The 72,089-nt window shown below is 43.3% G+C and overlaps 2 protein-coding genes across 2 annotated transcripts; both read left to right on the top strand.

Annotated features, from left to right (window-relative positions):
* Nucleotides 1–14,970: 14,970 nt before the first annotated feature.
* On the top strand, nucleotides 14,971–15,936 carry LOC309560428 (olfactory receptor 1L4-like; the record flags this gene model as incomplete). The annotated part of the gene is made up of 1 exon (XM_082264063.1): nucleotides 14,971–15,936. The coding sequence occupies one exon, from the start codon at nucleotides 14,971–14,973 to the stop codon at nucleotides 15,934–15,936; it is 966 nt and encodes a 321-aa protein (XP_082120189.1).
* Nucleotides 15,937–42,807: 26,871 nt separating this feature from the next.
* On the top strand, nucleotides 42,808–43,728 carry LOC309560427 (olfactory receptor 1L6-like; the record flags this gene model as incomplete). Its single annotated transcript, XM_082264062.1, has 1 exon — nucleotides 42,808–43,728. One exon carries the CDS (start codon nucleotides 42,808–42,810, stop codon nucleotides 43,726–43,728), a length of 921 nt encoding a protein of 306 aa, XP_082120188.1.
* Nucleotides 43,729–72,089: the final 28,361 nt, after the last annotated feature.

Here is a 72,089-nt window from a genome sequence, read left to right as displayed (position 1 = left end):
TCCTAGGTCCTTTCAGCACATCTGCCAGTAGCACACCACAATCTGTATACTATAGCCAGCAAATTTCTCTGCCCCATCTTCTGCACCAAAACAAAAAAATACAGTCACTGCCACCCACATGCCCATCATCTAAATGCAAGCTTAGCAAAGCTGCTGGCTTTACAACTTCCGCCTTTCCATTTGGTGGATTCTGTCCCCTTCCATGAATTTGCAGAACGTGCTGTACCACAATGGCAGGTTCCCAGTCAGTATTTATTTTCCTGGAAGGCCATTCCAGCTCCGTACCATCATGTGGGAGGCAATGTTGTGGCATCATTGGGCAAGGCAGTCAGCTGCAAAGTCAACATTACTGCTGACACGTAGTCAAGCAAGCATGGTCAGGGACACTATATTTTGTTCACAGCACACTGGATAACTCTTCTTGCAATTTGGAAGGATGCAGGACAGGGCTTAGTGCTGCAGCTTGTTGTGCCGCCATGTCTCCATACAGCTAGTGGTGATGATGGGAGATTTGTCAGCTCTAACCCTCCATGCCCTCCTCTACTGAATTGCCCTATGAACCACAAGTAACCCCTAAGCGTTTAAGGGGCTATTCAATGAGTCAGGCTAAAAGGTGCCATGCAGTGCTTCAGGTTGTGTTTCTAGGGAACAGAAACCACACCGGACCAGAGATTCTTGCAGCTCTGTAGGGACCCCACCAGCTGGAGCCAGGAATGCGTTAATGGCACAAACCTCCTGTCCGCCCTTAGACCGGGAAAGTTGGCACATGTGCCATGCCTGGCACTAGGGATGGGCCAAACAACCCCCTCTTCGCACCAGAACATCTCGAACAGGGAAAAACGAACATGCAAGCTCTATTAAAGTCTATGGGACATGAACATGAAAAATCTAAAGTCCTCATTTTAAAGGCTTATATGCAAGTCATCGCCATAAAAAGTGTATAGGGACCCGGGTACTGCCCTGGGAAACATGTATCAATGCAAAACATTTTTTTTCAAAACAATCATTTTGAAAAGAGCAGTGATTTTAATGATGCTTTTAAGTGAAACAATAAAAATGAAAATTTCCTTTAAATATCAAATATCTCTGTCGAAGTCCTATTGGAGGAAACACGTCAGAAAGGAGGCATGCCGTCACATACGTCACCCGCGGTCCGTTCTGCAGCCGGACTTGGGTATTATAGGAGATCCTCTCGCAACATTGTAATTTCTATGGGCTGGAAACAAGTCATCTATATGTAAGTGCATTACTTGTTATATAATAAAAGTTTAAAGGGTAATACACTATTGGCTGCCATTTATTTGCATGATTTAACCGTGGTGGAAATGCTAAAGGGTTCCATCTAATGGCACATGCTTGGAAGCCGCAACACCTGGTCTGATTGGCAAGGGAGATTAACACTTCTCCATGCAGGAGAGTTTTATGAGCCTACACATCATCCAATTTTGGTAAGAGGCTAGTTTGGCTTTTTTGCACCGATTGGTGGAAGCACCAGTTTGCGGTTTGTTTCACAGAAGATTTCATTTGGAATTAATTTATTGCACTTACTTTTATCCGCCGGGTAAAGAGGAAATCCACAAGGTGGTGGGATCTCACACCTATTATTTGGAATAGCACCTGTTTGACTCCTGCACCTTGATTTTGTATTCATTTTCATATCATCACTGATTGGAAGAAATTCATCATATACTTTGGACTTTTTTGGACTTTCATTTATGCATGATTCACTAAATTCACTGGAATATTCACATACATTTTATTGATTTTGTATAATAAAATTTGATTTAGTGCACCTTTTTTCTATTCAGCATCTTTTTAACCACTTGCCGACCGCCGCACGACTATCTACGTGGGCGGTCAGCCCCTCACAGGCAAAGTGACGTAGGTCTACGTCGCTCGCCTGTGAGGGTTTAGGGAGCGAGCGCGCGCCGCCGGAGGCGCGCTCCCGCTCCCGCGTGGTCACGGACCCCCCCGCGCGCGTGACCGGCGGACCCGATCGCCGCCGGCCACTCTGCGATCGGCGGGGGAGAGGGAGATAGTCAGGCAGCTTGTGTAAACAAGCTGCCTGTCATTCTCCTCTCTGTATGAGAGCTGATCACATGGATCTACTATGTAGATCCATTGATCACTCTGCATACAGTTGAAGCCACAGCCAATCACAGTTAGAATCACGCCCCTAGGGACACACACAGCCCCTCCCTCTCAAATAAAGTTAACCCCTTCACTACCAGTGCATTTTTACAGTAACAGTGCATATGTATAGCACTGATTACTGTAGAAATGTCACTGGTAACCCCAAAAGTGTCAAAAATGTCAGTCAAGGGTCCGATCTGTCCGCCGCAATGTCGCAGTACCGCAAAAAAAATCGCAGATCGCCGCCATTACGCGTTAAAAAAAAAAACAACAAAAATGACAAAAATCTTTCCCTTTGTTAGTAAACGCAATAACTTTTGCGCAAACCAATCAAAATACGCTTTTTGCGATTTTTTTTACCAAACATAGGTAGCATAAAACAAGTTGGCCGAAAATATTAAAAAATTTTGATTTTTACATTTTTTTTTGGGGGAATTTCATATAAAAAAAAGGGAAAAATATTGCTATTTTTGCAAAATTTACGCTCTTTTTTTGTTTATAGCGCGTGATCAAAAAATCGCACAGGTGATCAAATACCACCAAAAGAAAGCTCTGTTTGTGGGAAAAAAAGGACGCCAAATTCGTTTCGGTACAGCGTCGCACGACCGCGCAATTGTCCGTTAAAGTCACGCAGTGCCGAATCGCAAAATGCCCTCTGGTCGTTTAGCAGCCAAATCCTCCGGGGCTTAAGTGGTTAATAAAGGACTTGTCAAAAACTGTGTTCTATTGTTATTACTTTTTTACACTTTTTTGGTGTATGGGTACTATGTACCCGATACCTATTCCGATAAGCCCCCCACCCGCAGACCCCCACAACCACACGGTTGTTGGGAAGAGGCCCTTGTCCCCATCAACATGGGAACAAGGTGCTATGTTGAGGGCAAGCAGCCTGGTATGGTTTAGGAGGGGGACGATCCAGCGCCTGCTAGGCTGCATGCTCGGATAAGGGTCTGGTATTGATTTTGGGGGGGACCCCACACCATTTTTTTTTCATTATGGTGTGGAGTTCCCCTTAAAATCTGCACCAGACCCAAAGGGCCTGGTATTGGTTTTTTGGGGGGACCTACCGGCATTTTTTTAAAATTCTGTCATAGGGTTCCCCTAAACCACTTAAATACAGGGCACTTTCACCCTTTTCCTGCCCAGACCAATTTTCAGCTTTCAGTGCTCATTGGCATCAATGGGAAATATTGGTCAGCTTGACATGGCACTGCTCCCGGTCTTTAACATTGGCGTCTATGGGAAATATTAGTAAGCTTGACATGGCACTGCTCCCTGTCTTTAACATTAGCGTCTATGGGAAATATTGGTCAGCTTGACATGGCACTGCTCACGAACCATAAGTGACAGGGACACAACCCAGGACTACAACATATCCATACATTTGAAAAATGGAATATGTCTGTACACTACACAAAACTGACTGAACACACTATCCACTAACTAGTGATGAGCTTCGTGTTAGAGTCTAACCCAAATTAGACTTGAACACTGCCTGTTCGCCAAATGGCGAACAAATGGGCTTCTTCACGGGAACTTTGAGTCCCCACATCCATAATTGATTTAATAGGTTTTATTTAATATCCATAATTAATATTAATCATCCGCTGGACAGGGAATCAAACCCACAGCCTCTCATTTGCAAGCCCGTTATTCTAGCACCTACACCACAAAGCCAGCTGGTTAACCTAAGACTCTCTCTGCCTAACTAAATTCTATCTGAGTTTTACAGCTCTTTTATAGGGCTCTGATGTCACCATCACCATATAATCTATTGCTCAGGTGCAGTGAATAAATTACTGAAGTCAGTAATTTATTCACTGCACCTGAGCAGTGGATTATGGGGCGCTAATGATGTCCGAGCCCTATAAAAGAGCTGTCAAACTCAGTTAGTTAGGCAGAGAGAGTCTTGGCTTAATCAGCTGGCTCAGTGGGGCAGCTGGTAGGCTAACGGGCTTGTAAGTTAAAGGCTGCGGGTTCGAATGCCAGCGGGATGATTCATATTAATTATGGATTTTAATTAAAACCTATTAATTGTCCCCGCCCCTTCTGATGTGACATCAGTAATTTATTCACTGCACCTGAGCAGTGGATTAGGGGGCGTTGGTGATGTCAGAGCCCTATAAAAGAGCTGCTAAACTCAGATAGAAGTTAGTTAGGCAGAGAGAGTCTTAGGTTAATCAGCTGGCTCGGTGGCGTAGCTGGTAGGATGGTGTAGGTTTAATGGGCACAATAAACATCCAAACACCAATTTTTCTGCACCTGTTTGACAGGTGCATATAATTTAAATTTTTGACATCAAGGCCAATTCTTGCTTTCATCAAGAGTACCTCTAAAGGGTTACGGTGTGAAGGCACCACAGGCACCCAAAGACTAATTTTTCTGCACCTGTTTGACAGGTGCATATCATTTAAATTTTGGACAGCAAGGCCAATTCTTACTTTCATGGAAAGTATCTCTATAGAGTTATGGGTGAAGGTGCCACAGACACCCATAGACCAATTTTTCCACACCTGTTACTTTTATCCAAAGTCTGTGGAAGAGACACCAGAATGTATCCAAAAAATCTCCAATCTTGTTCCTAGAGCACTACATCGTGGCCTCATCATACATAATGGCTCCCCAAGCTGTTGTTTACAAAATAAAGAAAGCTTGCAGGGAAAATGTCACTTTTTTGGCTTTATAAATGCATTTATTTCTGCAGCAGCTTCTTTACACATTACATACACTTTACAGGTAGACTAAAGGGACCCCCACCCCCCCCCCCCCCCCCCCAGGCACTATATTTCGTTTTTTTTTTTTTTTGTTATTTCCCTTTTTTTATGCTTGCACCTTAAGCATCAGTTTATCACTGCTCATTTAAAAATTAAGTTTTTTATAAACTTTTTTTTTTTTATTGATGCTTCTCCAAGGGCAGTACCCAGACCCCTTTATTCATTTTATGTCCAATTACTTGCATATAAGCCTTCAAAAAGGGCACTTTTGATTGTTACAGTTGGAATCCCATAGACTTCAATAGGGTTTGTTATTCGGTTCCAAACTTTTACGATGTTTGAAAGTTCTGGTGCGAACCAGACAGGGGGTTGTTTTGCCCATCCCTAGTCACTAAACCCACATCATAAAAAACTATCAATAAATGGTGTATTCAGGGCAGAAGACAGGGGTCAGTAGGGCAGAGGACACAAGGTCAACAGGGCAGTGTACAGGCGTAAGCAAGGCAGAGGACAGAGGTCACCAGGTAAGAGGACAGGGATCAGCAGGGCAGAGGAGAAGGGTCTGCAGGGCACAGTACAAGGGTCTGCAGGGCAAAGTACAAGGGTCTGCAGGGCAAAGTACAAGGGTCAGCATGGCAGTGTAAAAGAGTTAGCATGGCAGTGGATAGGGGTCAGTATGACAGAGAAGAGGGGTCACAAGGGCAGAGGAAAGGGTATCCAAAGGACATTGTACAGTGGTCAGACAGGCAGTGTACAGGGGTCAGCAGGGCAGGGTACAGTGGTCAGCAGGGCAGGGTCATGAAGCTGGTCAACCCCCCCAATTCCCGCTCTTAGCCAAAATCCTCCCACCCCCTCCTAGCACATATCCCCCACTAATCCCCCCCCCCCTAAAATACCATTCCAACCACACACCCCCTCTTAATTTCCTCCTCCTCCACAAACCTCTCATCCCAAGTACAGCTGTTACCCTTCTTCTCCCCCCATTGTGTTCCCAGTACAATTTCCCCACCTGACCACCTGTAAGTTCCCCCCTCTCGGAGTCATTGGGGATCCTCCCTGCAAGGGGCGTGGCAGCGGAAATGGCGCCGTGAGACATCGTGCAGCGAGGCTCCGGGACCGCGGGTGACTCACCGCTCTGAGCAAGACGGCGTTCTCTGCTAAGGGGCCGTGGTGACTGATCGAACGGAGCAGAAGGCATTGCGCCGCACGGCGGGGAAAGGCAGACCCAGAGATAACATTATACTAACCTGACATACGAGAGAGCGCTGGGAGCCATACCCCGAGGCGGAAGAGGTGGAAGGGAGAGCGCTGGCTGGTCCTGTGAGTAACGGCGGGGAGTGCCGACGATCAGGGTGCCTGATTTGGTGGAGTGGAGGAGGAGCGAATGTGTCCTGCTGAATAGAGGAGTACGAAAGCAAACCCAGAGGTAATGCTGTTTCCAGTTGATGTATATGGGAGAGCTGGGAGCCCTGTATCGAGGCAATAAGAGGAAGTAATATCTTGGCTCAAATAAGACAGAAGTCCTTACCTGGTCTATGAGTGGTGGAGGGGAGCGTGCGGCTGCTACAACGCCGGTAAGACATTCAGATATTTTAGAGTATTTCATCCGAAGCCTCCCCACACAGGAAAAAAGTGTTTTCTATCCCAAAATGGCACAAACACGCTCAGGGGCGGCTAATGCAAACACTTCCAAAAAAACTGGCAGTAACCAGCAGGACCCCACTGAGGCCATATTAGCGAGTCAGCACCAGTAGGGTGCAGATAGAACTTTATTAATACCCGGTACAGACTCCCCCACTCCCCAGGGGCCCCGAATTCAGGATTGGCAGGAGTTGCTGGCAATAATCCCTACAAAACAGGACATGTCAGAAATGGCATCTTCAATTGTAATTGCGCTGACACAAGAAATGAATTCCCTTAAAGGACAAATGGATGTAATGTCAAAAAAAATAGAAATGGTGGAAGTGGGATCAAGTGCTCTGAGTGCCAGAGTGGATGATATAGAAGACACCCATAAAGCATTTATAAAGGAACTAGTGACATTAAAACTCCAACAAGATGATGGGGAGAATCAAAGTAGAAGGAACAATATACGCCTCAGGGGGCTTTCAGACAAAGTCCAAGGCCCTGACTTAAAACCCAAAGTGGTGTCTATATTAAACATACTTTTGGAAACCCCTCAAACTGAAGCCATAGAAATAGACCGGGTGCACCGGGTACGGGCACCTAGGAGTATGGGATCAGATTTTCCTCAGGATGTTCTGATAAGGATTCACTTCTATTCAATCAAGGAGAAAAAAATGAAAAACTCATGGAACAAGGGTCCATTTGACTTTGAAGGTTCAACCATACGGCTATTGCCAGATCTCTCAAGACAGACACTCAGGATGAGAGCTACTTTAAAGCCTTTGTTAGAAGTTATTCAAAACGCTGGGGCTAATTACCACTGGGGCCACCCCTTTCATTTAATTGTGGTTAAAAATGACGGTTCATATATCCTAAGGTGGCCGGATCAGCTGCCAGGACTATTTGCATTTTTAAAGGTCCCTACGGTGGCAGTCCCCGACTGGCTGGGGCTACGGGGATATAAAAACTCCCTGGGGTCTCTGGTAGCCGGGAAATAATCATCAAAGGGCAACCCCTAGATGGGGGGGGGGTCCTCTTCGGGTCGTGGAAGAGGAGTACACACCTGGGGGGCATCGTCCCCTAAACGGGGGGGGGTTATGACTCCCCGAGGGGACATCACATTACAAGTATATTTAGCAGAGAGTATTTACAGAAATGTGCAGGTGCGAGGGCTGCATGAGGAGGCCATAAGGTAAAGAAGCAACATTAAAAAAAAAATAAGGGAAGAATGGAATCTGAATGTTTATAGCAAAACTTAAAATGGACGCATAGACAAAATGCCTCAGAAGAGGCTGGAGTATACGATAGGGTTAAAAATAATTTCCCTTAAAATAATCGTGGCCTATCATGCGGACCCGCTCCTCTTTGAAAAAACTAACAGAGCAGTCTCACCGGGTCCATTGGAGCCGCGCTCGCAAATTAAGCGAGGAAGTTATTGTTTTTGTGTTGTGGGTGCTTTTTTTTTTTTTTTCTTCCTTTCTTTCGGGAATACAATATAAGTCTCATGGAGCGACCCTCCCACATGCCCCTGAAATAGATAAGCGCTTAGTCGCATTTAGGTCAAGGTTTGACAAGTAGGGAAGCACGGGAAAGCAGGTAGAGAGGATTGGTGCTGTGCTATATCCCCTCCAAGGGAGAATTTTAGGGGGGGGGATTTTTTTTCCCCTCACCCCTTTTTTTTTTTTTCCTTCTCTCTTTCTCCTCATCTCCCTCTTTGGCTCCCCTCCCCCCTAGCTGTACAGGGATTGGGCCTAGCAATATAGGTAGAGGGGAGATGGCTGGGATGGCCAGGGCTGTTAGAGCGGGCTTGAAATGTTCCTCTCTAAATGTGAGGGGATTGTCCACCCCAGAAAAACGTATGCGGGTACTTAATGACACGAGAAAAGGTCATACACAGGTGGCTTTCTTTCAGGAAACATATTTTAAATGCGAAAGTGTACCTAAATTGTGTAATAGAAATTACCCATGGGCGTACCATGCCCCCTCTCCAATGCCGAAGTCGAAGGGGGTCAGTGTTGTTATAGCAAAGGAAGTAGATTGGACATACCAGGATTCAAAGGCAGACCCACAAGGAAGATATCTTATGATAAAGGGCACAATAGGACAAAAGACAGTGACAATGATTAACGTTTATTTTCCAAATGTTAATCATTTAACATTTCTACAGCAGTTGTTGCCTTTGATTTTGGATTTCCGGGAAGGCCTTTTAATAATGGGCGGAGACTGGAATTACGTGGCAGAACCCTTGTTGGATACGTCACGTGGTTCCTCCCATTTGTCATATGCAAAACTTAATGCATTAGCACATCCATCCCAGCAAGGAGTGTTGTCTCCAAGGGTTGGAGAGGCTGGATTCACCCCTTTTCTATGGATAGTGTAGGACCCACTGATAATGGGGTACTTTGACGCAGTGGTGGGCTTGAGCACGATATGGCCATATGGTGGGACTAAACCCCCATTTTTATTTATGGATTGTCTCCATATTTAATAGTCATTTCTTTTGCATGGTTGCGCTATTCTTTTTTAATATACATGTTGCTTGGTCCATAGCTGCACCGGCTTTAGATATACATGTTCAGGGTTTGCTCCCCCAATTTTTTGCTTGTTTATTATGTATTCGGTCTGACCAGACTTCTGTGGTTGAGCATCCCACCCCCCACACACACCTGTACTCTATCAGAGTCCACCATCAAGTAGATCCAGGAGGAGTCCTTTGTAGTGCATTAGCACATCCATCCCAGCAAGGAGTGTTGTCTCCAAGGGTTGGAGAGGCTGGATTCACCCCTTTTCTATGGATAGTGTAGGACCCACTGATAATGGGGTACTTTGACGCAGTGGTGGGCTTGAGCACGATATGGCCATATGGTGGGACTAAACCCCCATTTTTATTTATGGATTGTCTCCATATTTAATAGTCATTTCTTTTGCATGGTTGCGCTATTCTTTTTTAATATACATGAAGCTGATTAGCAGAAGGAAGCATGAAGTGCTCTAGAATTGGTGGAGGGCTGCACTAACTTTGGACTTGATAAAACACAGCAGACCAACACCAGCAGATGACATGGCTCCTCAAATCATCACTGACTGTGGAAACTTCACACTGGACCTCATGCAACTTGGATTCTGTGCCTCTCCACTCTTCCTCCAGGCTCTGGGACCTTCATTTCCAAATGAAATGCACAATTTTCAACAGCACCTGCTCACACTGTCAAAAGTACTAATACCTGGTTTAATGATTATGGTATCACTGTGCTTGATTGGCCAGCAAACTCACCTGACCTAAACCCCATAGAGAATCTGTGGGGTATTGTCAAGAGGAAGAAGGGAGACACCAGACACAACAATGTAGATGAACTGAAGGCCGCTATCAAAGCCACCTGGGCTTCCAGAACAGATCTGCAGAGCCACAGGCTGATCGCCTCCATGCCACGCCGCATTGATCCAGTAATTCATCCAAATGGAGCCCGACCAAGTATTAAGTGCATACTTTACTGTACATGGACATATTTTTCAGTAAGCCAACATCTCTGTATTAGGAATCCTTTTTTATTGCTCTTATGTAAAATTCAAATTTTCTGAGATACTGAACTGTGGGTTTTCACTAGCTGTAAGCCATAACCATCAAAAGTAAAAGAAAGAAATGCTTGAAATATATCACTCTGTGTGTAATGCATCTATATAAAATACAATGGTTTCCTTTTTTATATTTAATTACTGAAATAAATTAACTTTTTGATAATATTCTAATTTTACGAGATGCACATATATAGGCACATTTTTTTATGAATACATGGCATAGCTTAGGACTCAGTACAAATACTAAGTATTTTTTTTATCGTATAAAAGCGGTAGTAGCGTGTGGCAACTATTGGTAGAAATTAGGAAATTACAGGGTACAGCTGCTGCAATCACCAAATGTGTTCCCACATCTGCAATAAATCAATATTAAAATGTGTGATCGCGCTACCTCTAAGTCAAGGTAAAAATTATCATTACACTGTGGTGTCATCCCTATGAAGCACCTTATCAAACAGAGACTTTTTTGATTGCACAAACTAAAAGAAGCTTTATCATTGATTGCACTGGCATTTTTTGCTTTATATGTTTGTTTATGGATTTTATTTGCACTTACCTATTTAGTAATTTTTTGTCACTTTCTAGTTATTATTTTTACCTTGATTTAGAGGCAATGCAATCACACATTTTAACATTTATTTTTTTTGTTCCCTTTGGAAATGTACTTTGTTTTTAATTTTATTTAAAGAGAAGCTAGTTTGTGAGGAATTTTTTCCTTAATGTAACGTTTACCTTAAATCAGAACTCCATCTTAAAATAGCAAGATAAAAATGAATAGTTTATTAAAAGATAAGAAAAAGAGCTTAGTGCTGCAACATATGGTATATTTGTACAAACTGGGAAAAAATAATGCAATTAGGCTCTTTCCTGTGCTGGACACATATTTCTTACTGATTTAAAATGAAAAATATAGCATTTGACCATTAGGTGGTGCAACATATTATTTGAATTTTCTATGATACTTCGCACCATCTAGTGGTCAAATGTGGTATTTTCAATTTTAAATCAATGAAAAACATTTGTGAGGCAAATGAAATAGCCTAACAAGATTACATCTTTTGCCCCATTCGCACACAATGAATTTCATTGGATGAATTGCTAAGAGAATTTATCATAAATACACCCCTATGTTTAATGCTCTTTGTAATTTGTGAATGACCCCCAGCTATGACAAATATTATTCTATCTTGGCTTATCTCCTCTATTCCCTGTACACCTGGAAAATATCAGACTTGTAATTTATTAGTCTGGGAGACAAACGATCCTCCTGGGTTGCTCCTTTCTTTTATATATTTCTGACTTCCACACTTACGAAACAAAGAAAATTACAAACATCAGGATGGTATTAATGTTACGTGTCTGACCCTAGACGTACATTCACCGGTATGTCATGTCTGTGATCGTTCACTGACGATGGCTAGTTTTATTTTTTTTTTTTTTAATACACCTTAACTTCCATTCCTTTGTATTGCTATAAATTTTTCTATCACAATTAGTATATAATATGAAAGGTACATGTATATATTACACTACTGCATAAAATAATTTACATCTTTCTATAAAAATAATAACCCAAATATTAATATGAAATGTGCTTTCCTGATATTTGAGTATTATCAGTTTTGTCATGTTATGTATTAGAATATGGTTAAAGTGAACCTATAATCTTTTTACAATTTTATTTGAAAGTATTTTAATTGCATTAAATAAGTTCTAAATAGATATATTTTAAGCAATTAGGTTAGCCCTATGAATGAGTTTTTAAAGACTCACTATTATTAAAATATTGTATTCTAATACCTGTAAAGTCAGTAATCGGTATTTAAATTCCCTTCTTTATGGCACAAGCTTTAATTTATATTTTTGCAAATTTTGCCATATTTTAGCCAGATGCTAGCTTGTATTCATGTGGTTTAACCCTTTACCACCACTGCAATAAGGGTTACACCCACTGCAGTGTTGAAAATACATAAACTTATGCAAGGACGATTACATCATATTTGTGAGGGTTACAATATGCAAACTACTGCATAGATATTTGAAAATTGATCAGTCCTGATGTACTGACTGCCAATTTTATTTCTCGAGGCCCTAAAATATCAGAACAGTGCAAGTACCCCCAATATTACCCCTTTGTGGAAATTAGACAGTCCAGGGTATTTAATAAGAGGCATTTTGAGCTTTTTGAAGTTGTAATTTTTGTCACACTTCTTTTGGTAAATAAAAAAAATTAAATTAAATTAGCTTTTTTTCCCAAAATTGTTATTTTACCAAATTATTTCTCACACATAGCATGGGCATACTTATAATTACACCTCAACGCAAAACACATTATGTTACTCCTCTTGAGTTGTGGGATACCACATGTGTGAGACTTTTTCACAGCCTAGATGCATAGAAGGGCCCAAAATCCAAGCAGCATTTTTGTATTTCAAGGAGCATAAATTAGGCATCTAATTTCCTGATTACTTATCACATTTTTGGAGGCCTTGGAACACAGTGGAAATACCCACAAAATGACCACATTTTGGAAAGCAAACACTCCAAGGTTTTTTCTGAAAGGCATTTTGATTTTTTTGAAAATGTTGTTTTTTGCCACAATTTTTTAGAAAATGTAAGAAAGAAAATGAAAATTCTTTACACAAGTTGTCAATTAATAAGATATTTCTAACACACATCATAGGCATACTTTAAGTTACACCCCAAAACACATTCTGCTACTCCTCCCAAGTATAAAAATATCACATGTTTGAGCCTTTTTCACAACTGAGCAACATCGAGAGGACCAAATTCCAAGGAACACTTTCAGGCAATCTAGGAGCATAATTTACACATCTAATTTCCCGACTACCTATCGTATTTTTGGAGGCCCTGTAGCACCAGAACAGTGGAATCTACCACAAAAAGACCACATTCTAGAAAGCAAAAACCCCAAGTAATTTTTAAGGAGCATAGTGTGTCTTTTGACGACTTCATTTTTTCTACAAATTTTTGGAAAATGCAGAAAGAAAATTAAAATGATTTTATTTGTATTTTATTTACACAAAGTTGTCAGTTTATTAGGACATTTCTCACACAAATGTAGGCAGGGTAAAACATTGGTCTTAGTGAGTTACTGTAGCAGCTGGTTCATGCCAGGGGAAAAGGTTAGGTCTGTAAAGCTTAATTCCAAGGCTTTTGGTCACATCCAGCCCACCTATGCTATAAAAAGGGGGAAGACTGGGGAACCATGAATCTTGGGTCTCTTGTATGGGGTTTGTTCTGTTCACAGCTTATGGTAACAAGGCTGCTGCTACTTGCAGCCTGCAAGTCTCTGGGATTCTTGGAGGACATCCAAGCCATGGAGAATACCAAGATGGACTGCCACCTCAAAGAGGTATGCCTGGGCATTCACACTGCTGTAGCTATTTAAGGGAAAAGGATGTTGTTCATATTAAACTGTTTGCCGCAACTTGTTCAGTAAAGTTACATTGCCAATTCTGATCCTGGTTTGAAGATATTCAAAGGGGTGCATGTTGGTTCTGGCATGTCTAAAGAACCAGGGTCTGTGAAAAAGCACAATGGGGTATGAAGTAACACCACTACAAAAGGGGTTAACTCAGCAAGAGAGTGTAGTTGCTAGGAGTAACCCAGCACAAGTTTGAGACACAAAGCAATCAGTTGCTAGGTGAGGTATGTGCTAAGAGTGACAGGTCCTCCGGTAGCGAGAGAGTCGATGTCTGGCTCCCTCCCTAACAGTCGGTATCCAATAGCAATTGGATTCAAACCCATGTTAGGGAGACTGATGGTCTGGTCACTAGGTATGGGCAGTGATGAAGTTCATGAATGCACACATGAAATCCACGGTAGGTGCTCAGCGGGATCTCGTTCTGTTACAGGAGTAAGGTAACAGAGGTACGCTGGATTAGTGGAGAGGGTGCAGGTTCAGCATGTCCCTCCTAATGCCACATACATCAAGGTATAGTATTTAGTGACACAGAGGAACTTTATAACTACACACAGTGAAGGCTCATCTCTAGGTTGGGGAGCTGCCTTACTTTTAGATTTTTCACCAGATCTCAGTCTCTGCCTGGTCCCAGGCATTAATGAGCACTCTCCACGCAAAAGGTAACCCCATGTGCAGGGTGAATAGGCCCCGCACCAAAACATAGTGTATTCAAAAAAATGGGAAACACAGCATGGTCGTACTTCGAATTACACCCCAAAACACCTTTTTTTATTCTGAGTGCTGCATCCTTGTGCGTTCATTCACGTCTTTATCTTTTATTAGACCTAGCGCATGACACATTTTTTATTTCATTTTAGTATCTATGTAGGAGCAGAGTTGTCACCCTAGGATAGTATTTCAGAACACCCAATATTCTCCTCATCTTCATAGGTGTAGATCACAGAACAGAACTGATGAGAGCTGATGACATTAAGATTTCAATTTAATACAAGGAAGTTACAAGAACACTGGAATATTCTGGAAGGATGAACACGTTTTTTTTCTATGCTTGCAGAAAATGTTCTTGGCCTGAACAAAGAAAACGAATGCAACCACAACATCTAAGGACTGGCCTGCTGCAATATGTTACATTTTTGTTTTTGGGTTTAGATACACTTTAGGTACTGTTTTAATTCCATACAGTATATAAAACAATAGTCTGTTATCCACGCCAACAAGATCTTTTCTAATTGAGGATTATTATGTTGTTAAGGCTTTTTTACGTTATCACTAGGCCATTCATTCTATTGATCTGATTTTTATTCATTGTGTAGCCATTCTCATCAAACATATAGACTATGGATGCTGTTTTTAAAACCTTTGATTTACCCAACGACAAAATGTGTCTGTGCTTTGAGTTACACTTTCTATCTACAGCTGGGTGGAGACATATTTTAATAAATTAATTTGTAAATAATCCTGAGTTTGTTAAATATGGATTTGAAGAATCAAACTATCCTGGGCTTCACTCTGCTGGGCCTTTCAGAGAAACCCCACCTTAGACTGCCTCTCTTCTCCTTTTTCATGGTAGCTTATGTTCTCTGTGTTTTGGGCAATTGTCTTATTTTCCTGCTCATCTTGACCCAGTCTCAGCTCCGAACCCCAATGTACTTCTTGCTGGGGAACCTTTCTGTTGTTGATATTTGCATGACCTCTATCACCATTCCTCGGGCCCTTTGTAGCCTCCTAACTCAAAATATGGACATCTCATTTCATGGTTGTTTTGTGCAGCTCTTCCTCTTCCATGCAGTGGGTAATATGGACAGCTTTCTACTGGCCATCATGGCCTTGGATCGGTATGCTGCTGTTTGCCAACCCTTGCATTACACAACTATCATGAGCAATAGGACGTGCATTGGTTTGGTGACTTCTTCGTGGGCTGTCGTTACTCTACATTCCACCCTGTTCACAGCCATGACATCTACTCTTCCCTACTGCAATTGGGTTATCCATCACTATTTTTGTGATGTTCCGGCCATGTTGCTGCTGTCTTGCAAAGACACTTATGCTCAGCAAATGACTGTCTTCATTGAAGGGTCTTTAATTGTCATGGGCCCCATGTTGTTTATACTGGGCTCCTACATTCTCATCATAAGAGATATTATGAAGCTGCGGACTTCCAAAGGCAGAAGACGGACCTTCTCCACTTGTTCCTCTCACCTAACTGTGGTCATCTTATTCTACAGCTCCATCATATTTATGTACTTTCGCCCAAGTTCCCTTTACTCTGTAACCTATGATCGGGTCATCAGTGTGGTCTACAGTGTCATCACACCAATGTTCAACCCATTTATATACAGCCTAAGGAACAAGGAGGTTAAAGGAGCGATAAAGAAGGTCACACAATGCTGCAGGGATAACAGTCTAAAATGGACTCAAGAAACAAACTTGGAAGACTAAGTTTATAAAGGGGAAAGGATTTAATTCCCAATGTGTGTGGTAAAATCCACTCAACACAAAAACAATCAATGAGGAGAATTAAAGCTGAATATCAGGCTGATATACTAAAAAAAATAATAAATGCAATTATTCGTTTTATTTAAAAAAAATAAAAATATTTTAAATGTAGTTAGTCTGCATCAACCTTTCTCATCCAGGGTTCCTCAAGAGTTTGCTAGGGGTTCCTTGAGAAATGAGTAATTCCTACCTCTCATATAAAGAACCACTAAAACCAATGATCTTTTTTGCTTTAAGGCTGTAGGTCTTCCAAAGCTGAAAATATAGTAATTATTAGCAGGGATTCCCTGAGACCATTATTTCAAGGGTTCCTCCATGTTATAAAAGTTGAGAATGGCTGGTTTAGATTTTACTTGATTTCAGACTGTTATACTTACCTGTTCAGCAGTACTTAGATCGGCATAGAGAGGGGATGTACTTGGGGCAGGAGAGAGCAGGGAGATGCCCTCATCAGTCTGCTGCTATTACTTCAGTGTTCAGCCACAGGTTTGGGTGGGACGGTGACTGAAATGTATTGCATAACTGCAGCAGAGAAAAGTCAGATTAACAGCATAGCTGCGTTGTTTGGTAGGATAGTGTAAACTCTCAAGACTAGAAGGAAATAAATATCATTGGGTAGGTAAGACAAGTCCTATATACAGTGGTGATCGAAAGTTTGGGCAACTCAGGTAAAAATTTGTATTAATGTGCATAAAGAAGCTAAGGAAAGATGGAAAAATCTCCAAAAGGCATCAAATTACAGATTAGACATTCTTATAATATGTCAACAAAAGTTAGATTTTATTTCCATCATTGACACTTTCAAAATTACAGAAAACAAAAAAAAAATGGCATCTGCAAAAGTTTGGGCACCCTGCAGGATTTATAGCATGCACTGCCCCTTTTGCAAGGCTGAGACCTGCCAGTGTCATGGATTGTTCTCAATCATCGTCTGGGAAGACCAGTTGATGTCAATCTCAAAGGTTTTAAATGCCCAGACTCATTTGACCTTGCCCCAACAATCAGCACCATGGGATCTTCTAAGCAGTTGTCTAGAAAACTGAAACTGAAAATAGTTGACGCTCACAAAGCTGGAGAAGGCTATAAGAAGATAGCAAAGCGTTTTCAGATGTCAACATCCTCTGTTCGGAATGTAATTAAGAAATGGCAGTCATCAGGAACAGTGGAAGTTAAAGCAAGATCTGGAAGACCAAGAAAAATATCAGACAGAACAGCTCGCAGGATTATTGAGAAAAACAATTCAAAACCCACGTTTGACTGCACGATCCCTCCAGAAAGATCTGGCAGACACTGGAGTTGTAGTACACTATTCCACTATAAAGAGATACTCGTACAAATACGGTCTTCATGGAAGAGTCATCAGAAGAAAACCTCTTCTACGTCCTCACCACAAAAATCAGCGTTTGAACTGTGCAAATGAACATATAGACAAGCCTGATGCATTTTGGAAACAAGTTCTGTGGACCGATGAGGTTAAAATTGAACTTTTTGGCCGGAATGAGCAAAGGTACGTTTGGAGAACAAAATTTAATGAAAAGAACCTCTGTTCAACTGTTAAGCATGGGGGTGGATCAATTATGCTTTGGGGTTGTATTGCAGCCAGTGGCACAGGGAACATCTCACGAGTAGTGATGTCGCGAACATAAAATTTAATGTTCGCGAACGGCGAACGCGAACATCGGCAAATGTTCGCGAACCGGCGAACATTGCGAACCGTAGACTTCAATAGGCAGGCGAATTTTAAAACCCACAGGGACTCTTTCTGGCCACAATAGTGATGGAAAAGTTGTTTCAAGGGGACTAACGCCTGGACTGTGGCATGGCGGAGGGGGATCCATGGCAAAACTCCCATGGAAAATTACGAAGTTGACGCAGAGTCGGGTTTTAATCCATAAAGGGCATAAATCACCTAACATTCCTAAATTGTTTGGAATAACATGCTTTAAAACATCCAGTGTGTGTATACAATCAGGTATGATGTTGTATCGATCAGGTAGTGTAAGGTTACGCCCGCTTCACAGGGACAGACCAAACTCTGACAGACCTAACTCCCCGTTTAACGCACCGCAAACATCCGCAAACAGACCAGAACCGACCAAAATGGGACAGGAACTGGGCTTTAAGGGTTAGGGTTAGGTTTAGTGTTAGGGGATAGGGTTAGGGTTATGGTGAGATACTTAGGGTTAGAGTCAGTAACCCTGCCCCTACGCCTCTAACCCTAACCCTCTAACCCTAAGCACTAAAAATAACCCTAACCCTAGCCCTAACCCTAACCCTAGCCCTAACCCTAATTCTAATTTTGTTTCTGGTTCTGGACATGCTACAGAGCTGAAACTTCACAGGTACACTTTTTAGACCCCCCAGACACCAAATCACACAAAAAAAAGTTCTTAAAAATTGTCATTTTTGATAGAGAGCCAATTATTGGAAAAATAAAAAAAAAAATAAAAATAAAAAATGTCTTTGGATTTAGTGTCTGGGGGGTCTAAAAAGTGTACCTGTGAAGTTTCAGCTCTGTAGCATGTCCGGAACCAGAAAAAAATTACGAATTAGGGTTAGGGTTAGGGCTAGGGTTAGGGTTAGGGCTAGGGTTAGGGGGTTAAGTTTAAGGTTAGAGGGTTAGGGTTAGGATTAGGGTAAGGGCTAGGGTTAGGTTTAGGGTTAGGGTTATTTTTATGGCTAGGCTTAGAGGGTTAGGGTTAAGGTTAGAGGGTTATGGTTATGGTTAAAGGGTTAGGGTTAGGTTTAGTGTTAAGGGATAGGGTTAGGGTTACGGTGAGATACTTAGGGTTAGAGTTAGTAACCGTACCCCTACCCCTCTAACCCTAACCCTCTAACCCTAAGCACTAAAAATAACCCTAACCTTAGCCCTGACCCTAGCCCTAACCCTAACCCTAATTCTATTTTTTTTTCTGGTTCTGGACATGCTACAGAGCTGAAACTTCACAGGTACACTTTTTAGACCCACCAGACAATAAATCCAAAGAAATTTGTTTTTTTTAATTTTGTTTTTAATTTTTCCAATAATTGGCTCTCTATCAAAAATGACAATTTTTAAAAACTTTTTTTGTGTGATTTAGTGTCTGGGGGGGGGGGGGGGGGTCTAAAAAGTGTACCTGTGAAGTTTTAGCTCTGTAGCATGTCCAGAACCAGAAAAAAAGATCATTTTGTCAGTAGAGCAGGGATGGTGGGAACCCTCCTTTTATAACTATATGATCTTTTTTTTCTGGTTCTGGACATGCTACAGAGCTGAAACTTCACAGGTACACTTTTTAGACCCCCCAGACACTAAATCCAAAGAATTTTTTTTTTGTTTTAATTTTTCCAATAATTGGCTCTCTATCAAAAATGACAATTTTTGAGAACTTTTTTTTTTTTTTGTGTGATTTGGTGTCTGGGGGGTCTAAAAAGTGTACCTGTGAAGTTTCAGCTCTGTAGCATGTCCAGAACCAGAAAAAAAAGATCATTTTCAGCAGAGCAGGGATGGTGGGAACCCTCCTTTTACACCTATATGATCTTTTTTTTCTGGTTCTGGGCATGCTACAGAGCTGAAACTTCACAGGTACACCTTTTAGACACCCCCCCCCCCCGACACTAATCCCAAAAAAGTCATGCCGGCCTCCAAAAATGCCTGATAAATATATAGAAAAAAAAAAAATAAAAGCAGACTGAAATACCAGCCCTAAAAAGGGCTTTTTGGGGTGCTGTCAGGATGCTGTCCTTACAGCAGGAGTGGACACAGAACACTGGTCTAGCTAATGATTTCCCTATCAATTCAGCAGCAACAGCAGCCCTCTCCCTGCTCTAACTAACACTGCAGCTTCAGAATGATCTAAGATGGATGCTGCCCTTGCTTTTTTATAGGAGGTGGGAGAGTCTGGGAGGGAGGGTATGCTGATTGGCCTGGAATGTGTCTGCTGACTGTGATGTTCAGGGTCAAAGTTTGCTCAATCATGATGTATAGGAGGCGGACTGAACATTGCATATGTTCGCCCGCCGAGGCGAACGCGAACATGCGAAGTTCGCCGGGAACTGTTCGCCGGCAAACAGTTCGGGACATCTCTACTCACGAGTAGAAGGAAAAATAGATTCAATAAAATTTCAGCAAATTTTGGATGGTAACTTGATGCCATCTGTGAAAAAGCTGAAGTTAAAGAGAGGATGGCTTCTACAAATGGATAATGATCCTAAACACACCTCGAAATCCAGGGGGGAATACATCAAGAGGCGTAAACAGAAGGTTTTGCCATGGCCTTCACAATCTCCTGACCTCAACATAATTGAAAATCTATGGATAGACCTTAAAAGAGCAGTGCGTGACAGACAGCCCAGAAATCTCAAAGAACTGGAAGACTTTTGTAAGGAAGAATGGGCAAAGATACCTCAAACAAGAATCGAAAGACTCTTGGCTGGCTACAAAAAGCGTTTACAAGCTGTGATACTTGACAAAGGGGGCAGTACCAGATATTAACTCTGCAGGGTGCCCAAACTTTTGCAGATGCCATTTTTTTTGTTTTCTGTTATTTTGAAAGTGTAAATGATGGAAATAAAATCTAACTTTTGTTAACATATTATAAGAATGTCTAATCTGTAATTTAATGCCTTTTGGAAATTTTTCCATCTTTCCTCGGCTTCTTTATGCACATTAATACAAATTTTTACCAGGGGGTGCCCAAAGTTTCGATCACCACTGTATGTATTTTAACTGTGAATTTATCTGTTTGCCTGAAATTCTGCTTTAAAGGTCTAAATGAAAGATATGTTAATTGAAGGCAATACAGTCTGTCATCTGCAAAACAACAACAACAAAAAACTTACAGCTATTTTTTTGTGCTACCATATACGATAGTTTGTAAAAAATACCAACAATTTTAAATACTGTGCTTCAATATCTGTATAGGCGTAAATACGTACATGACTGTTGTTGAAAGACCTTTCAGGTTTTATTTATTTATTTATTTATTTTTTACCTTTCAGGCTCATGTGAATATTTTTAAGATTTCTATAATCTCAACGTTCTGCTAGTGCTGTTGTGTTGGAAACACACTCATCGATTTTTTTTACTTTCCATAACGGAAAGATAAAAAAAGCGCTATAAGTAATCCTTTTAGTGCTTCACAATTACTCCTTTACACAATAACTCTGTAATAAAGTTTTGCCATGTCTTTTCCTCTCCTCATCAGCTGGATTGAGATCTCATATAGCAATTCCTAATAAAGGATGGAATATAAACCTTATATAGCATAAATCTGTCTAATAAAACAATGACATAAAACCAATATAAAAAGTTTTACACTCTCATGTAGAAAGTGGACACAACACTATAACAACAGCTAATAGGTCCAGTAAGGTTTTATATGGTAGCTGACATGCCTCTACTTAAGTCTGTACGGCAGAGATGGGCCAGGAGATTGGATATGTATGTAACATCTTTATAAACTGACCGCCTATAGGTGACGGAAAACATACATCTTGACATTTCTTTTTTAACCACTTTACCACCGGAGGATTTTGCTGTCTTACGTCTAGGCCACTTTTTGATGTTCGGCACTGTGCGAATTTAACTGACAATTGCGCTTTCATGCAAAGCCGTACACCAAATGAAATTTACGCCTTTTTTTCCCCATAAACAGAGCTTTCTTTTGGTGGTATTTGATCACCTCTGCGATTTTCATTTTTTTGCAATATTAATAAAAAAAAGCGACAATTTTGAAAAAATAACAATATTTTTCTACTTTGACAGTTAAAAAATATCCAATATATTAAATTTTTGTCATATATTTAGGCCAAAGTGTATTTAGCTACATGTCTTTGACAAAAAAATTCTCAATGAGAGTATTTTTAACCGCTTTAAGGCTGGAAGGTTTTACCCCATTCCTGACCAGGCCATATTTTGCGATTCGGCACTGCATTATTTTAACGGACAATTGCGCGGTCATGCAATGCTGTACCCAAATTAAATTTATGTCCTTTTTTCCCCCACAAATAGAGCTTTCTTTTGGTGGTATTTGATCACCTGTGCGATTTTAACTTTTTGCGCTATAAACAAAAAAAGAGCGACAATTTTGAAAAAATAACAATATTTTTCACATTTTTTTATATGAAATTCCCCCCAAAAAAATTTTAAAATCAAAATTTTTTAACATTTTAGGCCAATTTGTTTTCTGCTACATATTTTTGGTAAAAAAAATCACAATAAGCGTATTTTGATTGGTTTGCGCAAAAAGTTATCGCAGCTACTAACTACGGGAAATTTATGTCATTTTTATTGTTTTTTTTTAACTAGTAATGGCGGCGATCTGCGATTTTTTTTGCGGGACTGCGACATTGCGGCGGACAGATCGGACCCTTGACTGACATTTTTGACACTTTTGGGGGTACCAGTGACATTTCTACAGTAATCAGTGCTATAAATATGCACTGTTTCTGTAAAAATGACACTGGCAGGGAAGGGGTTAATTTTATTGGAGAGGGAGGGGTTAATGTATGCCTGGTGCTTACTGACGTGTGTGGGGGGAGATGACTGAGTGACACAGGGACAGATCGCATGTTCAGCTATGCTGAATCCTGCAATCTGACCCTGCCTGTCACTTAGTAGATCCGCTGCTTTGTTTACACAAGCGGGCGGATCTCCACACTCGATCCCCGACGATCGGGGAAGAGCAGCGGTGATCACCGCCGCTCCTCCCCTGGCCCGACTCCCACTGTAACTGAATACAGCGGGAGCGAGCCTCCGGCGGCGCGCCCGCGCCGCCCACAAGGGGAGGAGTCCAGCGACGTAGGTCTACGTCGCTGGGCGATAACGAGCCGATTTGCCGCAGTACGGTCAACGTGACCGGTCGGCAAGTGGTTTAACAATATCTTTTTATTGGGGTTTTTCAAAAAAAGAGGGGGGATATGTGAAAACTTCCATGAAATGCAGGTCATTGTATAACAATATACAATATCAACAATGTTCATACAAGCAGAGAATAGAAGGGTAACATTCAAAGGCAGCGGGGGTCTTAGATTCTAAGGGGGCATAAGGTACCTCTCTCTACCCGACCCAGCCCCCCCAACACCTGAAACTCTCATTTTGGCCAGGGTCGAAGTGGGCCAGGGCCGGGCAGAGTGACACCTGCCACAAAGAGTTGCCTGTTACCCACAGTCTAAAGTAACAGACAAGAAAAAAAAATTATGGGAGTAGCACCGGTCTATAGGGCGGGTAATTGAACTGGGAGCATAGGGATAGGGTAGGGGGAAGGGGAGGGTACAGTCACTGCGCAACTAAGGGATATTTGGCACATCTTGACATTTCACATGTGTAGTATTTGATGGATTTTGAGTATTTTTTTTTCTTTTATGCCTTTTTATACTCCGACAAATAAAGAATTATTAAAAAAAAAAATGATCTGCTAATTGTGGCCCTACTGACCACTCAAAGGCCAATCATTTTATAAAGTAAAGACTTTTACAAGTCTATTTGTTCATGCTTTTATAATGTTTTTATGTTCTTGTATTAAACAGATTTAACTTTAATACGTTTATTTTTTTTATCAGTTATTGAGAATGGCAATATGAGATCTTATCCACCTGGTGGGAAGAGGTAAAGAAGTGGTAAAATATTATTACCTAGTTTTGATGTAAAGGAGGAATTGTGGAGAACAAAAGGGATTATTACTTTAGCTTTTTTTTTTTACCTTTCTCTGGTGGGAAGGAAATAAAACTGATATGAGTGTTTCTAATAAGCACTGATCTGGGAGAAAGTTGAACATGTGGTTTGTAGTGCAAAGATCACGAATACATAAGAGGTCACTAAAGATATTTCTACTTTTTTATGTGCTTTACTATATATGGTATATGTGTATAAATATTTGTTTTCTTGAACACTGTTTCTTGCACTTTAATAATTTATAACATACATATGAGCTTTAATATGTACTATACACTATATTGTCAAAAGTATTGGGACGCCTGCCTTTACACGCAGTCTAAGTCCGTAGGGTTCAATATTGAGTTGGCCCACCCTTTGCAGCTATAACAGCTTCAACTCTTCTGGGAAGGCTGCCCACAAGGTTTAGGAGTGTGTCTATGGGAATATTTGACCATTCTTCCAGATGCGCATTTGTGAGGGCAGGCACTGATGTTGGGCAAGAAAGCATGGCTCACAGACTGCGCTCTAATTCATCCCAAAGGTGTTCTATCGGGTTGAGGTCCAGATTTCGATAAGCCCCCCTCCCACAGACCCCCATAACCACTGGCCAAACCGCTAAATCAAACAAATACCGCATTTGGTATTTAACGGTAAATTCTTAGTGAATTGAACTTTCACTTCTGATGGTGCAAAAGAAGGATGGATTTCATGGCCACTGCATTTTTTTAAATTCTGCATGCACCTTTTTTCAGCTGAAAACGCAGGCATAGCAGCTCAAGCCCATTCACATCAATGGGCTGCTATGCCTGTGCAAATGTGGGCCCCCAACCCGCATACATGTGAACCAGGCCTAAAGCAATAGTAAAGTCATTAATAGATAAAAACACCGGTACTCCTGCAGGTTTAACCAATTAATGACTTTACTATTGCTTTAGGCCTGGTTCACATGTATGCGGGTTGGGGGCCCACATTTGCACAGGCATAGCAGCCCATTGATGTGAATGGGCTTGAGCTGCTATGCCTGCGTTTTCAGCTGAAAAAAGGTGCATGCAGAATTTAAAAAAATGCAGTGGCCATGAAATCCATCCTTCTTTTGCACCATGCGACTTACCTGCCGTTGCTGCACACGCAAACTGTTTTTAAATGCCGTGCCCACGTATAAAAAAAATGCAGAAAGCTTGCCAGAGCAGGAACTGCAGGTTAGTCGCATGGTGCAAAAGCAGGATGGATTTCAAGGCCACTGAATTTTAAAAAAATGCTGCATGCACCTTTTTTCTGCGGAAAATGAGGGCATAGCAGCCCGTTCAAATCAATGGGCTGCTATGCCTGTGCAAATGTGGGCCGCCAACCCGCATACATGTGAACCGCCAACCCGCATACATGTGAACCGCCAACCCGCATACATGTGAACCAGGCCTAAAGCAATAGTAAAGTAATTTATAAACAACACCTCCTTCAGGTTTAACCACTTCTTGACCACAAGGATTTGCCCTCTTAATGACCAGGCCATCGGATCGGAGCCGAGCGCCAGGACCAGTTATCACCAGTTAGGCCAGACACTGCTTGATGACCTATTTTAGGCCTGGTTCACAGAGTCTGTACTGACTGACTATATAATAATGTGCATAAGTGAACCAAAGCCCCTAAATTCAGCAATGAAATTGAAGTGAGGTGGAAATTTAATAATTTAAATTTAATAATAGAATACCGTGATAATACCGGATACCGTGGCAAAACCTTAATCAATTAATCGCAGCATGAAAATCTGATACCGTCACAAGCCTATTGTTTACAAGATAAAATCTGTAATTTTTGCTAGAAAATTATTTAGAACCCCCACACAATATATATGTATATATATATATATATATATATATTTATATATATATATATATATATATAGATATATATATATATATATATCTATATATATATAGATATTTTTTTTATCAAAGACTTTGGAGAATAAAATGGCGGTTGTTGCAATATTTTTTGTCACACGTTATTTGCGCAGAGGTCTTTCAAACACAATTTAAAAAAAAAAAAAAGTAAGGTTAGCTCAATATTTTTGTATATTGTCAAAGATGATGTCACACTGAGTAAATAGATACCTAACATGTTACGATTTAAAATTGCACACACTCGTAGAATGGCGACAAACTACGGTACTTAAAAATCTCCAAAAAATGTTAACGGTTATCTGTTTAGAGTTACAGAGGAAGTCCAGTGCTAGAATTTTTTCTCTCGCTCTGACGATCACAGTGATACCTCACTGTGAACACCGTTTTCATTTGCGGGCGTGACTTACGTATGCGTTTTCTTTTGTGCGCGAGCTCACAGAGACGGGGGCGTCTTAAAACATTTTTTTACTATTTATTTTCTTTTCTTTTTTATTTTTAACACTGTTTTTTTTTAAATAAATAAATCTGATCACTTTTATTGCTGTCACAAGGAATGTAAATAACTTGTGACAGTAATAGGCAGTGGCAGGTACTCTTTATGGAGGGATCTGGGGTCTAAAAGACCCCCAGACCCCTCCACTGTACTTTAAAGTATTTAAAACGCCGAAATTGGCATTTCTCTGAATACTGACAGTTTTTCTTTAACCCCTTCCGTACCGCGTCATGTAAAATGACGTCGGCACAAATCCTTTCTCGATCCGGGCCGACGTCATATGACGGCGCCCGGATCTCCCCGCTACTGCGCGCCCCCGGGGGCGCGCAGCGCGGCGATCGGGGGTGAGGCTCGTCCCTCGGACTGAGCCCAACCCCGATCTAGGTAAAGAGCCAATGAAATTGGCTCTTTACCACGTGACCGGCTGTGTCCAATCACAGCCGGTCACAAATGTCATCAGAGAACACGGTAACTAGCTGTCACCGTGTTCTCCTCCTCACACACTGATCCTGTGTGAGGAGGAGATTGTGGTAACAGCTAGTTACCAATCATAGTGCACCCCAACCACACTGATTGCCCCCCCCCCCAATAAAGAGCACCTGTCACTAGCCCATCAAAGTACCCGAGTACCTGTCACCAGCCCATCAGGTACTCAGATGACAGGTACTCGGGTACTCTGATGGGCTGGTGACAGGTACTCGGGTACTCTGATGATGGGTACTCGGGTACTCTGATGACAGGTACTCGGGTACTCTGATGACAGGTACTCTGATGGGCTGGTGACAGGTACTCGGGTACTCTCATGACAGGTACTCGGGTACTCTGATGATGGGTACTCGGGTACTCTGATGACAGGTACTCGGGTACTCTGGTGACAGGTACTCTGATGGGCTGGTGACAGGTACTCGGGTACTCTGATGACAGGTACTCGGGTACTCTGATGACAAGTACTCGGGTACTCTGATGACAGGTACTCGGGTACTCTGATGACGGGTACTCGGGTACTCTGATGACAGGTACTCGGGTACTCTGATGACAGGTACTCGGGTACTCTGATGACAGGTACTCGGGTACTCTGATGACAGGTACTCTGGTACTTTGAGTACCCGTCATCGGAGTACCCGAGTACCTGTCACCTACCCAACAGAGTACCCGAGTACCTTCCACCTGCTCATCAGAGTACCTGACACCTGAAGTACCCGAGTACTTGCCACCTGCTCATCATTACCCATCACTACTCATCAGTACTCATCAGTACCCATCAGTACCTATCACCTATTAGTATCAGTACTGATCATCCGTACCCATCAGTACAGTATCAGTATCACCTATCAGTATCAGTAGTACTCATCAGTACCTATCACCTGCCTGTCACCTGCCCATAAGAGTACCCGAGTACCTGTCACCTGCCTATCGGAGTACTCGAGTACCTGCCACTTGCTCATCAGTACCAGAGTACCTGTCACCTGCCCAGCAAAGTACCCGAGTACCTGTCACCCTTCATACAGCCACCATGTCTAAGTCCAAAAAGGTTAACATACGTCGTCCGTTTAAACCTAAATACCGGTGTTATGGCAGCAGATAGCTGCCATAACCCTGGTATTTTTTTAAACGGTGGACGGTTGGCTTTCCGATAAGGGTGGTCCCAGCGGCAGATTCGCCGCGGGATCACCCTTCCGGGGTGGCGGAAGAGGTGCCCCCCCCCCCCTCCCGCTGCATTCTGGTCCTTTTCCCCGCTTACCGGACCCGCCGGCAGCGGGGAAAACGATCCGGTCCCAGATCCTCACAGACAGGATGTCGAGTGAGGGCAAGCTTGCCCTCACTCGACTCTATGGTCTTGGAGGACCGGAGCTACGGCAAACGTCGTTGCCTAGCAACCAGTTTAAAGGTCCCTTTTTTTTTTTTCATTTTATTTAATTTTTTTTTTATTTTTTTTTTTTATTTTTTCTATCTTTTAGTGTACTTGTGAGATCTGAGGACTTTTTGACCCCAGATCTCACAAAAAAGAGGTCCTGTCGTGCCTTTTTCTATTACAAGTAATGTTTACATTTCTTGCAATAGAAATAAAAATGATCAATTTTTTTTTTTTTAAAAAAACAGTGTAAAAATAAAAAATAATAAATAAAATAAATAGTAAAAAAAAAAAAAAAAAAATTAAAGCGCCGTGTCCCCGCGAGCTCGCGCGCAGAAGCGAACGCATATGGAAACCCCGCCCACATATGTAAACTGTGTTCAAACTACACATGTGAGGTATCGTCGCGATCGTTAGAGCAAGAGCAATAATTTGAGCCATACACCTCCTCTGTAACTCAAAGATAGCAACCTGTAGAAATTTTTAAAATGTCGCCTATGGGGATTTTTAAGTACCAAAATTTGTCACCATTCTGTGAGCGTGCGCAATTTTGAAGCATGACATGTTGGGTATCTATTTACTCGGCGTAACATTATCTTTCACATTATGGAAAACAATTGGGCTAACTTTACTGGTTTCTTATTTTTTAATTAAAAAAAGTGATTTTTTCCCAAAAAATTGCGTTTGGAAGACCGCTGCGCAAATACGGTGTGATAAAAAATATTGCAATAATCTCCATTTTATTCTCTAGGGTCTCTGCTAAAAAAAAATATATAATGTTTTGGGGTTCTAAGTAGTTTTCTAGCAAAAACAACTGATTTTAGCTTGTAAACACCAAATGTCAAAAATAGGCCTAGGCAAGTGGCTAGGATGCATGATGATGCTCCTTGGATGTTTAGGCCCCTCTATATGGCTAGGCTGTGAAAAAGTCTCACACATGTGGTATTGCCATACTCAGGAGGAGTGGCAGAATGTATTTTGGGGTGTCATTTTTGCGATGTACATGCTATGTGTTAGGAATATCCTATAAATTGACAACTTTGTGTAAAAAAAAAAGTTTTTATTTTTTTCCCACATTTTCCAAAAACTTGTGGAAAAAAATGACATGTTCAAAGGACCCATAATGCCTCATAGAATATACGTTGGAGTGTTTGCTTTCCAAAATGGGGTAATTTTGTGGACTTTTCCATTGTATTGTTGCTCTAGGGCCTTGAAAAGTGTGATAGGTAGTAAGAAAGTTTTATGTGTATTTATGCTCCTAAAACGCCTTATGGTGCTACTTGGACGTGGAGTCTCTTTTTGTGGCCAGGCTGTGTAAAAGTCTCACACATGTGGTATCACCATACTCAGAAGGAGTAGCAGAATGAATTTTGGGGTGTCATTTTTGCTGTGTACATGCTATGTGTTAGAAATAGCTTATAAATTGACAACGTTTTGGGAAAAAAAAAGAAAAAAAAATGTTTTCTTCATTTTCCCAAGAATTGTGGGAAAAAATTATAACTTCAAAAAACTCACCATGCCTCTTACTAAATACCTTGGACTGTCTACTTTACAAAAAGGGGTCATTTGGGGGGTATTTGTACTGTCCTGACATTTCAGGGCCTCAAGAAAGGAGATAGGCCATCAGTACATCTGGTGTGATCAATTTTCAGTAATTGGTACCATAGCTTCTAGACTCAATAACTTTCACACAGACTAGATAATATACACTAATTTGGGTTAATTTTACCAGAGATATGTAGCAGTATAAATTTTGGCCCAAATGTATGAAGAAAAATTAATTTTTTGCAAAATTTTATAATAGAAACTAAAAAAAAGTGTTTTTTTTGCAAAATTTTTGCTCTTTTTTTGCTTATATCACGAAAAAAAAAAACCCCAGTTGTGATCAAATACCACCAAAAGAAAGCTCTATTTGTGTGAAAAAAATGATAAAAATTTTGTTTGGTTACAGTGTAGCATGACTGAGCAATTGTCATTCAAAGTGTGAGAGTGCTGAAAGCTGAAAATTGGTCTGGGCAGGAAGGGGGTCTAACTGCTCTGTATGGAAGCGGTTAAATCGGCGTCATTGGCAGCTGAGTAAAGCGGAAGTGACTTTGTGACGTCGTTTCCGGGTTACATGATCCCTAAAATCTGGCTTTGTTCGGGACTCCAATAAGCCGGCGGACCTGCCGGCTGGTTGCTCTGGTCTTCTGATGGGACGGGAGACCCAGGCAGAGCCGCTGAATGCGCATACGTTGTTTTCTCCTGAAAGCTGACTGCTGGCTTTAAAAAATGGTACCGGTTGATGCCTGCAGCTGCATATCATCCCGGTACAACCACTTCTTCGAGCCAACGTACGGTTATGTCGGTTTAAGGGAAATGGTTAATATCTTGTTTTTTTCTTTTAAACGTACTGATTAATGTCAAGCAAAGCAACAGCGCAGGCTCCACCCACTGTCAATCAACAGATAGAGGGAGGAGCAGGGGCAAGGCTTGCCGCCAGCACTTTAAGCGTCTGTGTAACTAAAGAGACTCTTCCACAGAGCTTAGCAGGAGCTGCTCCGTGGGTCCCTGTAAGAGAATGATGCCACCTGAAGACTGGAGTCAGAGACGGAGGAATTTCCAAGAAGGTTTTCAAAGCAGACACAGTGTTAAAAGAAAGAAAAACCACAAATAAACTAAATAGGGATGTCTACAGCACTATATGTTTTTTTTTTTTTTTAATTAGGGTTTAGTAACACTTTAAAGGGGCGTGGTAAAAAAATTCTGAGCCTCCCTTTACCCATAAAATATGTTTTGGTTGCTGTGCCACAAGTAGGAGTCTCACCGACATGTATAAACTTCAGAACAATGGTTAAAAAAAATAAATAACAGGAGTCTGTACCACACAGAGTGCAGAAGTCCGGAGTATGTAATATAGAAAATGCAGGGGTTAGGCTCTGTAACAGAGAGAGTGCACAATCCCCCCTCATTTTCCACCGCAAGCAATATTCTTCCCCCTCTATGCAAAAATCTGCACCCACCCCCACTATGTACACATTTTCTCTGCAAGCTAATATTCTCCCCAAACAAAAATGCAAAAATTCGCCCTCCTCCCAGTACAAATACACTACCAAAATGTCTCCTCCCAGCTTAAATCTTTACCCCCCAACCCCCCCCCCAAATCTCCTAGCTCAAGTATTTTTTCTGCTATCCAAGTTCCCTCTCCCAGCATGACTCCCCCCTACAAATACTCCTCTCCAAACACAAATCCTCCCCCTTAATCCCACTCTATCAAATATCCCTCCAAAACCCCTCAGCACAAATCCTGCTCTTTTTCCCCCAATTCCCTCCTCCCTGCAGAAATCATTTTCCACCAGATCTCCCCCCGGCACAAATCATCTCCCCCAGTTCCTTCTCTCTGCATAATCTCCCCCTCCAAACACCCCTCTCCAAATACAAATCTTCCCTCCTAAGCCCACTCCTGTCAAAAATCCCCCCCCAAATCCCTCTCCAGCACAAATCCTCTTCTTATCCCCCCAATTCCCCCTCCCAGTACAAATTCTCTTCCCCCAGATATCCCCTCCTGGCACAAATCATCTCCCCCTAAATATACCCCCCCCCCCCCAATACAAATTGTCTTCCTGCCCCCCATCTCACACAGTAAAAATTTCCCACCCAAATCCCCTCCCCTAGCACAAATTGTCCCTGCTAGCTCAAATTATCTCCCTGTCCCCCCAAATTCCCCCTCCCAGCAAAAAGTTTCCCCTCAATTCCCCCCTTCCAGCATAAATCTTTGCCCACCTAACTCCCCCTGTTAGACAGTTTCCTCTCCACTACAATCCTCCCTCCTATCACAAATTCTCTTCCCCCCATATCCCCCCTCCTAGCACAAATCCTCCTCCTACCCCCCAAGTGCCCTCTCCCAGAACAATTTCCCCCTCCAAGCAAACCCCCCCCCCATCCTCTATCCTAGGTAAAATACTATCTTTCGCAAATTCCTTCTCCTAACACACATTTTATCTGGCCCCCTCAAATCCTTTCTCCCAGCAGTACCCACAAAAATCCCCCCTAGCACAACCCCCCCCCCCCTCCCTTCCAGCAAACAATTACTTCTTTCCCAATTCCCCTTCCTAGCAAACATCCTCTTCCTAGCCCCCCCAAAATCCCCCCTCCCAGCACAAATCCTCATTGTGCCTTCTTAATACCTTCTTCTAACACAAGTCCTCCCCATAAATCCCCCTCCTAGCATAAATCCCTGTCCCCAAACCCCCCCCCCCCAGCAAAACATCTCCCCCCCCCACCACACACATATACCAAATACCTCCTCCTACCAGAAATCCTCTACCCCCCACAAATGTTTGATATTACTCCCATTTATCCCCCTCCCTCCTTGAAGCTTACAAACCTCATCATAGAAATTGCTTCCTCCTGCCTGCAGAAGACAGATGTCATCATCTCAGCCTAAAGGATATGTGCTATTTAGAGCTCAATTGCTTTATTTTAGGCTTCGTTCACACCTGAGCGTAGTGCATTTTAGCATTTTTCTGTTTTTAGTGGAGCCTTATTGGAGCGTTTTTTGAAGCTCATGTACCAAACCTTTGTGCAAAGTCAGGAGCGTTTGGTGTTGCAATTTTTGGCGCAATTGTAGCACGTTTTGTAGCTCGACAATTGCAGCAAAATCACACCACATTTGGGGTGCAAACGCATTCCCCATTTTGCCGTGATTCTGGAATCGCGGGCAGAATCAGGGTAACTCTGCCTGTGATTCACATTGCCTAGGTGTGAACCAAGCCTTAATGATAAAAGGTGAAGCATCGAAAAATAATAATATGGTTTCTGTATATTATATTGTGTCAGGAATATATTCATACAGACTTGCAAAGTTACAAAAAAGGATCATTAAAAAAGAACACATGTCAATTCTAATCAACCGTGATTTCCCTGTACAGCTAACAATGGCAGTTGATAATTATGCTCTGGGGAGATGTTTGGAGTCTACGGGGTTCTATATCTCCTATAAATGTCTATAGGTCTCAGATATGACATGTTGGCATTCTTTCTGTGCCCTTTCTACTGTATGAAAATGGTGGAGGGTCAGACAGTGCTAAGAGCAGATAATAGTCCTCCCATGTTGTACTTTGTATATGAATTGTTCTAGATGAAGGAACTGGGGAAGAACTGACAAACTGACGAACTGACAAAAACAAACTCTGTTTAGACTGGTGACAGGTAAGTTGATGTTTCTTAAATCTTTCATGTGGGAAATAACACTTTTCTTGAACATCCTATATATTGTATTTAAAGCTTAGATCTTGAACTGGTGGCTTTGGTCCTGAATAGGTTCTGGTGAAGCAGTCACCCCGATTCCTAAACCAAACTTTTTTCTGCATTCCTGAATCTTACCTTTAATGTCTTTCTCTATATAGGAAGTATCGATAGGGATTTTTGGGACTTTTAAGGTGCAAACAATAAGGGCAGAACCAATTGATGGAGAAAAAACTCATACTTTTATGTATATAAAAAAAAATACATAAATCTTTTTATTGAAACAATATAACAAACATTTAAAAACATGTAAAAACATTTAAGGAAATACTTGTGGAGGTATCGGCTCTACATGTTTCGCCGTGATAGCATAGCTTCTTTGGGAGACTTATGATGAACAAACTGACAGATATTGATAGTTTTCACTCTATTTTCATCTCACAAGGGGAGAATTTTCTAGAGTGTTCAGCACACTCAAAAAAGAAGTGCAGGGTCTCTAAAGAGACTGTCTTCAGAAAGAAAACACCAGGTGCGAGTCTCAGCGGATTTCAGTCTTACTGAGCTGCAAATTGAGGTACCATCCATAGAGACAGCTACTTTGCAAAGGCAGATTTTATAAAAAGCAAGCAGCCTGTAATAACATCAAACTTAGTGGCGGACCCTGCACTTTTTTTTTGTGTGCTGAACAGTCTAGAAAATGTTCCCCTTGTGAGATGAAAATAGAGTGAAAACTATCAATATCTGTCAGTTTGTTCATCATCCTTCATCACTAAGTGTGGGAACACCCTTTCAAAGGGCCTTCCCATTATCAGCTGGTGTCTTCCCCCTCTATGATTCACCAAAAGGTCTTGATTTGGGGTTTTTTTGACCGCTCTGTTTTGTGAGACTTTCCCATCCTGCAGCTTTCCACTAACACAGAGCACAATATTGAATTCTCTTAGAATATCACTTGTAACTAAGGGGTTGGTAAGTCTCCCAAAGAAGCTATGCTATCATGGCGAAACATGTAGAGCCGATACCTCCACAAGTGTTTCCTTAAATGTTTTTACAAGTTTTTAAATGTTTCTTATATTGTTTGAATAAAAAGATTTATGTTTTTTTTTTTTTGAAAAATTATTTTTATTGATTTTTTAAGAAAGAACAGAGTAACACAAACAGACATACACAACAGCCCCAAAAAAAAGAAGGCAGACAATAACCCAACAACAACCACCCCCAACCCCCCCCCCCCACCCAAAAACGACCACCAGCACCTTGAGAAGACCAGGAGCGACGAGGTCAGGGGGTCGGCGCAGGCCACCGTCCAAGGACAGCACGACCTACCACCGGCCCCCGGAGTAAACAACCTCCGGTCCCTTCTTATAAACAACACAGCTCCCCCCTACCCGGGATCAAAACATGTCAATTTAGCATTAAAGAGACCCAGTATCTGGCTGTTCCTGCAGGACTACAAAACTAGAATACAAGATAGCATAAGTACACTTCTATAGAGCGTTCAATCCACCAGCGTCATAACTGTTACACAATATACATTTCAGCCCACAGTGTCTGAGGAGTCCACCCACGCCCTCCAAACCTTGTCAAATTTTTTCGGGCAGCCTCGTGAGACATAGGTGGCTTTGTAGAGGGGTAGCATTGCATTCACTAGGCCTTTCCAGAACAGTAAGGATGGCGGGGAAACCTTCTTCCAATGCAATAAAATAGCCTTTTTGGCATAGAATAGAAGAATGCTCAGCAAAGTCCTGTGTGCCACCGAGGGGACCACCTCCTCCACCAAACCCAGTAAACAGACTCGCTGGGTTCGCGGGATCAGAGTCAGCAGCACCTCGGCGAGACAGGAAGTCACTGCAGTCCAAAACTGCTGAATTTGGCCACAGTCCCAAAAAATGTGAGTTGCATCTGTGGGGGAAGTGGAACAACGCCAACACTCCGCAGACGAAGTCGGGAAGATTCTGGCTAGACGGGCCGGAGTATAGTAAATCCTGTGGAGGAATTTAAATTGTATTAGCTTGTCCCTAGCAGCAACTAAATATTTGAAAGGCTCCGTCCATACATCATCCCAGTCCTCCCCCTGTAGGTCCGGCACCTCAGCCGTCCATTTTTCCCTACATCTAACTATGCCAAGGGGTGTAAGTCGGAACATATCCTTGTACACAGTGGAGAGAGTTTTGAGTGTGGTATCACAGGTCAACACGCATTCTAAGTCCGAAGGAGACAGCTCTACAGAGGATGAGGCAAATTGGGCCTGAAAGGCATGACGCAATTGGAGGTATCGGAATATAAAGCCACTAGGTAGGTTGAATTTCTCCAGCAAATGGTCAAACGGTAAGAGAGCCCCCGCCGCTGTTATATCACCCAAGGTTTTTATACCCCGTGTCGCCCACAACATCAAATCAGGTAAGCGACGAAAATGGGGAAAGGTAGGGTTCATCCACAACGGCTCAGAGGGGGAGGATCCAACATAACTGGGGCATGTCAATTTCAATGACTGGGCCCAAGCCCTAACAGTCGCTCTCATGGAGCCCAGGTGGGCCGCCTCTAAGATTGTTGCTGAATCCTCCCCGTCCGCCCGCAGCCAGCGCCGCGCAAACACCATCTGTCCTGCCAAATAATACTTGCGCCAATCGGGCAGCGCCAGGCCTCCATTACCCCACGGTTCCTGGAGGGCCCGAAGGCCAATCCTGGGAACCCCGGGCGACCAGAGGAATGAACAGACAAGGCTGTCCAATTTCCGGAAAAATGACAGTGGTACTGATAGCGGAGAATTGCGGAGGAAATATAGGACTACAGGCAGAAATTTCATCTTAAGGACACTAATACGACCCACTAAGGAAAGTTGTAGACGTTTCCAAGCTTGTATATTTTGTTGGAGTTTAGGCAGTTTAGGCAATAGAGGAGCCAGATTCAACGAGAAATAATCCTGGGGACGCCTAGTTATCTTGACCCCCAAGTAGGTGAAGTCATCCACCCAGGGAAGAGGCAGGTCCCCAGCCGCAGCCGGTCGAGCACCGTCATCGAGAGGCAAAATGGAGGACTTACTCCAGTTAACGCGAAGTCCTGAGCACTTGCCAAAATCGTTCAGGATGGACAGAGCCGCTCTCAAAGAGGGACCCGGATCCTCCAGGAACAACAGCATGTCATTGGCATATAACGCCAGACATTCTTTAATAGAGCCGACTTTAATCGACCCCACGGCCGGGGAGCTGCGCAGTGCGGTCGCGATGGGTTCAAGGGTAAGGGCAAACAGGAATGGGGAAAGAGGACACCCCCGCCTCGTCCCCCTCCCCACCCGGAAATATGGAGAAGTGAGATAGCCCAACCTTATGGCTGTTCTAGGGCTCGCGTAAAGGAGTCGGATCCAGATCTTAAATTTGGGTCCGAACCCCATACGATCCAGCGTCTTGTGCATAAAGGCCCAGTCGACCGAATCAAAGGCCTTCTCAAAGTCGATTGAGACCACCACCCGCTGCCCCGACACCTCCCCAGGAATTTGAAGATGGGTAAACAATCTCCTAATGTTAGTATCCACAGATTTACCCGGCATAAAGCCCGTTCGATCCGGGTCTATCAACGAGTGAATAACCCCAGCCAAGCGAGTGGCCAGGACCTTCGTCAGGATTTTAAGGTCCATATTTAAAAGGGCGATAGGGCGGTACGAGGAGCAGTCCAGGGGGTCCTTACCCGGTTTCTGAAGCAGCACCATATAGGCATCCATCATGGAGGGAGGAAGTTCCTCCACCTCCAAACAGTGCTGCAACAGAGAGCTAAGTCTAGGCGCTAAATGTTCCGAATATTGTTTGTAAAAGTCAGCAGGGAAACCGTCAGGACCCGGGGCCTTATGTGGTGGGAAGGCCGCAATGGCTCTTGCTACCTCTAAAGTCGTTATCGGAGCATCCATGAGGGCGCTATCCTCCGCCGACAAGGATGGCAAGTCAACGCCCTCCAGGAGGGCATCCGCGTGCACAGAGTCACTATCCGGGAGCGGGGCGTACAGGGCCTCAAAATAGTCAGTAAACGTCTCCAAAATGTCCCGAGGATCCGACCTGAGCACACCCCCAGCGGCCCTGATGAGCGGGATATTAACCGGCGGCTGCTGGTCAGCCACCAGCAGTGCCAGGAACTTGCCATTCTTATCGCCCTGTGCGAATATAGAAGCCCGTAAATTGTTAGCTTCCGTATGAGCAAGATCAGAGACGTGAAGAGAGAGAAGGCGTCTCGCCTCCAGCAATGCAGCATAGCTGGAATCAGACGGCAAAGCCGCGTTCTCCCCCGCACGTCTCCGCTCCTCCTCCTGTAACATCCTCACCTCCTCATTGTGATCTTTCCTAGCGGATTTAATGGCCGATATACACTCTCCCCTCGCCACTGACTTAAATGCCTCCCACACCACTCTCTGATCAGCTGAGTCCTCATTTTCTGTCCAGTATGACTGGATCGACTTTTCAAGGTGGGAAGTGACCTGATCCTGTTGGAGCCAGCCTGCAGCCAGGCGCCAACCCCGCACTCCAGCCCCCAATTGGGGGTTCACTGTCAAGAGTAGCGGGTTGTGATCAGACACTCCCCCGGCCCTGTATTCCGAGGCAGTCAAAAGGGATTGCATTCTGGCAGTACCAAACGCCAGATCTATGCGAGCAGAGGAACGATGAGCGGTGGACAGGTGAGAGTATTCCCTCGAGAGCGGATGCTTCCATCTCCAAAGTTCAGTCAAGCCCACCGTGGAAGCCCAGGTGAGCAGATCCACCGAGGGCGGTCTATTGGGGTTGGAAGTATCCAAGGTAGCATCCAGGATGGCATTAAAGTCACCCATAAACAACACAGGTAAATGCATATATTCAGCCAACTTATCAGTTAAATCATATAGCAGTTGTATCTGAAAAGGTGGAGGCACATAAACAGCGACCAACAGCATGGTAACGGAGTACATATCCAAAAGTACAGCCACATATCTGCCCCCTGGATCAGAGATCACCCGTTGGATCGAACATGGGATAGATTTACTAATGAGAATGGAGACCCCTCTAGCATAAGTGGAGTATGTGGCATGAAATGCCCTCTGTATCCACGGCCTACGGAGAGCTAAAATCATGTTCCCATCAAGGTGGGTCTCCTGCAGGAGGATGACATGTGGCTTAATGAGCTTTAAATACTGAAAGACACTGGCGCGTTTGAACTTATTGTTCAGGCCCCTCACATTCCATGAGAGAAGTCTTATATTGTCAGCCATGGGAATCGAGAAAAAAATTACACAGAGCCCAGGTAAGGGCTATGGGCAGGATGAAAGAAAAAAGGGACCCATAAATTACCCCCTCAAAATACACATGAGCAAACAAAAACAGGTGCTGGTGCAGAACTCCCGTGCCATTATACCAGAACAACCCCCCCAACAAACAAAGAAAAAGGGAAAGCTGAACAAAAACGAGTTTTCCCAAAACGTGAAATAAGAAAAAAAAAATGAAAAACGTAGTCTGGTATGCGGCTTCAATCCCAAACTGCCCAAAAAAAACCTGTGACGCACGTCAGTTCTCCAATGTGAGCAACAGTCCGGTATAGAAGATGTTCTTACAGTTCCGATGGAGTCTCTGATGAGACCGGATCACCCGGTGTGCAAGGAGGGCAACACGACACCCCCCTCCTCCCATAACCAGTCTCCAGATCACAGGATAGGGGACCCCAAAAATAGACATCCCTACACCATCAACAAGCCGTAGACATCCAGAAGGAATGGTAGGACAGGAGGATAAAATCAACAGGGGCAGCGTACAACAGGAAAACAAAAAAGTAAAAAGAAAGAACGGACCACATCCAAAGGGCAGCTAGCCGAGAGCACTGGCAGTCAGGACCCATCACAAGCCATCCAGCCAGTCCGAAGCCTCTTGAGGAGTGTCAAAGAATTTCACCGAGCCCTTGTACTGCACTCTGAGCCTGCTAGGATATTGCATACTATAGATAAGTTCCTTGGCCCTTAGGCGCTTCCTGACATCAGTAAAGGAACGTCTGCGGCGTTGTGTCTCCGCTGAGAAATCGGGGAATAGCGTGACACGTGCATTCTCAAAGCGAAGTTCAGGGTGCTTCCGCGCCTCCGAGAGGAGCATGTCTCTGTCCCTGTAATTGAGGAACTTCACCAGGAACGGACGGGGGGGGGGGGCTCCAGGGGGCCTGGCCCCAGTTGGCACTCTATGAGCCCTTTCCACCACATACGTGGGGGGTAAATTCTCCAGAGAGAGCAGTTGTTTAAAGAACTGCTCCGCAAATGTGGCAGGCTTTTTCCCCTCCAGCCCCTCAGGAAGCCCCACCACCCTTACATTATTCCGGTGCTGTCTATCCTCCGCATCGTCAGCTCGGTGTTGCAAGGATTTCACAATGTCCTGTAGTTCAGCCAGCTGAGTGCCATGGGAGTGTGAGCTGTCTTCCACCTCCAAGATACGATCCTCTGCAGCAGTGAGTCTCCCCCTGAACTTGTCCAGGTCATGGCGGATGAGCGTGCACTCCGATGCCAGGTGATCTATGCGCACCATCAACGCCGCTTTACAAGCATCTATGGCTTCCAGGATGGGGGCTGTGATCGCCCGCTGGTCCGCAGCTACCTCCGGAGCCTGTCCCTGAGAAGTGCCGGAGAGCATGGGGTCCGTAGGCTTCTGTGACTCCATGCCTGCACCCGTACCGCCGCTCCTCCGTGAAGACGTTGGCGCCAAGATGGCAGAGGCGGAGCCTGAGCCCTGGCTCTTGACGGAGCGGGTCTGGCGCTGGTCCTGTGGCGGCTGCCGGGCCGGTTTTGGGGCCGAGGATGGCATCGCTGAAGACCTGAGAGCTTCCCCCACAAGATGGTATAGGAGAGCAGCCCCACCGCACACCGAAAACGGAGGTAAGTTGCAGGATTAACAGAGAGCTCCGGTCCGGCACGTCTACCCTCGCTCACATCCGGCCACGCCCCCCCCTTATGTTTTTTTTTAAATACATAAAATTATGAGTTTTTTTTCTCCATCAATTGGTTCTACCCTTATTGTTTGCACCTTAAAAGTCCCAAAAATCCCTATTGATACTTCCTTTAATGTTTTTCTGTTTGCGAAATGAAATCATGTACCCAGCAGATTGTTTGGCTTTTGTACAATGATTTTACAGTTGATAACCATGGATATTTTCAGAATGAGAGTTTTTCGCAGCTAGCATTGCTAATAATCTGTTATATATGAACCATTTTCTTCCCTTCCTGGACATAAAAATGGTTTGGAAAAACAAGAGCGTCACACCAATCCAATCAAACATCCAAGAAGTTTCACGGGCTTACCCCTTCATCAGGGTTAGAAAATGGAACACAAGCAGAGCTTTTTTTCTCAGGGAATAGGTGCAGGAATTCCCCCCTTCTGTGTCACTTTTTATATCTGTCCTCTACCCACCTCCAAGCACTGTTCCTTGGTTCCACCCCCTACCTAACTCCCAAGTAGCGCCCCTTTTTGAGAATACAGAACCAAGTATCATTTTGTGGTGCTAAGTAATTTGTATGGAATTTGTTATTGATAACAAGAAAAGTAGTAAAATAGATTCCCCACAGCCAGCAGCAATAGACCCCCCATCTTAAGAGCATTAAATGGCCCTGGGCAATGCAGTGCACTGGGGCCCTGCCTACACAATCACCCACGAGAATAAAAATGTAAATTATGGATAAGGCGATATTTATTGGTACAGCAGTGCCAGGCTAATGACAGCTTCCAAGTTTGGAGAATGGGTCCGGTGAACACACACGGACGGCAGTCAGACACAACTGTCCTGTATGTGCCTGATCCCATGGAGGCGGACAGGCATTCCTGCAGTTGGGGGCTCCCCCTCCATGGCCCAAGTGGCCTGACAGCAGCGCAGGGCTGACAGGTCCTTGCCACCTGCTAAATTAGATGGCAGGATGCACACAGGAATCGGGACCAATGCTTGGCGTGCCCATTTGGTAGGATAGCCCTGACCCTGGGGCTAATCTAGATCAAACCTTGATCTAAGTATATTTTTACTTTTTTTTCATATTTATTTTTAATATTATTATTATTATTATTTTCTACACACATTTTTTTCCCTATCTCTGCAAGGACAGAGAAAGATACTATGTATCCGTCTGATCTATTCACAGAGACAAAAAATACCAGGGCGGCTTCACAGTGATTGATCACTGTAATAACCAATCAGAGGCTATCACAGAGATCAGGTGACCTGGAATCAGAGGCTCTGAAGAGGCGCAGCCTCGAAACCTGTAAGCCTGTACAGCTTCGAGGGACGATGGAATCCCGATCTCGATGCTAAGGATTTTATGCTTGTTTGATGTGCCTTTTATCAAGAACTCGTTTGTGAGTATTTTTAATTCATTATTTTAATAAATCTGTTTTAAGGATAATGCACTAGGCCGGTGCGCCCTTGTTTGTTTTTCGTTCGACCTGGAATCAGACGTTCTGGGTCCCAATCGTTAGAACGGGGCCCCGGGGCTCTCGATGAGACCCCGCTCTCTGTGCTGGAAGCACAATGTGTGGCACCCTCCCTGCACAATGGGAGATATGCAATTAAGCGGCCTCATGGAGATAGTTACCCCATTATAAAGTTACAACCACTTTAAGTTTGATTTCACAATGGCATTGGGGACCACACAAGCATATTGTCCTTGTACTATGGCAAGTATTGTAATTATAACCTGTATGTGTGTTTGCTTTGCAAAGGTTTCAGAGTGTCTTGCCCAGAAAATCATTTTCTTCCAGATTTTGCAGAAAACTGAAACATTCTAAATAATTAAAACCCACGCTAAATCAAAAGTAAATAATTAGTGATGAAAATATTAAATAGAGTTATTGCAGCTGCTGTTCACCAAGTGAAAAACCAGGTAAAGATTAATAACAAAAAACAGCGCTTGCAAAATTACCAATAGTGAAATCCTCAAGTATATATGACAGTGTTACCAAAAATAAATATATATTGACAAAATAAATACATATAAACATATGAAATGATGAAACAAAGTGCAATCGTGCTTCAATGCATCAATAATTAGTGCAACTCTAGACAGGTGCAATAGTGCTGAAAAATGATCCAATATAATGTGCAAAAAATATAAGGGAAAGTGCTAAAAAAAAGTCCAATATAATGTTCAAAATATAAAGAAAGGTGCTTGAAGTGCTGCAGTCAAAGGTGCTGTAGTGCTCCAAAACGCAATCAGTGCAAAGGTGTCCCTATCCCCTCTGAGACCTCACTTACCAGAAGTGATGGACCTTCATAGAAGGTCAAATGGGCTTTGTTATAGATCCACAGAAAAATCTCCTCCAAGTGAACCCTTTAGGACCCTTTGAAAAGAAAACTGAAACAGCTATCTATAGAAACACATGTACAGCACAGCCCTCTTCATCGGATCATCTATAAATATATTTGTGACTTCTCTCTTGGATTACTTGGCATGATGTATTGTATATGTTGTTATTCTGTATCAGGGATTCCCAAACTACGGCCCTCCAGCTGTTGCAGAACTACACATCCCATGAGGCATTGTAAAACTCTGACATTCACATACATGACTAGGCATGATGGGAATTGTAGTTCCTGAACAACTGGAGGGCCGTAGTTTGGGATTCCCTGCTGTATATCATTTGTTGCATTCCATGGTTTATCAGTATAAATGCTTTCAGATGTATAATACCCAGTTGTGATCTCCATCATTTCATCACATTTATACCTAGTTGATATACACATGGAACCTCCTCAAAATAAGACTCTTGCTGGCTTAGTCCTGTTGGGGTTCTCTGATATGCCTCAACTTCTCCTCCCAATCTCCTGTTTCTTCCTGGCTTCATATGTCCTCTGCATTGCTGGAAATACCTTCCTCGCTTTTCTTATTATGTCACAGCACCAGTTTCACACCCCAATGTACATTTTGATGGGGAACCTTGCCTTTGTGGATGTATGCTTCACCTCCATTATCATCCCTAGGGCCTTGTACGGCCTCCTGCCTGGAGACACCCACATGTCCACTCATGACTGCTTTGTTCAATTCTTCCTGTTTCTGGCAGTAGCCAACATGGACGGTTTTTTGTTGGCCATCATGGCCTTTGACCGATATTGTGCAATTTGTTTCCCCCTGCGATACCTGATAATTATGAACAAAAGAACTTGCATTTATCTGGTGGTTTTCTCTTGGATCACGGCTTGTCTACGCTCTACTTTCTACACTGTGCTTACTTCTTCTCAGCAGTTCTGTAGTTGGGTTGTCCAGCACTTCTTTTGTGATGTCCCAGTAATAATGATGTTATCCTGTACAGACATTTCAGCAGCTTTGCATAATGCTGACTTCATTGAAAGTTCCTTCTTCATCTTTGGCCCAGTGCTCTTTATTCTCGGGTCCTACATACTCATCATAAAGGCAGTTTTGGCTCTACAGTCATCTCAAGGGAGGTGGAAGACCTTTTCTACTTGCTCATCTCACCTCACTATGGTCATCCTCCTTTACAGCACAGTCATATTTATGTACTTCCGTCCAAGCTCCATCTACTCACCGGTCTACGATCGGGCCATCAGTGCGGTATATAGCGTCATTAACCCAACACTCAACCCCTTTATTTACAGCCTGAGAAACAAGGAGGTCAAAACCGCTGTGAGAAAAATGTTGAAGTAAACATGACTAGAGATAGGAAGGCCTAGGGGGAAAAAATGAAAACATTGAAAATAAACAGTTTTTTTCCCCATTTTTTACCAAGTGTTTTTTGCCTGTTTTTATGCCAGAAAATTTGAAAAAAAAAAAGGAGTGTCGAATATGTTCTTTTGCTATGATAAATAATACAGTAAAACCTAGGTTTGAGAGTAACTTGGTTTTGGAGCATTTTGCAAGACAATCATTTTTTTTTTATAAATTTTGACTTGATAAACAAGCGATTTCTTGATATACAAGTAGCATCATGTCAAAAAATAAAAGTATAAAAGAGAAGAAAGGTGCCTCTAAGTAAAGCAATATGGTTACATTCAATAAAGTTTCAACATTTAGCAACTCACATGGTTGATGATTAAAACAGACACTTCTAAGTATGCAGGCATCTGGAGTAAAGCTGTCCACATAGCCCATCCTCTGCACCGCCATCCGTCAGCCCTTCCACACTGCGCTCAATGAGCACTTCAAGCCTCGCTTTCAGATCGCTCTAATGCAGGGTAGTCTTCCCTGTCACGACTGTAGACTGACAGCTTTCCCCCAGATGCCTGCATACTTAGATGTGCCTCTTTTAATCATCAACCATGTGAGTTGCTAAATGTTGAACCTTCATTAAATGTAACCATATTGCTACACTTAGAGGCGCCTCTCTTCTCTTATATACTTTGTAGCTCCTGCTGGATTTTGCTTCTAATCCCCTTGTGGAGGCGGGCATTTGTGGATGGATATTTTATGGTCACACAACCTATCACATTGCTTCAATCTTTTTATATGGACTACAAAATGAAGGACTTATGAATAAATGGTTGTGGAACGAATCATCTGAGTTTCCATTATTTCTTTTGGGGAAATTCGCTTTGAAATAAAAGTGCTTTGGATTACAAGCATGTATTATTCTCGCAATCCAAGGTTTTACTGTATATTTATAACATGGTATTCAAACTGTATAACACAAACACCCTAATGAATGATTTCTGAGACCTTATCTATAGTCTTACATTTTGCAAGTTCTCTCAGCTGAGGACAAGCAAATCCTGGAATACAATTCTAGTAACACTGTATTGCACAATTCAGTTCTCAAATAAGAGAAATATGCATTTCTGCCACTAGAGGGCACTGCAGTGGAAAGGCTCCAGTTTGGTTTGCTTGTGGGCTGCATTCTGTACCTTCTACAGTTGGGTGATTGTTGGGATACAGTAGATAATAGTTTCTGTCCTCTCAGGCCTTAATTGACCGGTAAAAGGGTCAATTTGTCTGACTTTTTGTCTAATTAATTTATTTTTATAACCTTTAAATGTTTCCTAATAATGTTTTCCACCATCGTAGCATAATGTTTACCTATAGTCTAGTCAGTCATTTGCAAATATTGTGAGAAGAAATATTATTTTCTAAGCGCTACAAGGATTACTAAACACATCCTTGCATGCCAGAGGTTCTCTAAAAACTCAAATAAAATGATGGGGACCAGAATGAAAGTGCAAGTAGCTTCTCCCTCTGAAGTTCTCATTCCAAAATCACTCTTTCTGTTGCTTTTGGATCATTACAAAGTGTTTCTTCACCAGCAGCATCTTCTCGAGTCGTAAGGAATTGCTGCAAACCACGGCCTCCCAAAAATACACAATACCTTCATTTATAGAAAAAAATGACCCCTGAAAATCAAGATGATATCAATTTGTCAAACTACTCCACCCTGAACTTTGTTTTTCAAAATTTCTGGAAATTTTACATCTCTAAACATAACCACAATTTGCTTAAAGCGGTAATAAACCCAAAAGCAAATTTTTATTATATTGCAGCTTACAAATTCTTAGATGTGACGGCTGCAATAGTTTTTTTTTTTTTTTTCTGCCACTAAAGGGCACGGCAGGGGAAAGGCTCCAGTTTAGTTTGCTTGTGGGCACTTGAAAATCAAAATGATTTCAATTTGTAAAACAACTCCACCCTGAATTTTTTTTTTCAATTTTTCCAGAAATGTTACATTTAAAGGGACATGTTTCAAAAATTGCCTAAAGAGGTATTAAATCTAAAAGCAAACATTTATTGTATTGAATCTTACCGAATCTCAGAGGTGGTGGCTGCAATAGTTTTTTTTTTCCCTATCTTTCTTTTATTTTCATCAGGTGATCTGGCCAGTAAGTCTTTTGCTTTTCAAAAGAACAAGCTCTCCTGCTAATGTATTTAAAGGTGAAAATTGAGGTAGATCAGTATTTTGACTTGATTTGTGACTTGACCAAAATGAATGACTTGACTTGCTTGACTTCTAGCAGGGACTCGATTTGATTGTTTGCTTTTCTCCACAGTAACTTGGGACTTGCTTGAGACTTGAAGGTTAAGGCTTGAGACTTGCTTGTGACTTGCACATGTGTGACTTACTCCCATGTCTGATTCTTCCCACTGATACCAATGAATGGGACACTATTCCCCCCCCCCCCCAATGATGGGACACTATTCCTCCCACTGACCCACCAATGATGGGGCACTATTCCTCCCACTGACACCAATGATGGGGCACTATTCCTCCCACTGATACCAATGATGGGGCATTATTCCTCCCACTGACCCACCAATGATGGGGCATTATTCCTCCCAATTATACCAATGACGGGGCACTATTCCTCCCACTGATACCAATGACGGGGCACTATTCCTCCCACTGACACCAATGATGGTAGGGCACTATTCCTCCCACTGATACCAATGATGAGGGCATTGTTTAATCCCACTGACGCTAGGATATTTTCTTCTCCCACTGGCTGGCACCCCTAAAATTTGAGGGATAGTAAACTGGCCCTTTGTTTATAAAGTTTGGAGACCCGTTATGTAGGAAATGTAATGATATTAGACAGATCAGATAATTTTATAGCTAGCATTGTTTCTGTTTTTATTCATTTTGGAAGTACAGGCGTTTGAGGTGTCCATTATGCCCATGAAATTTGTTTTATTTGTAGTAATATGGACTCTTAGGTACTGACCATCATTGGTATGCTGCCATGTACCTATTTTTGCTTTATTCAATCATCTCAACCAATGTGTTGTTGTGTGGACTTCTTCAAGGATTACTGCTACTCTCTCTACTGCTGACTTATCATTACTTCTGTGTTGTATGGGTTGTGCTGTCTTGCTTTCCAAGCAAATGAATGGCATGTAGAATGAACAGAAGGGAGCCAAAACTCAAACAATGTCAGAGATGGGTGTATCACCCTTCCACACTGCTGAGATGGAAGGATTGAGTGGGGGAACACTGCCAAACCATGGTCCACCAATAGTCTAACAGGTAGGTGGGACAAATTGAGGAGTGTCTACCTGAAGTTTCTTTAGGTGCTTTGAATCCTGAGACTTGAAGAGCACAGGATAGGACTTCCTGTTCATGTGTTCCTCCTCAGTAACCTGGATGGTTAGATAGAGACTGTGTGAGCAGCCAACATTTTGGTTGGGATTTTAGCAGCAGAGTTCTAAAGGCATAAGATTTTTTACCCTAATGCATTCTGCGCAGCTCCCCCTGTGCCCCTTATATTTACCTGAGCCCGATCTCGATCCAGTAATGTGCATGAGGACAGTGGCTCTCTCTCGGCTCTCTCACTCCTTATTGGCTCAGGGACAGCCATTGGCTTCCACTGCTGTCAATCACAGCCAGTGAGGGCAGGGCTGAGCCACACTCTGTGTGCCAATGGCTCGGGAGCAAGCATGCACGAGTGCCCCCACAGCAAGTGGCTTGCTATGGTGGGCACGCTACAGGGGAGAAGAGCCAGGAGCACTGGTGGGGGATCACAGAAGAGGAGGACTGAGGCTTGCTTTGTGCAAAAGCTTTGCACAGAGCAGGTAAGTATAACATTTTTATTATTTACCACTTCCATACCCCCCAGCCGTCTTATGATGTCCTTAGGTTTGAGTGGAGATATCTGAATGATGGGTGCAGCTACATCATAGCGACAGTTCAACCTCTTAATTGTTTTACAGACGTCATCCCCTCCGGCTGCCCTCCGGTGCTTCTACCGGCTCACCCATGCGATTGGCGAGCCAGAGAAGGAATCCACGGGCACGACGTTATGACGTCACATCCAGCCCCGGCAGTTGTAAATGCTACCGTGTTGTTGTTTTTTTTTATCTTAGGCTTTTCAGCCTAGAGGAGAGACCCCACATTTCCCCATAAAGAGGACCTGTCATGCCCTTTACCTATTACAAGGGATGTTTATATTCCTTGTAATAGAAATAAAAGCTATAAAAAAACAAAAATTAAAGGGAAAGTGCTCGCACACAGAAGCAAACGCATACATAGGTCGCGTCTGCATATGTAAACGACATTCAAACCACACATGTAAGGTATCACCGCAAATCTTAGAACGAGAGCAAAAGACCTCCTCTGTATTTCTAAAGAGGCAACCTTTAAAAAAATGTTAAAGTGTAGCCTATGAGGTTTTTAAGTACCGAAGTTTTGCGCAATTATACGAGTGCCCCAGGCATCTGTGCATGGGAGACTAAGGTAGGTCATACAGTTGTGTTCAAAATTATTCAACCCCCCAATGCTGTAAAGGGTTTTAGGGAATTTAGTGTACATTTGTAATTGTATTCAGAATGAAATCCTACAAGGACTTCTTAAAGAACCATATGCAGCTAAAATGACATCAATTGGTTTTGTAATACAGTAGTAAATGTTTCTTTTGTGAATTCTTCATTGACACAATTATTCAACCCCTTAAAGACTACCACTCTGAAGAACAGAGGTTCATTGAAGTGTTTTCAATCAGGTATTGAAAACACCTGTGGATGTCAGGGAGCAGCAATAAAGCATAATAAGCACCAATTAGGCAGCTTTAAAATGACTCTGATACTCAGCTCCTTCTAGACATTTACTGGTGTGGTTACAAACATGGTGAAGTCAAGAGAATGGTCCAGGAAGACAAGGGAAGAGGTGATTACTCTTCACAGGAAGGGCAATGGCTATAAGAAGATTGCAAAGATGTTAAACATACCAAGAGCCACCATAGGAAGCATCATTCGCAAATTCAAGGCAAAAGGCACTGTTGAAACGCTACCTGGTCATGGCAGAAAGAAGATGCTGACTTCGACTGCTGTGCGCTACCTGAAGCATCGAGTGGAGAAAAGTCCCCGTGTGACTGCTGAGGAACTGAGAAAAGATTTGTCAGATGTGGGTACTGAAGTTTCTGCTCAGACAATACGGCGCACACTGCGTAATGAAGGCCTCCATGCCAGAACTCCCAGGCGCACCCCCTTGCTGTCTCCAAAGAATAAGATGAGTCGACTGCAGTATGCCAAAAGTCATGTGGACAAACCACAGAAGTTTTGGGATAGTGTTCTGTGGACTGAGGAAACAAAATTAGAACTGTTTGGGCCCATGGATCAACGCTATGTTTGGAGGAGGAAGAACAAGGCCTATGAAGAAAAGAACACCTTGCCTACTGTGAAGCATGGCGGGGGGTCAATCATGCTTTGGGGCTGTTTTGCTTCTGCAGGTACAGGCAAGCTTCAGCGTGTGCAAGGTACCATGAATTCTCTTCAGTACCAGGAGATATTGGATGACAATGTGATGCAGTCCGTCACAAACCTGAGGCTTGGGAGACGTTGGACCTTTCAACAGGACAATGATCCCAAGCATACCTCCAAGTCCACTAGAGCATGGTTGCAGATTAAAGGCTGGAACATTTTGGAGTGGCCATCACAGTCACCAGACTTAAATCCGATTGAGAACCTCTGGTGGGACTTAAAGAAAGCAGTTGCAGTGCACAAGCCTAAGAATGTGACTGAACTGGAGGCTTTTGCCCATGACGAATGGACGAAGATACCCGTAGATCGCTGCAAGACACTTGTGTCAAGTTATGCTTCACGTTTAAAAGCTGTTATAACTGTAAAAGGATGTTGTACTAAGTATTAAGATTGAATGTCACTTGGGGCTTGAATAAAACTGATAATGATGTAAGCACAGAACAGACATTTGTGGTTATTTCATTATAAATGTTATGTTATATTTGTCTGATCTACACGTGCCTCTTTGATTTAATTGTAAGCAGGATGAATGAATGATCAAAATCAATGTCAAACTGGCCAAAACAATCAATTTCAGTGGGAGTTGAATAATTTTGAACACAACTGTAGATGGTGCAAATTTCTTTCCTTCTCATGCGGGTTGCAGGAAAGAAATTCACACGATTCCCCCATCAACACAAACAGTGCCAACAGGGGAATCCCTCCTTCTGAGGAATTGTCTGCTCCCAGCAGGGGGGTGGGTGGGGGAAGTCATCCCAGTAGAAGATAAAGATTATTGCTAGTGGCTGTAGCAACCGCTATCAATAATTGCTAGGGAATCCAGCAGGCTGGTTGTACCCAGGTTGATTGATAGATTAACTTGGTACATTCAGTCTGCCCACTGCCTGCCCTGCTAAACCGGCTGAGATTCAAACTGTCTATGGCTGGCCTAACTGTCAACGCTGCACAGGGATTGTACTTAAAGTGGAGCTAAAACCATTGATTTGAATGTTTCTCTTGATCAAACTGTCAAACGATCAAATGGCTGGTGTGCGTGTAAAGGCAGGTGTCCTAATACTTTTGGTAATATAGTGCATGTATGTATCCACCAACATTACTTTGCAGTGCAAAATTTAGCTTTTGGAATGTTTCCAAATTTGTTTGTAAAACAATATAAGGAGACTCTATGCTTTAAAGAAGAACTCCGCTTTTGTTGAAAAAAATCATACAAGATGTAAAATTGCTATTTGTACGTGTCATTTTGTAATGCAATGTTATTGAAAACTACATTTCCATTTCCATCTATAGCTGCTGTAATTTTATAAAATGGCTTAAAACATTCAAAGAAATATGGCAACTAACTAACAATTAAATATATACAATATATGCACAATGGGGAACACTAAAAAATAAGGGGGAAACTGGAGATGCAGGAAGCAGAAGAGAAGAGGGAATCAAAACTGGGATCAGGAACAAGGTGGAGCAGTTACAAGGCAGCAAGGTACAGGCAGGAGCAAAAAGGCACTGAAAGGGAAAAACCTAAATACCCTAACAGCAGCCAGCAGCAGGTGGAGACTGATATCTGGAAACTGCTGACTGCTGGGAAACACCCGCTGGTGGACACTGGAACTACAGCTCTCCACCCAGGGAACCACAGTACCACCAACAAGCAATCCAGGTCCTCACATTGGTTGTCACAGTGGTCACATGATTGGGAACTCATCCTTCCAACTCCTGATCATGACTAGAGACTGAGAGTGGTCTATGACAGCTTGATCATTGTTCTGCGAGTGAGCAGTGAGCCTTCTTTCAGCACAGAAACCTTGTATGTCCATGGACACTTATGTACAGTGTGTGGGTGTTAAAGCCAACCCTTTTTGCTGATGAACATATGTGTTACATGGGCAATAAAAGGTTAAAATCCTAGTAACACATACAGATCATCCAGAGATATTTGTTTTTTTCTGCACAAAAGTGGAGTTACACTTTAAACACTACAAAAGGAATCTCATGGATTCAAGTCCCCCCATAGCCCCTTAGCTCCTATAACCGGTAATCTGGACTTTACCCTGGGTCTCAACCCCCACAACTTTGCTTGGTGGACTAATAAAGGTTTAATTCGTATTGCTGATTGTTGTGATAATAGGGGGATACTGACTAGAACTGCTTTGAGAGATAAATACCACCTTCCTAACTCTGAGTTTTACCGCCACATGCAGATTACACACTTTTTGAAATCCCTGCTAACTGGTTCTGACCTCTCTACCTCAATGGAGTATTTGTGTGGATCATATGATAAGCACACAGGCCATATTTAAAAAATTTACAGTATCCTGACCTCCAACTCAACAAAACTATTCTATATGCAGAAATGGGAACAGGACATTAATGTAACATAGGAAATGTATGATTGGTTTCAGATGGCTCAACATTCTTCTTGATCATACATAAATATGGCATTTTTTTTTTTTTTTTTTGTAGCCCGAAGCGTGTGAAATCACACTCAAAAAAGACTTAGCACCCGGTGCATAAAAAAGTGCACACACGCAAACGTGAACACACAAAAACTGCACAGGGTGTGCGAAAATGGTCTGGCCTCCGAAGAGGTTGGACCTATACCTTGATCCCCCGGGGCGCAAGACTCCTGACAGGGACTGAGGTACTTCCTATGGTTTGCCTGGCCGAGACCTGGCAAACCCCGTTCTCCAGGGGGACTGCCGAAACAGCCCACCCCAAGTACTGGGTGGGGCTCCCCCGAAGGGAGACCCCCATGAGAGAGGGCGAACTAAGCCAAAAGGCCATGTCCACCCCCCTCCCAAGACTTTCAAGGTAGGCCCAGAGACCCACACTGTACTCGTCGTGCAGGAAGAGAAGAGTGATAGTGAAGTGACACACCACAAAGAAAAATACACACAAACAAAAAGGTGGGGAAGGGGAAGTGGAGGAGTGAATTAGTGCCTAAGTGAAAAACAAAGGCAGGCCTTCCGGCCGGAATAAAAATTCCTCTGGTCGAAGCCAAAAGGCCTTGCCCAAGAGGCAGGTGCTTAAAAAAGTGTGTAGGTGCAGTGACCATGGTGCCGAAAAACTCAAGGCGAGCTGCCCCTCACCAGTGAGAATTAAGGCACCCCTGGGCTGCCACCCCAGGGGCACATACACTACGGGCTTTTTTCTACCCCGGCCCAATAGCCAGACCGAGTGTAGCCCTTACCTACCAGGAGGTTTGGAACGTGGACAGCTTAGGGTGAGCCTGCCTTCAACTGGGGACAAGCCTTTTGCAAGGCCAGATTCAACCCAGGAGGAAAGGCCCTCCCACCGCCATCCTAATTCCTCACCAATTACATCCAGGAGCAATACAGACTGGCCTCCATGACGAACCAGCCCTCTTGCTCCCTTCAAACTGGTAGGGGCGGACCTATTAAAACCAGAAGGCAACGGACCCATCCGGCTTTCTCTGACAGTGCCTACTTCCCGGTCCCCCAGTGACGTCTGGAGCGCCCCGGTTCATTTCAGCCCCTGCCGATACTAACCCTCAGGGTCCATACCAACTGATAAGAACAGATACTACACTTGATCTTAGCCAAAAGGCCGAGAAGCGATATGGCATTGATAGAGGCCAATTATATGGGAATGCCAAACTGAGTGAGAAAACGTATAGCTTTTGTTTTCACAGAGGCCAGACTGGCAATTGCCAGATCATGGAGATCACTAACCATTCCGTTTGATCTGGTGAAACACAAATTAACATGGATCATGATTAATGAGCGCCTCTCGGGAACCCTCTTGGACAAAAGAGCCCAGAACCCTGGATCAAATACCTGTCCGACCCATTGTAACTTGAGATAGTTCCAATAACAGAGTCTAATAGAGTGCACTCATCTTCGCATGGGATACTTCCTTTTCCTTCTACTTTCACTTTCTTGTACTTTTCTTTTTTCCCACTGTTTCTTTCTTTTTTCTTCTTTTCTCCTCATTGTTCTAGATAATGTTGTGGTTGGAGGGGATGCCATACCCCTTCGGAAATTTCACCGCGGTGTCCCCTTTCCTCCTTTCGGACCATGTTTAGTTTTCTCTATTCGGAAGGGGGGATGGGGTCCGTGCCATTCCAGAACGCCTTGGTGACAGGTGATAGAAGGATCACCGGGCGCATCTGGTATCTGGACACATTCAGTTATACAATTGGCAAATGTGGTATCTATGTGTGAATAAAGAAATGATATCCTGCTTGTTATTTACCACTTTTCACTTTTAACTGTCATAGAACTTATAGAAGCTTATGTTTTCTGTACAATTGCATTGTATTACTTTCTCTTCTTCAAAACTCAATAAAAATCATTGAAAATGAAACACTACAAAAGGAAAGCTGAACTTTTTATAAGTAGGCTCATGGGTGGATCCATATAGATCAGTGGTCTCCAAACTGCGCCCCGGGGTTAAATGCGGCCCTTTGCTTGCTTTTATCACATTCACTGACACCAAGGATGGGGCGCAATTCCTCCCAATGATAGCAAAGATAGGGCACAATTCCTCCCAAAGACACCAACGATGGGGCACAATTTCTCCCAATGACACCAACTATGGGGCACAGTTCCTCACACGGACATCAAAGATCGGGCATTGTTTACTCCCACTGATGCTGGTACATTTTCTATACCCGATGGCCACGGTTTTGGCTCCCCACTAAGGTATGACAGACAGTAAATTGGCCTTTTGTTTAGAAAGTTTGGAGACCTCTGATATAGATAATGACACTCACTGACCATCAATTTTAGCCATCTGCAGTGTGTAACATACTGGGAGGTCACAATTCCTTCTGAGGAGTGGTCTGCATTTATACTAAAAACGCTGTTGTGAATTTCAATGTAACCATAACTTTCATTTCTTTATAACATAATTAAACCTAAATGGATTATCATTGTATAGAGTCCTTCCTTGTGGTCTTACTTTGACACTATTAACAATTATTTTCACTGAATACATACTATACCCTGATATATACTGTTCTGTTCTCACTACACGTATGCCCCAGGCGTGTGCAGCTCAACATACAGCTAAACCTTTAATCCTGCAATAACCGGTCCTTTTGTAACTTAAGGCTTTATTCCAGAGATAGAATAGCGGTCACATGACAGGTTACAAGTCAGAATGGATATGCGAATAGGATTGTGAATATGGTGAAACTGCAAATAAACAGATAAAGGCATACAATCAGTGTACAAACATTAAAAAACATATGCATTGAGTATATAACTGACAGTTCATAGGCATACCAGCGATGCTTCAAAGGGGGGTTCAGGAATCTTCCCACAGGAACCTCAGATGCTGTCTGGCTGTGTCCATGAGCTGTTCTAAAATGGAGATTCTCTGAGAGAGGGGTGGAACTAATATCCAGCAATAGATAACACGAAGTACCATAAAGTGCTGTATAACAGTCTATGTCACAGTGGCATCTTCTGGACAAAATTGGTATTGCAAGTTCCAATAGCTTTAATTATTTCCTTATGCTGGAGGCATGACACTCCCCGCCTGGTATCATCAGATACCACTATTTATTCCTCAGATGATAACAGCAAGATCGGTTCAGAAACTGGTCTGAGGAACAACTTTGTCTCCTTGATTCTCTGGATCTTGACTTCCACTTTACATGGGAGTGATGATGTGACACAATCAAGTAAGCGATGTGGTGGTGACCAGGAACTATTAGAGGGTTTCTCTCATCTGAATCTAGGTTGGCTTGTCTTAGACAACCACCTACCCTAAGTAGTCCATTTTGATCAAAGAATGAGTCAAGTTTTCTCAGAGCACTGTCTCTAGGGATAGGTTTCCCATTCAAGATACAGTCTATCTCCTTAGCATATGCTTCATGCTGTACAGTGCGGATGATAAGATCCTGAGACTGCTGTAGCTCTAATACTGAACAGATCCTTTGGCAATGGTGCCATCCCTTGCGGTCACAGCTGTTTGAGTCACCTTTAAAGGAGCGAGCTATATGGATAAGACAGGAAATAGCTCGAACAAGTGTCTTATATTTTGAGAATCTGGTAAATCTGTCAGATTTAAGCTGGCAGTCTAAAGTTGTAGTATGAAATGTTGAGATCTCAGGACAGATGTCAGTATCTGAGTCTGGATCTATTAGTTCAATAGTGTCACTTTTAGGAAAAGTCTGTTCTGCATCGTACAAGAATGCAGGTCCAGTAAACCATGTTGTGTCTTTCAGGTTACATGCAGCAACAGCTCTTGTAGCATGGTCTGCAGGGTTGTAGTCAGTAGGTACATAGTGCCATTGTGTTGGAATGGTGGATCTCCTAATCTTCAACACTCTGTTGTTGACATAAACATAAAAACGTCTGGTTTCATTGTAGATGTAGCCTAGAACTACCTTGCTGTCTGTGTAGAGCTGAACATCTTTAAGGTCAATGTCCATCTCTGAGGTTATTAGCTCTGCTAGTTCAACAGCTAGTACTGCAGCACAAAGTTCTAGCCTAGGTATAGTGTGCTCAGGGTGTGGAGCTAGCTTTGCTTTGCCCATGATGAATCCTACGTGGCATCGTGCTGTAGTGTCAACAGTCCTTAGGTAGGCCACAGCAGCTATTGCCTTGACAGAAGCATCACAGAATATACAAAGGGTTTGACTCTGTATCTCTGTAGAAGGTACAGGAGCATATGGACGTGAAACATGGAGATCAGATAAGACTGATAAAGAGTCTCTCCACTCTACCCAAGAGTTCCTCTTATCAAGGGATAATGGGGCATCCCAATCGGATGTTTCACGAATCAAGTCTCTAAGCAAGGCTTTGCCTTGAATTGTAACAGGTGCCGAAAATCCTAATGGATCGTACAGGCTATTGATTGTAGACAAGACACCTCTGCGAGTGAAGGGTCTTTCTTCCCCATTTACTTGGAAGGTAAAGGAATCGGATTTCAAGTCCCAAAGTAGACCGAGACTGCGCAGTACAGGTAAAGAGTCTGTACCCAGATCTAAGTCCTTTAGATCACTGGAATGGTCTTGAGCAGGGAAAGCTTCCATTACCTCTTTGCTGTTAGAAACAATCTTGTGAAGCCTGAGATTTGAACAAGCGAGCATTTCCTGTGCTCTTTTAAGAAGACAGATTGCAGACTCACTGGAAGGTAAGGATTTTAAACAGTCATCCACATAAAAGTCTTTCTCTACGAATTGTCTTGCATCTGAGCCAAACTCAAGTTCACCTTCTTGTGCGGAATGTCTGAGTCCGTAGATAGCGACTGCAGGTGAAGGGCTATTGCCAAAGATGTGTACCCTCATGCGATAATCTGAGATATCTTTGGAAGGATCATTGTCTTGGAACCAAAGGAACCTTAGGAAGTTCCTGTCTTCCTCTCTGACCAAGAAACAATGGAACATCTGCTGGATGTCAGCTATGAAGGCAATAGAATCTTTGCGGAAGCGTAAGAGCACTCCCAGGAGTTTGCTGTTAAGGTCTGGGCCTGTCAAGAGGACATCGTTCTAGGAGATACCCTTGTATTTGGCACTAGAGTCAAACACTACTCTGATTTGACCTGGCTTTTTAGGATGGTACACTCCAAATATAGGGAGATAACAACACTCTTCAGAGTCTTTAGGGGTGGGAGCCACCTCGGCATGACCATTCTCAAAGATTTTCCCCATGAAAGAAAAGAAATGTTCCCTCATCTCTGGCTTTCTTTGTAAATTACGTCTAAGGGAAGCAAAACGTTGTAACGCTTGTTCTTTGTTATTGGGTAAGCGTTGTCTCTGTGGTCTGAAGGGAAGAGGTGCAACCCAGCTGTTTGTGCTGTCTTTGACTAGACCTTGCTCCATTATTTCTAAGAAGAGTTTGTCTTCGATAGACATTGCCACACGATTGTCATCTTTAGTTCTCTGAAAGACTGTGCACCCTAAATGGTCTTGGTCACTGTCACAGGCAAAGTTGTCACTAGTGGGGCTTGTGAAGGGACAAGATGAGTGGGTGGCGTAGGCTGATTCCTTAACAAAGAAATGGTTGTGGCATGGCTGGAAAAGAGAGGGACGCCCATTCTCTAGGGTATTTGTGAGCATGCTGCTAACGGAGTTAGGTTTTTGCACGCTTCCTAGACAGACATCTCCTATGATGACCCATCCGAGGTCTAACTTCTGAGCATAAGGAGCGTTATTGGGACCATTAATTTGAGCTCTTGATTTGTGGGCTTGTAAAATATCTCTCCCAAGGAGTAGGATAATCTGAGCCTGAGGATCAAGTTCTGGTATCAGATGTGCTATGCGTTTCAAGTGTGGGTGATGAGCAGCTACATCTGGTGTAGGAATTTCAGATCTATGATCAGGGATCTGATTGCATTTGATAAGAGTTGGCAAAGACAAGCGAGATCGCCTATCGATGGACTCGATTTGGTAGCCGGATGCTCTCCTACCAGCCGTCTCCACCATTCCTGCACAAGTTTTCAAGGAGTAGGGAATGCTGGGGCCTTTAATGCCGAACATGTCAAAGAAAGTTGAGCTGGCTAATGACTTGTTACTTTGGTCATCCAGGATTACATAAAGCTTATTAGCTTTGTCTTTTTGGCCTGTTGGGTAGACTCTGACTAGGCAGATTTTGTAGCAGGACCTACCACCTATGGCTCCTTTGCAGATCTCTGTACATTGTGAAGTGACCTCTGGTGTAGTTGTGGTGGTGTGCTCCTCCTCCCCGCCGTTCTCACTAGTGCTGAGGGTGTGTTGTAAAGTCCATGGAGCTGGCCCAGGATGTAACCCTGTGTTGTGATCTGAGCTGTCACATTCTGTGCATTTTAAACTGACCTTACAGTCCTTGGCGAGATGGGATGTTGAAGAGCAGCACTTGTAGCAGATGTGGTTCTCCTTGAGGAAGGCTTTGCGGTCCTGCAGGGTTTTCTCTCTGAAGGCTCTGCATTTTAGTAGAGGATGTGGCTTCTGATGCAAGGGACACTGCTTACCAGGATCGTTGACCTTTGTCTCTGAGTTTGAGAAGTTGGCAGACCTGTGAAAGGAACCTGGAGGAGACACGTTAGTTTTGTGTACTGCTACTGGAGGTTTGCAAGGGTTAAGTCCCACAGGAGCAGCACACAACAGCGTAAAATCAAAACTTGGATCATTTCTAGTTTTAGCTTGCTGGCACACAAAGTCCACAAAAACAGAAAAAGGAGGGAATGGAACATCATGCCGTCTTTTATATCGGGATCCATGTGTAATCCACTGCTCTTGCAAGTTATAGGGTAACTTTTGCACGATGGGGTTGACACCTCTGGCTGTGTCAAGGAATGCAAGTCCTTGTAAGTCTCCCTCGGATTTAGCTACTTGAAATTCCATTAGCAAGTCACTTAACTCTCTAAGTTTATGGTAGGCTTTGCTAGGTATTCTGGGAAAGTTATCAAGTCTTTTGAATAATGCATTTTCTACTATTTCTGCTGAACAATAACACTCATCATGTCTATCCCAGATTGTTCTAAGACCAGTGTCTGGGTAGTTTATATTTATTGTCCTGATTCGCCTGGCATGTTCGGCAGACTCATTTCCAAGCCATTTGATCAGGAGATCTATCTCTTCGCTGCAAGATAGCCCTAAGTCTCTGATAGTGTTTTGAAAGGATGACCGCCAAGCTCTGTAGTTTTCAGGGCGGTCATTAAACTTTTCAAGTCCTTTGGTGACTAACTCGTGTCGTGCAAAGAACCTTGCAAAGTCTATTGTGGTTTGGTTAGCCTGTTGTGTGTTGTCATGGTAAGATGGCTGTGTGTAGTCATACCTTTTGCTGGCACCGAGCTGTCCTCTGATGTACCGTTCTGGCTTGGACGTTGGTTCTGGAGGGCGATTAGAAGGTGATTCTATTATCTCACTTATGGGGAGTTTGTCGTAGGAGACGTCACTTTGCACGGATTTCTCCCGTTTGCAGGCTTGAGGCTTGTCACTGACTTGTGGCGGTACCGTGTGGTGACTTTGGCTTGTCTCTTTGATTTCATCTTTGACACTGCTTGTTTTAAAATGTTGATTGATGTAATCTGAAGTTTGTTGTAGAGAATTTGGAGTTTCAGCTGCTGAATCGAGAATATTGCTGCGTCTGCTGCATTCACTTCTTGGGTATACAGCTAATTCTAAGGCCTCTGCTTCAGCTATGGCTGCTGCTACTTCCTTCTCTACAGTGAGTTTCTCTAGGGCTACTTCTAGGAGGGCCTCTTCTGCCTCTTTCTGCGTTTTTAGGCGGGCTTCCTCTGCCTTTGCTTTTAGGCGGGCTTCTTCTGCCTCTTTCTGCGTTTTTAGGCGGGCTTCCTCTGCCTTTGCTTTTAGGCGGGCTTCCTCTGTCTCTTTCTTTAACCTCACTTCCAGGACTGCTTCTTCGGCCTCTTCCTTTAGCCTCACCTTCTCCTTTTTAATCTGCATTTCTTGCTCGGCAAAGGCTGCTCGCGCCTTGGCGGCTTCAGCTTTCGCACGTGCTATGGCGAGTGCATTGCTTGCTGAGGAAGATCTAGAGGAGCCGGAAACTCGGGACCTTGTCTTGAGTGAGGATGTCTGGCTATGTGACATATCGCTTGCAGGAATGCTTGACTGTGTAGAGACTGCTGTATTGCATATGCAGATGACTGCGCTGGCAGAGTAGCAGGCCTCTGTATAGTCGCTGTCCTAAATCCCACTTGCTGGATAGCCGCTGTTTCACTGTTCTGTTCTCACTAACCTGCAATAACCAGTCCTTTTGTAACTCAAGGCTTTATTCCAGAGATAGAATAGTGGTCACATGACAGGTTACAAGTCAGAATGGATATGCGAATAGGATTGTGAATATGGTGAAACTGCAAATAAACAGATAAAGGCATACAATCAGTGTACAAACATTAACAAACATATGCATTGAGTATATAACTGACAGTTCATAGGCATACCAGCGATGCTTCAAAGGGGGGTTCAGGAATCTTCCCACAGGAACCTCAGATGCTGTCTGGCTGTGTCCATGAGCTGTTCTAAAATGGAGATTCTCTGAGAGAGGGGTGGAACTAATATCCAGCAATAGATACCACGAAGTACCATAAAGTGCTGTATAACAGTCTATGTCACAGTGGCATCTTGTGGACAAAATTGGTATTGCAAGTTCCAATAGCTTTAATTATTTCCTTATGCTGAAGGCATGACATATACTGTACTATATACAGTATATAAATGTTTTTGTTTTTTTAGATCAGTGTGGTCTATATACAGTATGTGTTTATCACCCCATACTCTCCATGGCAATTACACCCCCCGGTGTCCTGTTCTTTTCCTTGGCTGCCCCCATTGTCCTGGGTGGTTCTTCTCACCACAGCCCAGGGATAGATGTTTGTCCTGGCGCCCCATTCCCCTCCTAAAATACAGGGTCCACCTTTTGAGCTGATATGTAGGTAATAAGGTCATTTGAACTCATTCTTCTCCCTCCCTACCTCTTGATGTGGGGAGTAATTTAACATACCCCCTGTATATGTGGATTGTCTCTCTAATACATACCTACATTTATAGATATCCTGTTGTTTCAACAGGAGAAAGATTCTGGTACCTCCGGTACCCTTAATCACCACTTTCTCTGTAATGCGTCCCACCTTTCTCTTCAGGTGGTACGCATATACCTTTAAGAACGATGATGTCACTGCTGAGCGCCGCAGAGCGGCTATTTCAACCGCCGGCGGTCTCACTCACATTGTTCGTTCAACCTGCCTTGTTATCCACATGCTTTCAAGCCTGTCTCTCGATCGGAACCTCCAGCTATTCCCTTTACCTGGAGCAGACCGGAACCTCGCTACTGATACCTGTATCTCGCTACCGGATCATTCCTTATCTACTGGACCTCTCTAAACTACTAACATTACAAGTGATAAGTACCCCACAGGGGAACCCTCCATAACCTTATTGCACTATCTACCTATGCACATTAAGGACTGTTACTACCTATCCATACTATCCTATCATCTGCACTGTTACATAGATTGCTAGCTCTTGAGCCTACTACCATCTATCATCTGCACTGCTGCATAGATTGCTAGCTCTCCTGTCTACTACTATCTATCCTTGCACTGGGTTAGTCTATCCTGTATTTGTCATCTGCTGTCCTCACCACCTGTTAGCATACTCGATACTAACCTATCTGCATTCCTAAATACCATCTTGAACTCTCCTATACAAACCTATCAAGTGATTACCATCCTTGTCACTGTTCACACCTGTCCCTTCAGCACATCACCTTCATACTATCATATACATCCTATCACTCCAGGAACATCTCATTGAGTGTGTATATATCTGTATGTTGAAGCTGACAGGCCCACGGTGATGAGTCCTGGAGAGTTGGATCTGGTATTCAACACATCTCTACATGACTACTGAGTGGAGATTTTGCAGCTGCAAATCCAGCCTATACTAAAAACGCAGGAGCGTTACGGATTGAACGAACCTTAAAAATGGATTCAGCAGAATTACCCACTCAAGTGACACAATTAACACAACAAGTAAAAGCGTTAATACTTGCTCTGACTGACGTACAAGAAAAGAATCAGACTCTGACACAACAGGTAACCCAGCTCTCACGGCTTACTGCTGTTCAGCCTCCTGAACCTAAAATAAACCCTCCTCTAGTGTTTACAGGTGATCTGAAAAAATTTAGTGAATTCAAAAACGCATGTCAATTGCTTTTTTTGTTAAAACCTCGTACATACCCCACTGATCAAATAAAAGTCTGTACCGTTATTTCATACTTGACGGGTGATCCACGGGCCTGGGCAGACTCTCTCTTTGAGAATAATGATCAGATTCTCAACACCTATTCCTTATTCCTAGCGGAACTCGCTAGTTTATACGATGACCCCAATAGGCAGAGTACTGCTGATATTCAGTTGAGGGCCTTAAAACAAGGAAGGAGACCTGTAGAAGACTTTGCATCTGAGTTCAAAAGATGGACCCTTGATTCAGGGTGGAATGACATATCTTTGCGAACTCAATTCAGACTCGGGTTATCGGAAGCTGTTAAAGACGAGCTCGCCCGAGCGGATTTACCTGGCACCTTGGAGGCCTTGATACAACTTAGTATCAACATCGACAGACGACTGCGAGAAAGAAGGGCTGAAAAGATGGGAATGCCATTGTCTAGTCCTTCTCAGATTTCGGCCGTTGACCCTACTCCCATGGATGTAGGAACCATACGCCCACCTTTAACGACTACTGAACGAGCTAGAAGAACATCCAGAAATCTCTGCATGTACTGCGCATCCTCGGATCATTTGATAAGCACCTGTCCCCTTGTCCGCAAAAAAGAGGGTGAGTGTTCACATGTCTTGCTGGGAGGATTAACGACTTCCTTTTCTAACCCCTATCTTTTTGTTCATTTAATATCACAGTGGGACCAAACTAGGATCACCACCAAGGCTATGGTCGACACTGGATCTTGTGGAAACTATATTGATACACGCTTTGTTACCTTAAATAAAATACCTATTATTTCAAAATCTAAGCCTGTTTCTGTTAGTTTCATTAATAGTATTCCACTGTCTTCTGGTCCAATCACCAACCAGACACAGGCACTCCTTGCCACTACCAACGAATCACATGTGGAGACCATCACCTTTGACATACTATCCTCACCCCATTTTCCTATTATTTTGGGACTTCCCTGGTTACACACACACCAACCAATCATAGATTGGAAAAAACAGACTTTGGTTTTCCCTTCTCACTATTGTGAGAATACGTGTAACCTCCCATCTTATGGGAAGATTCTGTCTGTGGTGTCAGATAAGATTGCACCACTATGCTATCAGGATCTGTCCGAAGTGTTCCTTGAGAAAAATGCTCAAGTGTTGCCTCCCCATAGGGATTACGATTGCACTATCGATCTACTCCCTAACAGCAAATTGCCTTTCGGTCATGTTTATCCCCTTTCACAGGATGAACTTTCTCATCTCAAGGAATACTTGGATGAGAATTTGACAAAAGGGTTCATTAGACCCTCTACTTCTTCCACTGCTGCAGGACTTTTCTTTGTCCGCAATAAGGATTCCAGTCTCAGGCCTATTATCGATTATAGGCAATTAAACACGATTACGATAAAGGATCGCTATCCTTTGCCGCTCATCCCTGAACTTATTGAACAGGTGCGTGGGGCTACTTATTTCACCAAATTAGACCTGAAAGGGGCATACAACCTAATCCGAATCCGTGACGGGGATGAGTGGAAAACAGCATTCAGAACCAGATACGGACTATTCGAATACCTTGTGATGCCATTCGGGCTATGTAATGCTCCCGCAGCTTTCCAAAGATTCCTAAACAACATCTTTAGAGACTTACTTGATGTCTGTGTTGTAGTATACCTAGACGATATACTTATTTATTCTCGATCTATGCCTGAACACATAAAACATGTAAGACTTGTGTTGTCCAGACTGCTCTCACACAGACTATATGTGAAATTAAAAAAATGTCTATTTCATAAAGAAGAAATATTATTTCTAGGATACTTCATATCCAAAACTGGAATTAAGATGGATATGAGTAAGATATCCTGTATTCTAGACTGGCCTATACCAACAACTCGTAAGGCCCTACAGCGATTCCTTGGATTCTCGAACTTCTATAGGAAGTTCATCAAGAACTTTTCCGCTATTGTGAGACCTCTCACACAACTGACAAGTATAAAAAAAACATTCAAATGGTCAGAAGAAGCAAATCAAGCTTTCTGCTTGTTAAAATCAAGCTTTACTTCTGCTCCCATACTACGCCATCCAGACCCATCCCTCCAATATATTCTAGAGGTAGATGCGTCAAATATGGCAGTAGGAGCAGTTCTCTCCCAACGACCAACAAACACTTCATCACTCCACCCAGTTGCTTTCTTTTCAAAATCAGCAGCCCAGAGGTGAATTACCCAGTGGGTGAAAAGGAGTTGCTTGCCATAAAACTGGCACTGGAGAATTGGCGACATCTGCTCGAAGGTACCCAGTTACCAATACTCATATATACAGATCATAAAAACCTTCAATACCTCCAGACTAACAAGACTCTCTCCCACCGGCAGGTACGATGGTCATTATTCTTTTTAAGATTTAATTTCCTAGTGACCTACACGCCTGCAGACAAAAATAAAAAAGCGGATGCGCTATCACGATTGACCGAAGATAACTGCGCCGAAATCCCTTCCATTCCCATAATACCCTATGAACGTATTATTGGTGTCGTCCGTTCCTTGAAGGAAGAGATTTTGCACAGTATAAGAATGGATTCACCTCCACCACAACTAAGTACTGATGCAGAAGGCTTCCTCTATTACAATGACAAACTCTACATACCCCCTACTATGCGCACCAAGATCTTGGAATTATCGCATGATGTGCCCATGGCAGGACATATGGGTATGACAAAAACCTTTAATTTGCTCACCAGGCAGTTTTGGTGGCCTGATATGAAGACGTCTGTACAAAAATTTGTTTCTTCATGTGACATCTGTGCAAGGTCCAAAATTGACACTACAAAACCATCTGGACTACTTTGTAGTCTACCAATACCCCAGGTTCCATGGGAAGTTGTGTCCTTAGATTTCATAGTAGAACTACCACCCTCTAAAGGATTTAATACCATCCTAGTGTCAGTGGACCACTTGACAAAGATGGCACATTTCATTACTATCCGTAGACTACCTTCATCTAAACAAACAGCAGAACTACTGATGAAACATGTGTTTAAGTTGCATGGAATTCCAAAAACTCTTTTGTCCGACCGTGGTTCACAATTCATCTCTAAATTTTGGCAAGCACTTTGTCAAATTTTACGCATTGAGCGAAAGCTCACTTCTCCCTACCATCCTCAGACCAACGGACAGACTGAAAGAGTCAACCAGTGCATTGAGCAATATCTACGTTGCTACACATCATACTTGCAGGATGATTGGGTGGATCTCCTTCCTCTAGCAGAATTTGCTTACAACAACGCAACCCACCGTACTACGAAGCAAAGTCCGTTCTACTTGAACTATGGGTTTCATCCCACTCTTCTTCCACCACGCATCCTGCCATCGAGTAACCCAGTAGCCTCGGATTACCTTACCCAAATAAAAGACTCCTTGGGTTTACTCAATACCACTATATCACACGCCCACAGTCAACAAAAAAAGTACTACGACCTTCGTAGAAGACCTTCTCCTCAGTATGCTATTGGGGACCTTGTTTGGCTATCGACAAAGAACTTAAGATTAAAAATCCCTAGCAAGAAGCTTGGACCTTTATTTTTGGGACCCTTCCCAATTAAAAAACTTATCGGAAAAGCTGCAGTACAGCTCACCCTACCAGCAGATCTCAAGATCTATCCCATCTTCCATGTGTCGCTACTGAAGCCCCATGTTCCTAACCAAGGAATAAGGCCTATCATCTTGCCTCCACCTCCAATACAAGTTGAAGGCGGAGAAGAGTATGAGATCAAGGAAATTTTGGATTCTCGCATCCATAGAGGAAGACTCCAGTATCTCATAAGATGGAAGAACTATGGACCCCAAGACGACACCTGGCTAGATACCTCTGATATTCATGCGCCTAGACTTATAAGGAACTTTCACTCGAAACACCCAGAAAAACCTGTCCTATAGGCCTTCCGGAGCCGGCCTTAAGGGGGGGGGTACTGTAAGATTCTGGTACCTCCGGTACCCTTAATCACCACTTTCTCTGTAATGCGTCCCACCTTTCTCTTCAGGTGGTATGCATATACCTTTAAGAACGATGATGTCACTGCTGAGCGCCGCAGAGCAGCTATTTCAACCGCCGGCGGTCTCACTCACATTGTTCGTTCAACCTGCCTTGTTATCCACATGCTTTCAAGCCTGTCTCTCGATCGGAACCTCCAGCTATTCCCTTTACCTGGAGCAGACCGGAACCTCGCTACTGATCCCTGTATCTCGCTACTGGATCATTCCTTATCTACTGGACCTCTCTAAACTACTAACATTACAAGTGATAAGTACCCCGCAGGGGAACCCTCCATAACCTTATTGCACTATCTACCTATGCACATTAAGGACTGTTACTACCTATCCATACTATCCTATCATCTGCACTGTTACATAGATTGCTAGCTCTTGAGCCTACTACCATCTATCATCTGCACTGCTGCATAGATTGCTAGCTCTCCTGTCTACTACTATCTATCCTTGCACTGGGTTAGTCTATCCTGTATTTGTCATCTGCTGTCCTCACCACCTGTTAGCATACTCGATACTAACCTATCTGCATTCCTAAATACCATCTTGAACTTTATACAAACCTATCAAGTGATTACCATCCTTGTCACTGTTCACACCTGTCCCTTCAGCACATCACCTTCATACTATCATATACATCCTATCACTCCAGGAACATCTCATTGAGTGTGTATATATCTGTATGTTGAAGCTGACAGGCCCAAGGTGATGAGTCTTGGAGAGTTGGATCTTGTATTCAACACATCTCTACATGACTACTGAGTGGAGTTCCAAAGATAACAAGATATTTTATCGGCTACATTATAGAACAATCATGTACCTTTTTATGCTTTAATATCATTACAATTTGAATTTGCTTTATCACTATATGTCAGTTCTTTTTCAAAATATATCTGTACTATATTTGGAATTGATTCAGTGCACTTATCTAAATCATGGAATGTGTATTTATTACTACTTTTACTACATTTGTACTTTATTAAGTGACCTGCCTCATTCAAAGTTCCTTGACCATTGCAATGTTTTCCTATGTATATTCAGGAATGGAGGCATGTCTCGTTGTATGTTTCAGATTATATCTTTTCTATGTATCATTGTATAGTGTTGCTGTAAACTGTGAACATAGATGCTTTACATGTGGTCATAAAATAATGCTTTGTGAGATAAAATAAAAAATAAAATAAAGGAAAATAAGGGTTTCAACAGTTGATTACTTTTTTTGCTAAAAAATAACAATTCCCAGTAATATACCCTGTTTGTTGTACACTGAGTATTTCTAAATAAAAATTATCGCCAGTAAAACAATACATTGAGATAGCAGAATTAGTTTGACCATTAAAGCCTTAAGAGGTTTCAGAAACACAGCCTAATTCAAAAAGAGTTCATATTTCTAATTTTTAAGAACAGTACACATAGAAACCAGTGAGAATGCATACTGGTCTGCTACGCATAATGAATTCTAATTTACTCTGAAACTAACCATAAGAATTCTTTATTAAAAAGAGGACAATACATGGATAATAATGCAGTTTCTGATGATCACAATGGAAGTTATGCAAAATTAAAATGGCTGAGCCAGGACTGGTATTTTCCAAATATAGCTGATTTCCTTTCCAATAATTTGTTGTTCACAGAGCTCAATATCTAAAGATTTAAATGTTCAAACAGTATATATATATATATATATATATATATATATAGGACTGGGTGGTGTGGGTTACAATATGAGTGAATCTGCACCAAAAGTGGGTATGAGACTAGGGTGGGGCTTCTAGATGAGTTCAACTGAACCAAAGGCTTAATTACAAAAAAAATACAAAATTATAATTACATTTGACTAATTAGCCATAATCTCGGAGTATGTCCTATGCCCTATTCCTCTAGAGACATCAACTATCTTTCACCACTGAGTCACATTATTCACCATTAGAAACCTCTTACCTCCCTTGTCAGTAGTTCCCCCCATATTGACTCCTCATACAGACAGGGCACCAGACCCAAATCTTGTACTGTCCTGTTTTAAAAGCCAATTCTCAGCGGTTGCCGTACACCTTGCTTTTGTCCCGCTTCCCAAATCTCCCTATTGGAACATAGCAAAAAAAAAAGTTTTAACCTTTCCCTACTCTATCTAGGCTTTAACTTTACTGCTCCTCAAACCCTACTGCAAGTGCAAAGTTACAGATATTTTGTAAGAATACCTAATATATTGCCTAGCACAGGCATGCTCAACTCATGGTTCGCGAGCCAAATGTGGCCCTCGGAGCCACCTGATGTGGCCCGCGATCTCAAACCAATGGCAACCCGCACAGCCTCTTTCAGGTGCACGCTGCTCTACTGAATGATTGCCGGTCCTCAATAATCCCAGCAGCTGTCATACACAAGCCGTTTATGCAGCTGGCTTTCCTAACAAAGAGACATGTAAATTACATATTTACAGGCCTCTTCACCTGCTCACAAGAGAAAAATTAAATTACTACAGGGACACAATTACAATACTCTAAGTCAGCTTGCAAAGTTTGTGCATGGTCTAGGGCAGGGGTTGGTGTCAGTAGGGCAGTGAATGTATCAGTAGGGCAGAGGTTGGTGTTAGTAGGGCAATGGACAGTGTCAAAAGGGCAGAGGTTGGTGTCAGTAGGGCAGAGGTTGGACGGTGTCATTAGGGCAGTGGACGGTGTCAGTAGGCAGAGGTTGGACGGTGTCAGTAGGGCAGCGGATGTATATAAAATAAAAGTATGTCAGCGCTCTAAAATATTATACATATAAACAAACAATACAACTGCTAGCAAAAAAGTGCAAAATATACATACACCAAATAAATATAAATAAAATGTTGCAGCGCTCAATAATCTTTAAAAAACATCAAAAAAAGTAAACATGGTGAGAAATCATAAAATTCATTTTACATTCATGTAAAAGTTCAATAAAGTGTCCAAGTGCTGGGATGATTAGCAGTGATCACTCATGATTGTAATCCTCCACCATATAGGTAAAATTCTCACTCACCAGAGCTATATGCTGTCAAAATTATAGGACAGCAATAGCATGATATCTGTAGATGTCTTATCCTGGAAACGTCAAGGTCAAAGTAACCCCATGCAGGTATCCTACTCCAAACGATTGAGAGTTTCAATATACCTCATATGTGCATCCAAATGAAAAGGAGTACATATAAAATACTGACCAAACAGTGCAACATAAAAGACAAGATCCAATGAAGAAATACAATGAGCAGAACATGAACTGATCACTCACATCATAGGCCACCACACTAAAGTATTAGAGTGGTGGCTGGACCTCAGGCATGTATCGGTAGCTCTGCGGCCGTTTCGCGTCACACGCATCATCAGGAGCTTGGGGCAGCGGCAGTGGACGGTGTCAGGAGGGCAGTGGTTGGTGTCAGTAGGGCAGTAGACAGTATCAGTAGGGCTGAGGTTGGTGTCAGTAGGGCATTGGATGTGTCAGCAGTTTTCTGGCAGGGGCATGCTAGCGTGGGCACCAATGACAATTGCCTTGCATCTCTTGCAGGGTGCCCAGGGTCCCAGTTGCCACAATGGCCCCCTCTATGGCATCTCTTTGATTTTGGGAGGGGGGGTGTAAGAGGACCCATGCTAGTAGGTGATTTGGAAGGAGAAAGGACTTGTGTTAGGAGGGGGGGTCAGAATTCATATCTAACCCCCCCTTCCAGCAGAAGTCTTCTCCCCTTCTAAATCACCCCATAGCACATGTCCTCTTACCCTCCTCCCTAAAATCACTCCTGGCAGCATGAAACTGTGTTACCTGCCCATGCACCCCCCACCCCACCTTCCTGGTCACCAAGTCCCCCTCCTCTGCAAGGCTCCATTAAACCTCTTACAGTCAGACCACAGATCAGTGCAGATGCAGAGCGCTGTCTCTCCTCCCCGACTCCTTCTCCTGTGTACATGAAATGTCAGAGCTGTGGAGGAGGTGGCTTCAGTCTGCTCTGCAGTGAGTACTTATACAGGCAGCTGCCGGGGAGAGAAATGCCGGCTCCCATAAAAAGATGGAATTTCAGCATTTTGGACCCCAGAAAGAGATGCAGGGCAGGTGTGACTGGTGCCCGGGCTGTGTAATGTTCTGGTACCTTTGGGTACCCTAATTACTCTTTCATAAGTGTATGCGCCCCACCATTCTCTTTTGGTAAGGTGCGCATACACCTTTAAGACTGATGCTGTCATCACTGAGCGCCGGACTGGATGGCTATTTAGATCGCCGGCTCTCACTCACATGTGTTCGTTCAAACTGCTTTGTGCCTTGATGCTAACCTGTCTTGAAGCTCTCATGCTTGCAAGCATACCTCGCTTTCGGAACCACGCTGCGCTGATCCCTGTATCCCGCTACCGGATCATCCGCTCTTGCCGAACCTCTCCTCTGCTACATTGCTATTAGTGATAAGTACCCCACAGGGGAAACCTCTATAACCTTCATACTAAAGCTTACACTATCTAGCTCTGCATACTAAGGACTATTACTACATCTGCATTATCTAAGATTGCTAGCTCTTGAGCCTACTACCACCTGTTCTTGCACTGGGTTGATCTCTCTTGTATGTCCACCTGCTACTCTGTCATCTGCTACCATACATGATTGCTAAACCTATCTGCATCCCATCTGCTACTATCTTACTTTCAAGAACATTTCCTTTCAAGTGTCTGTCATCTACCATCTCTACCCAACCTGTCTCTTCAGCCTATCATCACTGTGTTACTATATACATAAGTCACTCTAGGAAACATCTTATTGAGTGTGTGTATTTACTTGCTGAATTGAGATCATCCACACATGATGAGTCATTGGGAGTTGGGATTGGTGTCTCAGCGTTTCTCTACATGACTACTGAAGTGGAATATTTCTGCAGCTGAAAATCCACATCATACATAAAACGCAGGAGCGTTACAGGCTGGCGCACTCATGTCACGCAGTTAGTGGGGCCAAGTGCCAGAACTAGTTCTGGCAGTTGGCTCCTGCACTGGACTCCAGGCAGTGTGGATCACCTGTTTGTTCCTCCTGCAGCAGCTGAATGCCGGTGGTAGAGAAGGAGAAGCCGGCATTCAACTGCTGCAGGAGGAAAATTTAGGTAATCGGTTCTAGTAAATGCCACCCCCCTGTCCAGTCTCGCCGGGAAGCACCATGAGAGCATGGCTGGAGTTGCCATTGCAACCCCTGATGCCACACCCATGGATGGTGGCTTCTCCAGTATTCAGCAATTTGGCAGTGTAAGGCCCCATTCACACAGGCATTCTGATCGTGTCAGCCTGTCAGTTTTTTAGATGGACCCTCCACTGCCCTTTATGGAAGGGCGGAGGTAAATGGACATGTGTCCGTTGACAACCGCCGACATCCAAACCGATTCTATCTGCTTTTATTAGTTTCCTATTCGCCTAGCGGATTGGAGGACAGCTGGATGTAAACAGACAGGCAGTCCGTTTACATCTGGCCGCCCATAGAGGAAAGTGGTCTGTGCCCGTTTCTGCTCTGCATAGGCAGATCCACCTGCCCATGTAAAGAGATAATGCAGCAAGGCACCTGATACAGTAGACAGGGGGATTAGGTAGGAAAGTTAATAAAAACTCCTCTGCCATAGCTGTCTGTTCCCTCCCCCCATGCTCCTCTGGTCCCCTTGTGCCCCTCTGGTTCCCCCCTGCTCCTCTGTCCCCCCTGCTCATCTGCTCCCCCCATTCCCCTGGTCCCCCCAATGCTCCTCTGGTCCCCCCCAATGCTCCTATGGGTCCGCTCTTCTTCCCCTCCCCCAGTGCTCCTCTGGTCCCTCCGTGCCCCTCTGGTTCCCCCCTGCTCCTCTCTCCCCCCTGCTCCTCTGGTAACCCTATGCTCTTTGGGTCCCCCTCGACTCCTCTGGCCCCCCCCCCCCACTCCTCTAGTCTCCCCAGTGATTCTCCTCTGGTCTCCAATATGCTCCTATGGTCTCCCCTGCTCCTCTGACACCCCCATGCTCCTCTGTCCCCCTCGTGCTCCTCTGGTTCCCCCTGTGCTCCTCCGGTCCCCCCATGCTTCTTTGGTCCCCCCATGCTCTTCTGGTCTGTTTCCCTCATGCTCCTCTAGTCCCCCCTGCTCCTCTGTACCCCTGTGCTCCTCTGGTCCCCCCCCCCTGGCTCCTTTGGTCCCCCTGTGCTCTTCTGGTCC

The sequence above is a fragment of the Pelophylax lessonae genome (genome assembly GCF_965119305.1).
Source record: "Pelophylax lessonae genome assembly, chromosome: 7".
NCBI lineage: Eukaryota > Metazoa > Chordata > Amphibia > Anura > Ranidae > Pelophylax > Pelophylax lessonae.
The sequence above is the reverse complement of the archived record's forward strand: the minus strand, read 5'-3'. Positions and strand labels throughout refer to the sequence as shown.